The sequence below is a fragment of the Apus apus genome, chromosome 8, assembly GCF_020740795.1.
Source record: "Apus apus isolate bApuApu2 chromosome 8, bApuApu2.pri.cur, whole genome shotgun sequence".
Classification (NCBI taxonomy): Eukaryota; Metazoa; Chordata; class Aves; order Apodiformes; family Apodidae; genus Apus; species Apus apus.
In genome coordinates this window covers 26,050,816-26,119,262 of record NC_067289.1, presented here as the reverse complement: position 1 = coordinate 26,119,262, position 68,447 = coordinate 26,050,816, and the positions used below count along the sequence as shown (strand labels likewise).

Below are 68,447 nucleotides of genomic sequence, written 5' to 3'. Positions count from 1 at the left end.
TCAGAGGACCAGAAACTGTTAGGAGAGACTTGCTGTGCGAGTCCAGTACCTGCCCAGCTCCTTACAGCCCTCTGTGGCCTGGGCCTCCTTTAGCTTTTTATTTATTAAATACTCAGGAAAAATATGTCACAGCCGTAACCGGCTGAAGCAAGAAACGTCAAACAAACTCTGTCACCTCTGCCAGACACAAACCCACTGTTGGTTTAGGCAAGTCCCACTTAGCATAACTAAACATTTTGGAATCTCTGCTGCTTAGAAAACCTCCTGACTTATGCCAGCCCCCAGCCGGACCCCGTGAGAAGCATCATCTCTGCCAAGAAACCTCGAGTCTTGGAGCCGAACCCAGCCCGGGGCCGGACTCCACCTGCCGGGACCCACCGGGCTCCGGCAACTCCCGGCTCTTCCCCAGCGCCTCCAGCTGCGAGCCCCGCAGCGCACGGCAGGGCGGTGGTTAGAGGCTCCCGACACTGCCGAGAGGGAAGGGTCTGATCGTCACTCCCGGAGTCCGCGCCGGCGCTGCAGCCCCGGGGAGCCCCGGTGGAGCAGCAGCCGGTGGGGCAGCAGCCGGTGGGGCAGCACCCAGTGGGGCAGCACCCAGTGGGGCAGCAGCCGGTGGGGCAGCACCCAGTGGGGCAGCACCCAGTGGGGCAGTACCCGGTGGGGCAGCAGCCGGTGGGGCAGCACCCAGTGGGGCAGCACCCAGTGGGGCAGCAGCCGGTGGGGCAGCAGCCGGTGGGGCAGCACACGCCGCGCTCAGCGCACGGCCGGGCAGCGCCTCGGGAGCTGCATCCCACCGGAACACCAGCGGGAAATAACCCCTTCACAGGACACTGATTGTGCTATTTTTGCACAATCTGTACTTTCAGCTAAGGGCTACACAAGCTAAAAATAACTAAAGAAACGAACTATTGGACACCTATTGTTTCGCCAGTGTCGGAGTACTGAGCATGGCTGGGAGCACACTGGCAGCACATCTGCTGTTCTCCCAGCATTTCTTCCCAAGGCAGCTGTTCCACCCTCTCTGTCGCTCCCACTTTATCCCCAGACTCCTGGCAGCGGGGGTGCATCTCCCACGGCCGCACCTCGGGCCGCGGCAGCACTTTGGCCAACAGTTATGATTGCGGGTACACGGCGGGGGTGGGGGGTGGGAAATGTTATCCGAGGGACACCGCACTCCCATGGCTTTTCCAGCATCTCTGGCTCCCGGGCAGCCCCTGCTCAGCCCCCTCCTGCCGGGGCTCGGGCTTCTGTGCAGGACCCGCGCTCAGCGGTACCGAACCTCGCCAACAGCACGGCTGGATCTGCCGCTGCCCAGAGCCTGTGCAGACACAGCCGGGCTGTGGCACTGGGACATGGTGACCCTCTGCCTGCCCTGCCCGCCCTGCCTGCTGCTCAGACTCCATCCTCCCCTGCCAGCACCTGAAGAAGGAGGAAAACCAAACCTTTAAAACAGGGAAACATTTCTGTTGCAGACATCGCTGACAGCAGGCTGCAGCAATCCCGAAGGCAGCAGCTTCACAAAGTAAATGAGGGGAAAAGTGTTGTGGATTTAAAGTTTTGTGCTTCGAGCCACAAAGTGGCTGTTTTCTTGCCAATGACACTTTTATATCACAGGCCTGCCATTTCTCCCAGCGTGCTTTGACTTGGAGCTATGCTCAAGGTCCAGGCACATCCCACCATCCCGACAGGGCGGTGCTGCCCGCTGCTCGCAGACCCCTTCTGGGGACTGAGCCTTCTGCCCCTGAGGTGGCTGATGGCACCAACTACCTCAAATCCAATCAGAGAAATGATGCCTGCTTGTCCAGCCCCTGGCAGGGAGGGTGCCCATCCCTCTGGCTGTGCTGTCCTCTCTCCAGCTCTTTGGATGCCCAGGAGAAACTGCCTTAGGGTGTTGGGAAGGTGGAGCCATGCCGGGGACATGGCACCAGGGGACACTTTTGTTTTCCATAGGAAAACTGCACATGGGAAAAGTCAAAGATTATGATCTGGGTTGTACCCTGAAGATGCGGGTGGAAAGCTGGTGGTGAAAGCCTTTCTCCTTCAAGAACCAGGATTCTTCAGTTTTCATGTGTGGAGGTATGACCCAAAAGGGGAATTTCAGCTTAAACGCCCCCATTAGCTACGTCCTTGAGCTCAGGTGCCCCTTGCCACTTCAGGGCCAGCCTGCAAGGGGAACATTGCCAGTTTTGAGAAAAGGAGAGAAGGGTTTTCTCTGCCCTTCCCAAAGTGGGATCTGTAGAAGCAGAGGGGAGAAGTCTTGGGATAACGTGATCTGAGCAGAAAGGGAAGAGATAGAAAAGAAGTGTCCAAGCACGGCAATGAAAAGCCCTTCCCCAGTTCTGGGTGGGGAGAGCTAACCCTGCCATGGCACAGGACAGGCTGGGCCCCGCTGTCCCGACTGGAGCTAGGCAAGGTGGGTGGCAGGAGGCTAAGAAAGGAGTCGTGGAGTTCTGGTAAAATGTAAATCAGAGCTTTCACAGCAAGCTTGGCAAACGGTGATCAGATGGAAAAGCAGGTGTGTTTGGATGAACACAGGGTAAATGAAACAGTCTCCCAGTCACCCCAGCAGTTCACAGGGGGGCTGTGGCATTACCACCTGACAAACATGTCAGTAACAAGAAGTCACAAAATCATGAAGTGGGTTTTTTTTGGAAAGATGATGTATTTCTCCTCTTGAGCTTAACAGTGTCCTGATCCCACTAAAAGAGCAACGGCTGTGCAATATGGGCTCCTAAATAATGTATCACAGGTCAATTTAGAAATACACTAGAAAGCATCATTCAGTACTGAAGACTTTTTATTCCCTTTAGGATCAGTGATGCATTAGTTGGATCCCAGCTTCTTAGGAACTGCAAGAGTCTGGGCGTCTCTGCCCACCACACACAGGCTGCTTGGCACCAGTTGGGTTTGTTGTTTGTAACGGGCCCATCATGTCTTGCAAAGCTTGTTGATCTGTTCCTTTGCAATCCGTGATTCGGGAGAACAACACATGTTTGCAAGTGCCACTTGTACTGTCGTACTTCACAGAAATATCAAGAGCAGGTTGGACAACACGTTGGGCAGTTTAAGGCAGCGTTACCTCACACTTAACCAAAGGATGGAGAGGGAACAACAGCATCTTTCACTGCTCTATGGAGCTGGTCTCATCCTGCCTCAGACTTAGCTGTGTTTAACAATGGATCTACTTGTTCACTGCCTTCTAGCCCTGCTGCAGTTGGACAGGCCTGGCAGCAGTCCCCTTCCTGGAGGACAGCGTCATCACCAGCTCGGCTGTTGCACCACATTGTGTTTGTGCTGGGCAGAGGTGCTGGGCTTCTGCAGAGCCAGGTTAGCCAAGGACCAGCATGGATATCCAGCAGAATGTGTGGAAAGCAAAAAGGGGATGACTACAAATAATAACTTGCTTTTCTGCAGAGCAGTCACTCTCCTTGTCTGCAGATCCACCGGAGGAGGACGGACCCAAGCAGCAGGCATCTCCATGGTTACTGCTCAGCACAGGCTCCTGCAGGGTGCTGGGCAGCACTGGGAGCTCGGCCAGGCACAGGGAGCTGGGTGGGAGCAGGAAGGAGGACACAGAATGGGTTGGGGTTACAGTGGTGGTGTGTGATGACCCTGCAGGGCCAGCACGGGGCAGAGATGCAGTCTCAGCACCTAGGAAGGCTCCACACAAGCCAAGATGTGCCAGGGCAGAAGTGGCTTCACACCTGGCTGGGGTGATGGGTAACACACCTGAGGCTGTCCTGCCCCGTGGCTACCCACGGCCACGTGGCACACCCAACCTGTGCCATGGCCCCACTGGTACACCCAGGTGCTGTTAGCTGGAGCTGCAGGCTCATCTCTGCCTGCTTTTAACTTGGTGATATTGTCTCTGCACCAGCTAAATATGAGTTGTGCTGCGTGGTGAGAAACGTTTGGCAAAGAGCCACAGCAAAGCAGCATGTGGCCAGGCCTTAAGAAAGCTGCAGACGTGATGGGGTAAAAGAAGATCAGATCAAACTCGCCAAGCGCCCAAACTCCTGCTTGTCACATCCCGGAGAGACACACGACAGGAAGGGAAGTGATCACAAGTAAGGGTGGCAACACAGCACAGGGGTGACAGGGAGATGTACCTGGCACCCTGAGCAGGAACAGGTCTGAGGGATGTCCCTGTGAGAAGCTGCTGGTGCAGGAAGGTTGGTAAGACCCTCTGCATTTGCAGGAAGGTGCCAGGTCCCTGCAGGAGCAGAGCTCTTCTACCCAGCTCTGCCCACACCCTGCCAGCAGCTCCTCAGTCCCTTCATATCTCAGAAAGCCCAGGCTGGGCTGGCAGGAGCTGCATGACCTGGACTCTTCTTGTGACCTGGGAATGTCACCCTCCTGCCAAGTTTCTCCAGCAAACGCCGGCGGGCACTTTAAGAAGCCTTAAAGAACTCTTTTTCTAAAAGTCTATCCCCTGAACGTGAGTGAACGGAAACGAGCTGACACATCATACTCCTGCAATCAGTTAGGAACCAGACTGGAAGCACTGGGCTGTGCTTGGGCTTTTGTTTTCCTTTACGTGAAAGACATTTATTTTCCTGAGTCATTGAGAAAAAAATCTTCACCTCCCTCCTGGCAATGCTGGACTAGTGCCAGGGCAAGCAGAGGACAGGGCTGTGGGCAGGTCATCACGCTGGTTCTAAACCTGCCACCACCTGGTGGTGACACCCGCAGTCCACCGAGGCGAGTGGGTCTTGCAGCAGCTTCGGTCCTTGTAGCCCTGGAAGGGACTGAAAGACACGAGGAGCGGCTCCTCCCCTTGCCGGCTCTCTGGCATTTACTGTGACATTTTCAGCAGGAAGGAATGTCGACCCGTTCGGGCCGGAAGAGAGCTGTTAGGTCACCAGGTCCAGCCCCCGGCCCAGCGCTGCCGAGGCCGGGGCTGAGCCGCGGCCCCGCGGCGCCCCGCGCCCCGCTGCACCGACCCGCCGCCCGCACCAGGTGGCGCCAACGGCGCCCGGTTCGTCCCTCCGGCCGCAGCGCAGGCGGGGAAAGCGGGGAACGGCGGGATGGGGGGCGAGGGGAAGGGGCACACGCAGGTGTGGGGCAGGAGGGCGGCGGTGCCGTGCGGTGCCGTGCGGGTCGGTCCAGGAGAGCCGCCTTCCCGGCCAGCCGCTGCTCCCCCGAGGCACGGAGCACGGAGCCCTTCGGGTGGGCAGCGACCGCTGAAGCTCCCGTGGTGCAGCCCCTGCGGCCAGCAGGGACATCTTCCACCAGATCGGGTCACTCAGACCCGGCCTGGAATGTTTCCAGGGATGGGGCACCCACCACCTCTCTGGGCACCCTGGGCCAGTTTCTCACCACCCTCATCAAGTCTAAATCTCCCCTCCTTCAGTTCAAAATCATCAGCCCTTGAGTCCCTGTTAAAAAGTCTGTCCCCATCTTATAGGCTCCCTTTGAGTGTTGAAAGGTGCTCTAAGGTCTCCCTGGCACCTTCTTTGAATAACCCCAGCTCTCTGAGCCCGTCTCCCAAGCAGAGCTGCTCCAGTCCCCTGACCACTTTGGTGGCCTCCTCGGGACCCACTCCAGCAGCACCATGTCTTTCCTGTGCCCAGGAACTCAGAACTTGACACAGCCCTGCAGGGGGTCTCACCAGACCAGAGCAGAGAGGCAGAATCCCCTCCCTTGCCCTGCTGGCCACAGGTGAAGGTGACCTGCTGAAGTTCCCCAGGGGTGAGCAGAGGAGTCGCTGATTCCAGCGGTGGCATCTTGGGCTGCAGGAAAAGTGCTGCAGCACCACCTCTGCAGATCTGGGGCTTGTGAAGCCTTTTCACCTCCTTGGGTTTGAACATGGGAAGTCTTTTCCCCAGGTCGCTCAGTACCTCGAGGATTTGTTGCTGATTGAAACGTGATGGCAAAACAGCTCCCGGACTGAGGGCGTGACTCACTGTGTCTTGCACAAGAGAGCAGTGCTGATCCAAGGCACCTGCCTCCAGGCAGGATGAGAGTTGTTAAATGGCTTATCTCTACAACACACAGCATATGACACTGTGTTCTGTAATTTTCAGTCATTACTTGGTTTATTTTTCCCGTGATATCTCAGGTATTCTGGCTTGCATTTCACAGGCCCTGCTTGTGATAGACTTACAGTCTGCACCCAAAGACTCCAAACCTAGAAGAAATCACTGCAATTTTCTTCTGTGACCCTCTCCAGGCTATAAACTGCAGCACTCCCCAGGCTCATTCTTGCCTGCAGCAGCAGCTCATGTAGGAAAAAAACATCTTCTTTTAAAAAACCTATTGGGGCAGGAGGGTCCTTTGAGTTCTCAGCAAACTGTTCCAATGGGTGGTTGTGCTGGCTCCTCACATCCCTGCTCTGCCATCACAGAGCTTCAATCTGCACTCACTGGGTCTTAAAGCACGTCTGCCTGTGAGGCTAGACCCACCTAAACCTTGCACTTTTGTTCTCCTTATAGCTGTTCCTAAGCTGTAATTGAATGACTGCAATTATCTTTCTGTTAAACTAAACAGATTATGCTCTTGAGTTCAAAGAGTGTTGAACTTCAATACTGGACCTTCATTTTTGATTCACCCATTTCCAGCCCTGCATGAAGAGCAGCAGCTGGTTTTGTGGGGTTTTGCTGTTTTCACTTTTAATTATAACTGAATCTAAAAGCAGCTCCACACCCAACCTAAATCTGAGAAAGGCAGAGATCCAGAAAATGGACAGAAATACACTCATAACCTTGCAGTGCTGAAAATATTCAGCAGGCTGCATGTAGGCTGTCAGTGCTGACCTGCCAGTGAGCATCCTGCAGCTTCCAGCATCTCCCAAAGTCCCTTCAACTGCTGACTGGAAGGCAGCTTCTGCTGCTACCACTGTTGCCTTGGAGATATTTTACATCCAATAGCAGGTACAACGTTTCCTTTGTGCCTGGGTTGGGGCTTAAAAGCCATGTATTTTTCTTCACACGTTGCCATTTGCAGTGTTTTGGCCCTGTGAGGATGCTGGTGCTGGGCTCTGCATGGGTCCCTCACCTCCTGCCCTGTGCCATGCTCCTGTCCTGGGGAAGCAGGAGGAAACAAGGCCCAGTTCACACCTCGTGGAAAGAGCAAATGGCCTTAAATTGTGCCAGGGGAGGTTTAGATTGGATATTAAGAACAATTTCTTCCTAGAAAGGGTTGTGAGGCCCTGGCCCAGGCTGCCCAGGGCAGTAGTGGATCCCTAGAGGGATTCCAAAGCTGTGTAGATGTGGTGCTGAGGGACATGGGCTAGTGGTGGCCTTGGCAGGGCTGGGTTAACTGTTGGACTTGGTGATCTTAAACGTCTTTTCTAACCTTTTGTTTTTATTTGGTTAAAAGAAAACAGAAGCAGACGTATCAATAAGGTGGCATTAGGCCACAATTCCCTGCGCTGAAACCTCTCCCAGGACTCAGTGTTTAAAATCTGGTGTAACTCAGTGGGTGCCAGTGGAATTGCAACAGTTTCCACCAGCTGATGACCATGTCCCTGCATTGCTTTGTCCTCATTGGGTTATTGTTGGTTCTGGGCCAGAATGACCAACTCCTTGCAAACTCACTGGTTTTTATAGCACAGACCAAAGCCTGAGTGAAAAGCAGCGGCTGTGCTGGTGTGAATGAGGCTCCGCTCAGTGTGTGCCACACCCCTGCTTGAGCATCCACTTGTGTGACAGGAAAGGGGAGCCTCTCCAAAATCCCCTCCTCGTCTGTGTCCATCCTCATCCCATAGCTTTGGCTGCTCTCAACCAGGATCTCACCCTAGCAGTGGAAAGTTTCAAGTACACACCTCTCAACAGAGCACTTATGAGCAGACGTGGACTCACCTCTCGGATGTTCTCCAGTTTGAATGCTCAGTATCTTTATTTTTGTTTGACAAGCCACTTACACACCCCTACCAGAAGACTAAGCCTGGTTCTTAATCCAACTCTTTTTGTCACTTTGTTTGGTTAGCAGAGCTGATTTTAAAATAGATGAGGTTGTAAACAGAAGCAGCAAATGGTGCTTGAAGCCTCCCAGTGGGCTGTGGAGCCTCAGTGTTCCCATTGTTCCAGCCTGGAGGGAGCAGGGGCTGGAATTACGGCTGTGTGTGTCAGAGGGGACCTTCCCAGCTTCCAGGAGCCTTTTGTTTGTAGATGTAAAACATCAGCCTGCCCTTGCCCTTCCTGCTCCCTCCAGGAGATAACCCTGTTTGGGGCAATTTGCTTAACTCTGCTCTGAGCTGTCAGCAGCCCCCTCTGCCAGGAGGGATCCAGAGGGGATAAGTGTTAACACAGACCTCCAGACACATGTGGAGCTTAGCTTAACAAACCACTAGAATGACCTGTACTTTTAATAAAATACTTACAAGATTTAAAGTATTCTCATACTACTAGTGCCCTGCAGGAGTGGTCCTCATTTCCAGGGCATTGTGAAGAAACAGCCTAAAAGGCCTTGGGGAGGGATGGACAGGGCTGGTCACCTCAAGGCAAGAAGGAGCAGCTGCTCAATCCCCCTGGAAAACCTTTCCCTTTCCAGTTCTGTGCCTGGGTCCAGAGGAAAATGGCAGAAAAAAACAGAGGAAACAACTACAAATTCCCACAATTGGGGAGGTAAAGATTTACTTAAGATTTCAAGGAACGTTGGTACTTTTTTATCAGCCTGGTGCAAGGAACTTCAAATTGTCTCCTGCACAGGCTCTCAGCTGTCCTCTCTGGATACTGACTCGACTTCAGCTCAAGTCACTGCATCATGTTGTACATGGACTTGCTGTGCAGCCCCTCCAGCACTTGTGACCACACAGGGGCTGATCAGCACAGAATTTGCCTTAGTGCAAGAAAACCAAAGTGAAGCTGGGCTGGGTTTGAAAGCCAGTCATTGAACTTAACATGAGGCTTTTTCCAGTAAAATAAGCTTGAGCTCCACGTGATTGAGCAATCCCAGAAGCACAAAGACAGCCCAAACCCCAGCAGTGCTCCAGGGAGTTTGCTAACGTGTGATTGCAGTGCTAACTCTAGAAATAGGAAGTGAGCAACAGTCTGTGACCTTACCTATATTTCTGGCTTATTTCCACAGCAAAATCAAAGCCTGAAACTGATTGTCACTGCATGCTTTGCAGGCTGAGGGTGCTGTAGCCCACTGACTCCCCTCCATGCAGCTCACAGGAAACAGGCTCCACATGTGTCTGTCACCAGGCAAACCCCTTCTTTGTCCCTTGGATATGTGAAGTGTGTATGTTTGTTTTCTGGAAACATTCGTTCACCTTCCCACTTCTCTGGGGGTAGGTATTTGAGCTGGAAGGTCTCCAACCAATTTAAATAATGGCTTCTCTAATTATCTTCTTGGTGAGAGATGAGGGATGCTGGCTAGGGACAGTGCCCCACATTAACTGTGGTGGCTGCCTGGGGAAGGGGACAGAAATGACCTGCCCTTCTCCCCTGAGCACCCACACCAGAAGAGGCCAGTGACCTGGGGGATGTTGCAGCCTGAGCTTTCTGCTGTGACGAGCACCTCACCCCCCTCTGACTGCTGATCCCAAAAAGCATTAACACAAAGGTGCTCAGATAGATACTTAATAAGGAAAAGTCAGCTCTCCCACCTCTATCATGTCACCAATTTTTCTGTGATATTTGCACCATCCTGGAGCTGAAATCTCAGAGTCTCAATTTGATGGTTTGCACTTACTGAAATCTCACCTAAAAAGCTCACAAAAACTGTAGAGAAACAAAATTTTTTAAGGGAATTGAGTACAGAAGATATGTAAGTAACAAACAATGAATTAACTCTATATGTAAAGAGTCAGGAGGACTGTTGAGAAAGACAAGCCCCCTACTGCTGTTAAACCAAGGGTGCACCTGAGGGGAAAGGCCAGAGCTTTTATCCACTTAGTTCCCAATCCTCTGGTTTAAAGCACCACTATAAACCCATCTGCTCAGCAGGCAGCACATAAGGATTGAATCAATTAGTGCCACGTTATGTGACTTTGGGACCTTCATGCATTTGGAGGAAGTCTGCATTTATTGCTTGCTTCAGAAAATGATACTACCTCTATCTATCTTATTTTCCTAATAATTATTCTTTCTGTTTGCTTCTGTAATAATTAATCAAAGCACTGCTGCCTTAATGGAGTGCGAAAACCAGCCCACCCATTTATCTATCCTATAGCAGCAAACTGGCATTTGCTGTCTTAAGCAGGAAATGAGCAATTAAAAGGCAACAGGAGGATATTTTTTATTTCCCTCTCTCCTCTAGACTAATAAACATGTCAGAGTGTATGTGCTGTGTGTGTTGATTGCTTGGACAATTGGATGTGAGGCAAATAGTCCTTAAACATGATGGCAATAGATGTGCCCATTACAAATTGAAAAATCCCATTAGCTTTTCAAAATAACTAGGTTTATATCTTTTGCAGAAGCACAGGGTAAGCAAAAACCTTTTAAATTAATCAATAAGCAGTAAAATAAATTAATTTTCCCAGGCTGCTTCAACACGAAGGGATGCAGCAGCACCAGTACATGCCACGGATCACTCAGCTGGGCTACCCAGCTCATCGTGCTCATTCCAGCCTATTCAAAATTCCTGTCAAAACCACAGGGTGGATGAGACTAAAATCATTGGGCTTGTCAAGGACAGTGGCACAAGGGAGGCTGTCTGCAATGAAAGCAACAAGTACTTGGCAGTGCCCTGTGCAGGATGTGTGTGCTTCGTCTAAGGAGGGAACTTCAGGAGCCAGAGGGCAGGAGTTTGTTACGGGAGCAGCTGGGGAGCTGTGAAGGGGCTGTGGCTGCTGCCCTGGGCAGCCTGCCTGCCCTGCCAGGGTGCTCTGCCTCTGAATGCTGCCAACAGCCTGTCCCCACATCCCCCTGTGCCCACTGCCCCCCAGAGTGTCCTCGAGCACCCGGTGCACAGGACTTTCAGGGACTTTGGACAGAGCAAGCCTGTGCAGGACCTATGGCCCCCAGACCACAGACATACCTCGGCATCTTCAGTGTCAGCCCTGCCCCCAGAAATGAAAAGTGAGAGACAGAAACAGAGCAAAGTCTGAGGAAGGAACAGTGCCTAGGTGCTGATGGATTTGGCTTTGTTCTCAAGAAGCTCAACTTCACTGTGAATCAACACTAGAAAAGAATACACACACACGCTCGGAGTGGAGAAGTGAGCATGTACTGAAACAGCTTTCTCCCTAAGGCTGGTCAGTACAGTCACCCAGGGTCAGCCCTGTTCACTTTTGGGACCCCCAGAGAGCAGCTCCACCCGAGGTGCCATTCATCCAGCAGAGCTTCACCAGCCACAAGCTCCTTCTCGCCAACAGCTGAGTAGTGAGGGACCCTGGCGACTGGCTCCTAACACAGGCAGCTTCCATCAGCGTGCAAAAGGGATGGATCCAGATGTAAACTCCTGTCTGCAGAGCTGTGTGCCCACAGACTCACACTTGTGTTGCCCCTGGCTAGATCTGAGCCAGCTCCTGTGAAGAGATGGTGCCATGTGGCCGTGCCTGTGCCATGCCAGGGAAGGGGGGTTGCTTTCTGCAGCCCCTCTAATGGAAATATTTGGCTTCTGGACTGGATGTACCCACCAGCTCAGAGCACAGGCAGAGTCAGCTCATGCCTGTCCCCACCAAGCTCAGTCTGCACTGGAGATCTGGAGATCTGCACTCCCTTTCCAACCACTCACCATAGCTCAGCCTTTTGTTCACTTTAGGAAGGAATAAAATTTAAGATGACTAGATTGCATAATTTATGCTATTGGAAAGCACTAACATAAGCATTAACAAAAAATATACTCACAATGTTTAATAGATCATTGTTAAGAACTACATGAATAAAATTACAGCTTTGCACAGAGCAAGTGATTTTATCTGCATTTGTTCCAGTTGCTGGGCCTTGAGCACAAGCAGTTCAGAGGCACCCGTGTTCTGCTTTCCAGCAGTGAAACAGCACTCAAATGCCAGTCCAAGCATTAATTAATGGATGTTAAATCAAACTACATTTCATCTAGGTTTTGGACACTTGTTCAGTTGTTTCTGCTCAGGCTGCAGTAGCTGGAATTCTCTCTCCCTCGTTTGTGTCCCTACCCAAAACAATTAGCCTGCTCCTGGCTCAGCCTGAACTACAGCCGTGCCTAAGGAGGAGGAGGGAGGGGAGAAGAGCCTGTCAAACAGGATTATTCACCAAAAAAACAGCTAAGTGGATTTAAAATTGCAACCTGTCACTGCCTGCTGCAAGTCATTTAGGAGGAGCTGGAAACTAGAATAACAATTTTATCAAGAACAGAAAACCTAAGCAGAAAGCAAAAGGAGAGAGCTGGACCTGGCTGGGGGCAGGAAAGGGGCTGGAGAGCTCAGGTCAGAGCAGTTCTGACCAGTGTGGTGTGAGAATGATGCCTGCAAACCCAGACAAAGAACAGCAAAATACAGAGAGAATACAGAATGTTGTGTGTATTTATATATTCTATGAAATACAGAACTAGATATAATAGGTATTACATATAGAAACGGTGACAACATGAATGACCTTAGAAACCACAACTAGAATATCTTTATCCCGGCCAATGCAGATACCAGTTTTTATCTTCTGAAACTGGCAATTGGAAAGCTTTCCCTCTTGGCCATAGCAAGGCTTTCTTGGACTAAATGAGAAGAAAAACATGCTATCCTTCCATATCAACAGTCATAAAAATCCTATTAGAAAATGAGAATGACTATACCTACCGTTAGAAACAGGAGACGTGAAAATCTCTTTGCATGTTGAAGATACTCCTAGGTTAGAATAAAAGAATAGTATGGACAAGCTCTACAAACCACAGTCCAAGCATGACACAGGTCTCATAGCTAGACTGTGGATAGAAAAAATTTGGAAGTCTTAAACCACAAATCAGCGTGACAGACTGATTGGTAAGGCAGGGCAGGTGCAAGGCACGGTCTGACAACTCACCGTTCAGCAGAGACATGTCCCCTCTTCCTCAGCTGCAGAGCAGGTTTCGGGAGCTCCAGACACTGCTGGCCAGAGCAGAGGGATTCCTCTGGGTCTCCTGCTGGGCGAGAGGCACTGCTGGAGCCAAAAACCTCTCCTTCTCCTTCCTTCTGTTGCTTGAAAGGTTCTTTTTATTTAATGATGTGACCCAGCAATGAGAACATGAACTGGGAACAGAAAGGAGAACATGAGCAAGCCCAGGGATTAAATGGCAATGCTTATGACCCTGTTCAACCCCCGCACTGAGACCTGCAGGACGAAGCCAGGATCTCTCCACTGAACCCCACGGACACAACCAGGGCTTAGCCACATATATCAGATTACAGGATATTGGTCCTGAACTAGTCTTGAACCAATGATCTAATCTCATTACCAATCCTGAGTCACCCAGCTCCAGCAGGAGCACTTAGAGTACTTTGTCTTTCATAAAAACATCCTGGAAAGGCACAGTATGTTTGTGATACACTCTCATTATTTCTGCAGATGTACTGATGGCAGAAAGAAGTCTTACAAGTCTCAGGCCTCTCTTGCTCAAACTGAAGATGTAAGAAAAGCATAAACAGCTTGAGATTTTGGTCCTCTACTAGACTGGGTCCTAACTTTGAATTCTCTCCAGGATAGTTGGTGCTGAGAGCTAGGGTTTTGCTCAAGTGCTGGTATCTGACAAAGCTTCCTTGTAGCTCTGAGACCTACAAGGGATCTGCCCTGAAGAAGCAAAAAACAGGAAAGCAAAAGAAAAAAATACATTCTTCAGGAAATAGCTTGTAGCAGTAGTCCTTGGGTCTAGTTTTACAGTTCTCAGAGCAAAGTCTCATGGATTTTGTCCAAAACAATGGAGGAGGAGAGCCCATTCTGTTACTCAGTGTATTGCAATGATTTCCTCCTTGAGCTCAAACTGTCATCTGCTGATGAGCAAACATCCCAGAGCACTGCAGCCGAGTCCCTGGAGATCCTCAGTACAGAGAGAAAAAGGCAATTTAAAGAAGTATTTTGTTATTTGAGCGAATACTAACACTAGTTTATAAAATAACAGCAGAAAGACAATTTCTGCTGTTAGAAATTTCTGGATGAATCCATTTTAGACACTACTAGGCAATCATTTTACCACAGTCCCCTATTTTTCACTGGTAGCTGCTGTGCTGAGGCTGTACTCCACAACAGCTCTCTCTGGCAGCTTTCTTGCCTCTTCTCTTCCCAGACAGTTTGCAGGTACTCGTGCTGGGTGGCTGAGGGTCTGGCTCTGCTCCCCCCTGTGCCATAGGAGCTGGCAGCAGAGCTGGGTGCTGTGCTCAGTGCCCTCAGCAGTGTCTGGGCAGCACAGAGCAGGGCTGCTGAAGGACAGCCCTGCTGGCCGGGCACAGCGCTCCGGGACAGCCCTGCCCACCTCAGCCTCCTGCCCACAGCCTGGGCTGCCAGGACAGAGCTCCCTCCAAACTCCAGCCTAGGTGCTGGAGTCCATCTTCTAAATGCTTAGAGCTCATTTGGGAACATCACACGGCACCATGCAAACTTGCCTCTTGCTGAGTCTCAGCCCTTGATCTGCTTTTATTTTGGATATGCAAAGAGCGCAGCACGAGGTCCTAACAGGTCTGGTATCATCAGAGAAGGCAAGAAAAACAAAACCAGAAGCTATAAGCACTGTCTCACTTTGACTGAGTGTCAGAAAAATTACTGTCAGCAGTTTGAAAGTGGTAGGACCAAGCAAGCACTGAGGGATCCATCCCCCCTCCCCGTGCCACCGCTCTGCACCAGGCCGGCTGCGCCCGGGGCAGGGCAGGACCAGCTCTCGTGTTACCCTTCTGCTGGAAGTGGCCACTTGGACTTTTTGTTTTGCACTGTGAGCGAAGTGGACAGTGTGTCCTCTGTCCTCTAAAACGGTTCCTTTGTCAAGAATCGAATTCAAATGTCTGCCTCAGCTGCTCTCTTAAATTCTCATCCACAAAGTATGAAGCAGCAGCGGTTATCTGCTGAATTAAGTAGCTCAGCTAAAAGAATCACATATATTGTTCCCAGTCAACAGACACTATGAATAGATTTTATGTAAAATTACCGGGAATGCATAAGCCATTTTGCCAAATGTTATGGAATTTCTTATCCCAAGCCTTGTGTGAAATGTAATTTATGTTCAGATACTGACAGCTGAATCATACTCTGCATTTATATAGTGTTTTACACATGCAAACTGCCATAAAACATTAATTAAGCAATAGATTTCCTAATGCTGAAAAAGTACCCTTACAACAGGCTCAGTGTGTCAAGGGATCAGGTCCTGCTGTCAATGCTGGAATATGGTTTACAGAACTTCATTGTAGCATGAGTTCAAATATTGGCATAGCTGGAACATTCAATGGCTTTTTACACAGGTGAGGAGGAGTAGGAGCAGTAGTTTGGTCTTCACCCTCACTGAGCTTTACTTTTAAATGTTACTTTGGCTACTAACATGTTTAAAAAATAAGTACCTGCAGTAAGAATGCAGCCTATCTATTTGTAGAGTCATGGTACATCTACAACACAGAGACAGCACTGCTGTTGACGGGGGTTTTGCTCATGGCCCAGTCTGGAGGCTCTGGTGTCCGCAGCATGAGCCACGAGCATGACCAGGGCGGGGGGAAGCCTCCTGTCCTCTCCCTGCACCGTGCTCACAGCTTGCAGCTGCGGCTCTGCCTCCTGGAGGATGATCTGATCCTCTGTCAGTGTCCAGTAACCTCTTCTGCCGGTGCTCGTGGAAGCAAGCTTAGTTTAAATGCACTGGTTTATCACTAGATGCCAATCTTGTCCTCCCTAGGCTGATACCCGCGGCAGATCCCCACCCCGAGGCACAGGGCACACAGCTCCCAGCCTGCTGAGCTCCTGTCCGCACGCTGCAGCAGCAGCGCCCTGCCCTGCCCTGCCCTGCCCTGCCGGGGGGATCCCAGCCCGCCGCTCCAAGCTGCATCCGCGGGATGCTGGGTCTGGCACCTCACACGGGCTGGCAGACCCACCCTTGCTGCTGCTGCTGCTCCAGCCGCGGCGTTTCGCTGCTGCTGCTACTCGCTAGTTCTGTTTATTGGTCAGAAAAATCGTAAGCTTTGGCTGGAGCCAGCCTGAGTCAGCACCACACCTTGTGAAACGCCCCAGGTACCAAGTGCTCTCCACTTCCCCCCACTCCCTGCAGCCCAGGACACTTTCCGCCCCCGGCGTGGGGCAGGACTCAGTTTCGGGGTGGGATCTGCAGCCCCTGCCCGCAGCGCCCGGCCCTGGCAGGGCTGCGCTCAGCCGGAGCCAAGGCCACTGCCGGGTGCTGAACACAAGGACGGTCCGACAAGCCCGCATCCCTCAGGAGCCCCGCATCCCTCAGGAGCCCCGCCTTGCCCGGGCGGGCGGGAGAGCGGTGCGGGAGCGGGGCAGCCCCTTCCCCAGAGCCGTACCCCGGCTGGGGGTGAATCCCCCCAGCAGACGCACGTGGAACAGGGATCGCAGACACAGGTAACCCGGAGTGAAACTACACGGGAAATGGATTATTTTTTTTTTTTTTAACCTTTCTCTGCCCACCTGCCTCAGCAGCCCTTCCTGGTGAGGGAGGTGTTTTCACAGGAGAGTCTTTACTCGGGAAGACAAGGAGCTCTAGCAGCATTATTTTAAGCAATGACAGAGCAGAACGAGCTCACAGAGAACTGGCACATTCCTTCCAGATCCCAGCAACCAAGACAGTCCCAAACCCTCCTCCAACTGCCCCTCCAGGCTGTGCAGACCCCAAACTGTCCTTGCTTTAGGTGCTGTGCACTATAGAGCTGGATGGTTTCATTAAGGAAAAAAAAGATCAATAAAACACTATTTTTCATTTATTTGTTACTGCAGCCATGAATGTTCGACGAAGTTTACTTTCCTGTTCTCATGTGTCTGTTTATATTTGCAGAAGGATTCAATCTGATGTAAACTACGAAATATGTTGTTTACTGTACAAAGGCAGGTACCCAGGCATTAGTCAACAGCGAAATCAAAACTGACTCTTTCATGTATATTTGCGTTAGTCAGTCATCTCAGTATCAGCACACCTGGCTGAATACTACAATGCTGCATTAAACAGTCTGGGAAAGCATCTAGAGGACAACAACCTGCTCAGAAACTTAGACTAATCCAGACACAAAGATGACCAAACCACACCAGTGTACACTGTTCCCAGTTTTGTCCCAAGAAGTGTACTGGGGGTGCCATCTTCAATGGTGTATATAATTTTAACTTTTATCTTACCATTACACAGAGTCTGCTCATGGGGTGAAGTAGCCTGCAGGCTTCAGTAGTAGGGTGAAACCAAGCAAAAAATCCTGAAGTACAGATGAAAACTGAATCTCTCTGCCCATCTTGACAGCCTGTTTTGCTTACACTGTTAAAATGCCACATCTGTTTCATACATACTAAGAGAACCTCAAAGTTCACCTCTTTTTGAGCAAACAAGAACTGGCCCAAATGAAGAGAAGCATTGTGAAGGATTAATTGGAAGAGATACTAGGACCAGATATCTTGCTTGTTGTTTGTATGTGGGACAAACAAGTAAAATTCAATTTTGTTCCTGTAAATAAAGTAATGTGGGTTGTTTTCCTGACCTGATGCCATGTTGCTCCACTTCCATTCACGATTCCCAGGTAAGTCACAATCCACTCGACAGAGAACTGTGGGATCTGTTGCTATGAGGCTACTGCAGGTCCCTCACCCTTGACAAGTGATGGTCTGCGAAGAGAATTTACATTTGAAGTAATTTTTAGTTTGGTCTTTCCAGAATATTTTTCTAGCTCGGGGTGTGTTTTACTACTTATGACAAAGGATACAGAAACACCCACTTCATTCAGTGGGTGATAATATTTGATATGAATTGTTGCAGTTAAGGACTGCAGAGAGGCCTCCAGCAAACTCAGAGCTGGGGGCAAGGAGTCTGCCTGCCCAGAGCCGGCCAGGGCTGAAGCCCCAGGGGAGCAGCAGGTTCCTGGCAGGACAGCCAGCCTTCCAACAGATCCTGCCAGGGCTGTGGTCACAGCAGCATTCCTGACTGCCCCGCCTGACAATCTGGGACTGGCTCGCAGATCAGGCGCTATCACCATCCCCATGTCTTATCTGCTCCTTCTCCTGATCTGTCAGTGCAGCAGGGCCTGTTTGTGCTGGGCCCTGGCCTGCAGCCAGGCTTGGGGGGGTTACCTGCAGAGGCCAGGTGTTGCAAGAGTCCCTTGGCTCCTACAGGCACCTTCGTCTGGCCCAGCAGCTGAAGGTCTGCGAGATGAAACCATGCTCAGGCTGCTGACACAATCAGGGGTCAGTCCCAATGAACCCTCCAACCTTGACGAGCCACAAACAACCCACAGCTGCTAGAAGCAGCAGCCCTTTTAAAGCAATCAGCAAACAGGGCAGGGTGTTAAAGTGGAGGACTTTAAGAGATCTGAAGTTTACTGAGGCTGCAAATAGTTGACATCAGCCTTGGGTCTTGTTTTCTCTCAAAAAACCCTTATCTCCTTTGTTGATACATTTACACCAAAATTACTTCAAAATACTCAAATACAAGTCTGCACACATCAAGAATAACAATAAATATTTAAACTCAAATGTTTTCAGTTAGCCAAGATGTAGCAAAAGAACTCTGCTGGTTACCTCAGAAGAGTATAAACACCAAATAAAGAACAGCCCAAGTTTCAGAGCCGAAATGGCGCCATCCTTTCTAAAATCTTGTCTCACCTACTCTTCTCAGATGACTGAAGAGTGAAATTGTACAACTGGCACTGAAATGGTTTTCAGTGACCTGCCATGTGGTCGTCACCACGGCTGCCAAATCTGGCACGGCTGTTCCAGAAGCTGCCATTGCCCATATGGCCACCAAGCTCGCAGAGATTTGCTGAGCTTGCAGTCTGCCTGAGCAGTACTGAACAAAGCTCAACTGAGCAGGCAGTTCCTCTTGTCTAGTTGTTTGTTTGTTTTTTTCTCTTGCAGTTCTCTTGCAGTCTTAAGGGCTCAGTCAGGATGAGGCTGAAGGACCCATGGCTTGTCTGTCTTCCTGAGGCCTTGAGATGCTCAGCTTCCTGGACACTGTGAATATTTTATGGATTTGTAGCAAATGCCTAAAAATGGGTGCATTTTCGGTGAGCTCCTGCAAGTCTAGTAACATCATCATTCCTGAAAAAATCATGTGGGATACATTAGAACAGAGAGCAAGACATGCTTGTGTAGCAGCTTTCTCTTGCACAGCTCTTACCATGACTACAAAACAAAAGCAGGCAAAAGGCCTTGCTGGTTACTCTGCACATTCATTTGGCTTTGAGGCTTTGACTGTTCACAGGTTGTTGTGTGATGCTTTTTGAACCCGGAGACACAAACTGCAGCTTATCTTTCACAGCCATGGCCATCAGATAAATGCTATTTTAAGTCTCCTTCAGTATTAGCCAATCTGGCCCAGGAGCCTAAAGGATAAAATATGATAACACAGGGCAGAGAGGAGTGAGTCAGTCAGCAAATCTCCTAAGGTAAATTCACATTTTACCACATATGTCCTTGGAGGTTGGATAAGAGAAGTTTTTCCACACCCAGCTCAGTTTGTTGCAATCAATGTTCCTAACATGGCATCTCCCCTTTGTAGCCAATGTGAAGGTTCACAGCACAGAGTGTCAAAAAGGAGAGTTGGGGTTTAAATATATTCACTTTGCAAAGACCTGCTCTGATTTAAGGCTCAGTTTCCTCCATTCCTCTTCCAACTGAGCCTACACTAGAGGCTACAAGAAAGCTGGCAAAACCAGAAAGGTGTGGTCGAGCCCCTTGTGCCAGGTCAGCTCTCTTGGCCTCACCTGACAGAGGGTGTTGGGATGACTTGGCTGGCCCTGTGCTCCAGCACTGAGGGAGCTGTGTCACAGCAGGGCACATGGTGGGTGTAGACATTGTCAGCTGGGGATGGTGAAGCCACCAGGTGCTCCACCTGAATCCAGAAGCAGATACATTGTCCACATGTCCAAAACATAGTAGGAGAAAGACTGCCAGGAAAAGAAAGAGTCCACTTGACAGCTGTGTCATGGTAATTTGAACTATAAGAAAACAAGCACTGGCAGCTACTAATTTCTTACTTGCTTTTTAGGGTTAGTCAAAGTACACCACAAAACCCTGTTCAGCAGATAGATACTTAGATTAAATGACACTCTAGGGGAAATTCTATGCTGTCCATTGTAAACTACAAACACCCCTAAGAATTAAAACCTTTAATATGTTTTGCTATGTTTAAATCCTTTTTTCTTGTTAAGGAATGGAATAGGTATTTCTATTTCTCTTGTTGTGGTCCACGGGGGAAAGAGATTCACTTGCCTCTCCCATCTACAGGCCCCTTCCTCACACTAGTTCCACAGTATCTACAGAAAAGCTACAGGATCGCTGGTTTGTTGGGTTCAATGTTGACTCCATAATATTCACAGGAGTTACAGACAATGAAAAAAGAATGGAATCCAACTCAGGTTTTATCTAGGAGATCTCCTTCTATCAATGTACTCTCATTTTTTAAAATAAGTGTGTTTCTCTCACAGTTAGTTAGTGAAAAAAATCTCCAGACCTTAATAACTGCCAAGATGTAAACCCACAACTTTACACCACCCATCTGAGGCCAAAGGAAGTCTGTTATGGTCATTCCTCACGTGGACAAAAAGACCATAACCTGCTGACCTGCAAACACCACTCTGTGCTTCTTTAGGCCTCCTGGGAATCTCCCATCTGGCTCACAAAACACCAAGATCCAGCTGAGTGTTCATTCCTCGCTGCCGTTTGCCAGGAGAGCCTGGCAGGCAATGGTCTGTGCTCCCGGTCAGAAGATGGAGGAATTTAAGAGTGAGAACTTTGCAAACTGTAACTTTTTGCTGTACCTGAATGCTACTTCCAGTAGTTAGTACTGAGATGTGATACCGTGCCCGTGGGTCAATGAAGCAAGTGCATTTTTCTGCAGGAGGGCTTTTGCTGCAGACAGGAAGTTTATTTTTTGAATTAGTCACCGGTTTCACTCCCTGCTGATTATACCATTGTCATTAACACACAATAGCACTGTTTCCATGCAAGTGCTATCAAGATTGCATTGATGGTTCCAAAAGCTGTTTCACTACACCTACACACACTCGACTGTTGCACATAGTAGCAGATAAGTGCTCTCCCTTTGTTTCGTATGCTTATCTAAGCCCTAATCTTCATCACCTTTCATGTAAACTGCTACTGCGGTGAATAGAAGGGGGCTGATAACTAATAAAGAACACGAATAATGTGAACTTTGGCAATGACGTATAATTGGACTCTGAACATCACATCTAGGAGTGGGATACAAACATGCTGTTGAACACATCTTCTGTAAAGAAAACCAAAGCGGCAGGATGACACAAATTCAAGTGAGATGGTAAGTAACCAGTTCTGGCAGCACAGGCTATTTTTTCAAGTGATAAGATCTCTGGCAGGAGGCTTGATGGAAATAATGAACCTTTTTCTTCTGTGCATGTGTCATTTTTTCTTCCCCTCTTCCTTATATTTTATTTACACCCACCAGCAGCTGCTATTATCTCTTGAAAAACCAAACCGGAGTATTCTGCGTCTGAGCCTCAGTGCGGCGGGAAGTCCCGGAGGGGCCAGGTTTCCCGGAGGGGCCAGGTTTCCCGGAGGGGCCAGGTTTCCCGGAGCCGCGCCCACAGCCTGGCTGAGGAGCCACGGAAAAGGATGACTCGGCAGAGAGAGCAGCTCCTGCTCAGGAGGTGGCTGGCAAAGGGAGACGCTCAGCTGGTTGAGTCAGGGGAGAAACCAGCTCATCCCACTGCAAACACATCCAATGACAGCGCTGGCAGCACCTTTGGCCTGACTCACTGAACAATTTGTCTTATCAGTTCCTTTCTGATTGTCTGGGTGTAGAGCAGATGGAACAGTTTCACTTACACTAAAACGAGCCTACCCCTGGAATCACCCTGACTGACTATCTCATTTAGCTCCATCTGGAGACATTTGGATTCTAGAATAACAATACCTCATGCCCCTGGATTAAGATAAACAGCCATGAGGCAGGCTTGCTTCAGATACGTATTCACACAGAGAATTACCAACAGTAACTCAAGGTGCAGACAAGTTAATTATATTTAATTACTGTTGGGATGCCAGATTATTTTTTATGAAGAGTTTTGAAAGGTCTTTTCTCTTTTAAATATGAATCTTCTGGGATGCAGAAAAGGAAGTGCACTGTTATAAACATCCACGTCACCTGGACACAGAACCATGCAGCTTTTTGCAGAGCTTTCTGGGCAGAGCATGAGAGCAGAACACTTAATTATAGCAACATATTTCATTACCTTCTCATCAGAATTTAGGGTTACTTGTATGGGAAAGAGGAAGAATTAAATAGGAGAAGTAAAGATAGGGCAGAGATCTTCAACCCCCCATTGCCAGGATGTGGACAGATTTTCACAAGCAGTCAGCTGCTTCCACTGTTACATGTTTGTACCCACCACATAAAGCTTTCTTGCTGATTTTTGGTTAAAGCTTGCCAGCAAATGTTTAGGGCTGAGGACTGAGTTCCTCTCTTGCACAGTGCTGAGTATACTACCACTATCCAACAGGAGCAGCCCCAATTAAATTAGTAAAGCTAAGGTAACTTTTTCAGAAGAGAGGCACAGGGAATGTCAGTGCCAATACTGTTATACAGTGTTGTGACAAATGTAACCAAAACCACTCCTTGCTACTATTAAAGAGGAGAGAGGGGCTCCTCTTGATCTAATATCCACACAAAAACCTTAAAAATGCTATTGTTTATCAGTTATTAAAGCTTGCAAATACCTCAACATGCAAGTAAGTCAATGTTTGTGCTCAGGTCACCTTCTCCTTCCTCAACTCCCATGAAAGGAACCCCAACCAACCTAAATCATCCTGCTGGTGAATCCAAAATATAGACTTCTTTGTACACCACTGAATTAAAAACTAACTCAGGCCCAGAAAACTTGCTCAAATCATATACTGAATAAACACTGAAAAATTTCTCCAGATCTGTGCAGTGCCAGAAAACACCTAGTGTAATTCTGTACCTTGAACTCTTTGAGATTGCTTTATCTTCTTAGTTTCCCCTCAGTAATTATTCTCCCTTTGCCTGAAGGTTTACTGCTAACATTAATGTCACACACTAACAGTAGGGGAGTGACAGAATCGATACTGAATCTTCTCAGTTTAATTGTTTTATATTGGATTATGAACCAGTTAAGTTATTAAAACTTAACTGAACTGTAACATCTCTCTGTTATATCCAGGGAACATTCCAGCTATTGGGAAGTACAATGGCTGCATGCAGTATTCCTAGGCCATGACTTTACTCAGGATTTTCTCAGCAGCAGTGATGAATTGAGACATTCTTGCACCCTTTAGTTCTGCTGAAACGAGGATCAATTCGCTATTGAGCTTTTCTCATTTGGCCCCAGTGGCCCATAAGCAGTTAAGCAGAACCCACTCCTGAAGGGCCTTTTCCCACCCCAGAGCAGCTGATTGCTGTGATCCTTACACCATGGACCTACAAGCTGCTGCTCTACACCTGAGAGCAAAGCAGGGTATCAAGTCCATCAGTCACCGCTGCCACAGAGAAAAGGAGGGAACAAAGTACGTGGAACTGCATCTTCATCTTGGGAGGCAAGGTGTTACATAAATGTAACATATATGTTAGGAAATGATGATGATGATATTTTCAAAGCATCTACTCTAATCAAAGCCACACATCTCCTACAGATTCCAGCTGTGTTTCATTTACAGAAGCTCAGGCCTTCCAAAATTCAGAAGCCACACGGGGTGTACCCTGCAGCTCAACCCACTGCTCACATCATCCTCCTTTTCCACAGCTACAGCACAGTTTTTCTACAGAATTCCCATCAAAAAAAGCTCAGTGGTCCTTAACCAGACCTCAGGAGGGTATATTCCCCTTTGCTAACACCAACCCTGTCTGGGAGCTAATCCCAGAGCTGTAAGTGGTTTGTGCCTCTTTAAAGAAGGACTGCCAGAGGAGCTGGTTAGAAGGTCCCTGCAGTAACACCAGGAGATCTTTACCTATTCTTATAGCATTAAATCTTGTTATCAGACATTTATAAGCTTTCATGGTACTGAAGGATTTTGGATATCACATCTGTTACTGATTTAAGCTACATCGAAGTTTAGTTGTTGCCTATAATAAGTGAAAAAAAAACACAAACCCACAACCTAAAACCAAAAAGCCAACCCCACACTGCTTTATCGTTCTAGGATCCTGGTACTTGTACAAAGGCAACTGTAGCAGCAGAAGCTAATTACTATGATGCAAGGAAATAATCTTAGCTTGTATGAGTGATTCTACTGAATGAGCAGAGTTAACACAGTAGAAGTTAGTTATATATGTAAATACTGTGTGGTAAACTGCTTAGTAACCAAATCTATGCTTTTCAGCTTATTTAAATTTTGACATTTCCAAGATAGTATCAAATAATCTTGAAATTGGTTTTGAAATATGCTTGATTGTTTTGAAAATCAAATTAATACTGCCAGCTGTATGATAATTATATTTTGGGTGGATTCTGCTGAATTGTAATGCTTCCATGTTGTCCAAACTGAGTTTGTTTCAGGACAATTTTCATTAATTCCTGAGAGTATAAACCACAGTACCAGTCAGGAAGTACAACAGCCCAATACAAGGTGCTTCATAATTCAAAAATGATATGCTGAATACTCTTGTGATTTATTTAACTTAAACATCTAAGCCCTTGGCCAAGGATTTTCAACCTTTTCAGCTGGCAGGTCCCCTTAGTGGTCTGTAGTCATGCACAGAAAATTAATTTCTAACAAAACCAGACTTGCTGCTTTTAGTTACTTCCCTCAGACTCCTTGCCATTACTTCATGGACTCCTAATTTCTAAAAGCAGTACTGCAGATTAACTAATTAACTGGCTGGTAGCAAGCGAGAATAAATTAATAGATGCAGTAAAGGACTGGGACTTAAGAAAAAATATTCCATAATTAAAATCAACAGTGTAAATATAATTAGTTACTTGGATCATGATATATTTCCTTCTTCAGAAACAGCAGCAATTAATAGCATAGGCTAGGATGAAAAAAAACAGAGTAATTTTAATCTGTCACTGTATAAGTATCCACACCACAACTCAACGGTTGATTGGGATTTAAAAGATTGGATTTAAATCAACATTACAATTGTTTGGTATTTATAAGATCAGCTACTGCCATGTTAGGGGAAAGTGCAATGTCAGGAACATGGAGGTGGGTTTGCTGTAAAAACCCACACAGTGCCCAAAGCCTCAGAGCAGCATAAGCAAAGTGTGTCAGCAGAACAAAAACATAAATATTTTTGCAGTGATGCCATGGCCTTTCAACCAACTTTTGCAGCTATTTTTAAAGCTAACTTTGCAAGCTCTTGCTGGCTGGTGACTGGTTTTGGCTGGCTTACAGGAAGGTGGGAGTGCCCTGTCAGCAGGTGATGTGCTCTGCCTCCAGAGTCTTCCTGGAAGGGGGAATCAGGGGGACAGTGAATTGAGAAACAGGAAGAGGTGGGGAAAGGACTTAAAAGCCTCACAGTGAGCTCAGCTATTTTGTTTCCAAACCCAACGTCCAAGCTTGCCTATGCACAGGTTGAGCAGTGCTTAAAAGGAAACTTATAGATGGAGTATGATTTTAAAAGTACAGGTAGAGGTCATCTTCACTGCTTCAGAGAACTGCAGTACTGCTCTGGAAAAAAAAAAAACAACCGGCCTACAGGTCTGGCACAAGTTAAGGGCAATATGGTTAGCAGGCAGAGTCTAGAATAGAGAGACAGCCCCAGCCCAGCCCTCAGGATTCAGTATAATATAAAATACCTGATCAATCTCCACACTGATCTGTACAGCACCTCGACCTAGCTGCAGATCAGCCTGCAGCTGATTAATTTCACAGGTGAGTGAGAAGACTGTGCACCTGGGAGCAGCCAGGCAGAGCAGCATCCCACCTGAGGGCTCTCAACAAACAGGTACAGGCACAGCCACACCTCCAAACTGAATATGGGGACTGCCAGGTTCCAGACACTGTATATTTCAGAAAGTCATGGCCCACCACAATGATTCCATCCAAAGGGAAGGTGCCATCCCTTATTGGAAGTCACAGCAAGACTCGGGTGTTTTCAGCAGAAACAGTTTAAACAGTTGCTCGCTCCACAGCGAGGCTGATGGAATGCAACGTTTGTGCACTTGAGGAGAGGCTTCATTCGCAAAGACAATACAGGCAATAGCAGAAGGGGTTAGTTTAAGCTCCTGACGACAGCAGATCACCAGAGCTGTGGTACTCACCAGAGGATCAGCAGAAAAGCAGTACTCGCCAGAGGTGACCATGGCAGTGCAGTCCAGCTAGATCCAGTGGAGTGAATCTCCACAGTGGATTCTGGAAAAATAATTTAGGTAGAATTTAGTCTCTGTGAAAACTGTTTGGTAACAACAGAATGCTGCTTACAAAGCTTATTTCAAATCCTTTTGTGTTTGTCTACAATGGCCTGCTTCCCCAAGTGCTGTGTTTTAAGTTAGGTTTGTGAAGGTGGTGTAGAAAGGACCTACATGCCACAACGACTTGAATAAACACCAAGAACAGTAGAGAACTGGGTAGGATATACAAGCAAAGGGTGGAGGATGCCAACATAACTAATGATATTTTCTTGAAAGGAATGTCTGATTGATAGGAATTCCACATAAAGACTTCTACAAACACTAGCAACTAGCCAGTCCCGTATCTGACCTGACCAGGCTAAACTGCTGCTTGCAGGCCACGAAGTGCAAACAGCATCAGCACCTGGCACTTGCCACGTCTTCAGCCTGAAGGATCAGCCGGTCCTGACCCTCCAGGCAGACAGGGAGGATACAGAAGCTGGGGTGTCCTGGAAGGGGCTCCTCAGGAGCTGCTGATGTTCTGAGCTGCCATGGCCAGGGCCTCTCAGCCTGTGGGCTCCCCTCCTGCTGCCTCCGCAAGGGCAGAAATGCCGCCGAGCGCCCGGGGGGGTCCCGGGGCAGCCTCGGGGGGGGTCCCGGGGCAGCCTCGGGGGGGGTCCCGGGGCAGCCTCGGGGGGGGGTCCCGGGGCAGCCTCGGGGGGGGTCCCGGGGCAGCCTCGGGGGGGGGTCCCGGGGCAGCCTCGGGGGGGGTCCCGGGGCAGCCTCGGGGAGCGGGAGGCCCGGGGCAGCCTCGGGGAGCGGGAGGCCCGGCAGCCCGGCCCGGCCCGGCCGTCAGGGGCGGCGGGTCCCCTGCCCAGGGCCGATAGGGGCGGGAGGGCCCGCGCTGAGGAGATAAGCGGGCCGTGCCCTCCGCCGATAAAGGGTCAGGGCAGGGGGCCTGGCGCTGCCGGTCTCCCGGGGGGCACGGCACCGCACCCCCGAAAACCCGCAAGCCGGGGCCAGCGCGGTTCCGTGAGCCCGCCCGCTCCTGAGGGGAGCCCGCCGCTCCCTCCAGGGACTCCCTGGTGGGGGGGCTCGGGCTGCGCCCAAATCCTCCCCGTTCCCTGAGGAGGCCGCGGTCTGCAGCCGGGACACGGACTCCCTCCCGCATCCCCCGCTCCCTGCGGGCGGCGGGGCCCGAGGAGCGGGGCGGGGCGCTGCGCGCGGCCTCCCGCCGCCGGGAGGCCATGGGGGCGGGCGGCGGCCGGAGCCAATGGGCCGGGGCCGGCAGCGGCACTGCCGCACCGCGCTCCCCTTCCCCCCGGCCTCCTCCTCCTCCTCCTCCTCGCTGGTCCCGCCCCGCCGCCGCCGCCGCCCGCCCCCGGGGCTTGGCGCTGCCCAGCGCCGGGGCTGGGCCCGCTCGGCTCCGTGAGGCGCGGCCGCCCCTTCCCCGCCCCGGCGGGCCCCGCGCGGCGCCAGGCAGCGCCTCTCCCTGCTGCTGCCCGCCCTCCCTGCTGCTGCCCGCCCTCCCTGCTGCCCTCCCCGCCGCCCGCCCTCTCTCCGCCCGCCGCGAGGGCGGGAGGGAAGCGGCAGCCCCGAGCGGGAGGCAGGGGAGGCGGCGCGCCGGGAGCCATGCGGGAGTACAAGGTGGTGGTGCTGGGCTCGGGCGGCGTGGGCAAGTCCGCCCTCACCGTCCAGTTCGTGACGGGCTCCTTCATCGAAAAGTATGACCCCACCATCGAGGACTTCTACCGCAAGGAGATCGAGGTGGATTCCTCGCCGTCGGTGCTGGAGATCCTGGACACGGCGGGCACCGAGCAGTTCGCCTCCATGCGGGACCTCTACATCAAGAACGGGCAGGGCTTCATCCTGGTCTACAGCCTGGTGAACCAGCAGAGCTTCCAGGACATCAAGCCCATGCGGGACCAGATCATCCGGGTGAAGAGGTACGAGAGGGTGCCCATGATCCTGGTGGGCAACAAGGTGGACCTGGAGGGCGAGCGGGAGGTCTCCTTCGGGGAGGGCAAAGCCCTGGCCGAGGAGTGGAGCTGCCCCTTCATGGAGACCTCGGCCAAAAACAAAGCCTCGGTGGACGAGCTCTTCGCGGAGATCGTCAGGCAGATGAACTACGCCTCGCAGCCCAACGGGGACGAGCAGTGCTGCTCCTCCTGCGCCATCCTCTGAGGCTGCGGGCCGGGCTGCGGGCCGGGCTGGCTGCGGGCGCGGCGGGGCGGCCGCGGGGGAGACACGGGGAGAGACAGAGAGAGAGGAAAGCGAACACAAACCGACAAAAAAAACGCAACGAACCGCAAGCAAACAAAATAATCGGGGGGAAAAAAAAAAACTGTAATCGTGTTGGAAATGTGGCTTTTTTTTCGGCGTTGTACGTTTCGTCCAGTCTTGATCGTGGCATATTTCCTGTCGGTGTCTTTGCCGCGGGCCGCTGCCCCGCGCTGGCAGCGGGCACCGGGGAGGAAGGCTTCGGCGAGGAGCGGCCCGGCCTGCCGGGAGGAGCGGAGCACAGCCGGGAGCCCTGCCCGGGACAGCCGGGAGCCCTGCCCGGGACAGCCGGGCCAGCCGGGAGCCCTGCCCGGGCCACGCGTGCGGAGCGCGGCGCGGAGCCCGCCCTGCCCCGCCGCCCCTCCCCAGGATCTCTATGCAAAGTCGGGTGGTTGTGCCGGGGCGTCCAGCCTGGAGAATTGCACATCTGAACTGGGACTTTTAACTTAAACACTGATGCCAATACAGTGTGGGGTGCCAGGAAGTGTCTGCTGATGATTCGTGAAATAATCTTCTATTTTGTTTACCTGCTGTATCGGATGGGAGTTTGCAGGAGAGTGGTAGCGTGGTGTTGGTTTTGTTTTTTGTGTTTTTTTTGTTTTGTTTTAATATTTTGGTTTTGTTTGTGTTGTTTTTTTTTTTAAATCAGCTGTGAAAATGTTACAAATCTGCACAATTTTTTAAGTGTGCGTGTGTGTGTGGTTTCATTTTTCCTTTAATGCCTGTCTGGCGGGCGGGAGTGGTGGTGTTTTTGTTCCGAGGGTTTTTCTCTTTAGGTTGGCAATAACTGATTTTGATGACTAGCTCTCTAAAGTGCAAAGACTTCCTACATGTGATGCAGGGCCAACAGCAACCCTGTGTCTATAGAGTGCCTTCAAAACTCAGCTGTTCCAGCCGGTGCCAACCTGTGAAAGCTCCACAGAATCCCATTATCTACTACTCCAAAAACTACTTAACAGTTTCCTTGCAGTAATCATACCGAACAAGCCAGGACAAAAGGGCCTTTTGTTAGTGGAATTTATTTCTTACTTACATCTGAGCCTTTTAACTGCAGTTTCCATGTCTTGCGAGTTCGGGCTTCATTTACTTCAAATTTACAAGAATTTAGCCTCTTGGGATTTTGAGGGGGGTGGGCTTTTCTTTTTTTCCTCTCGTTTGGCTTTTATTTTCCCTTTTGGTTTTGTTGTGGGATGTACCTCCAGCCAGCAAAGAAGGAAATCTTACCATTTTGATGTACCAAGAAAACTCTTAACAAACTGTCATTTTAATTCCAGACATGCATTTAAGAGGTGTCTATCCATTTTCAGAATTTTAATACAAATGCTGTTTTTTAGAAAACAACTTTGTGCGCTTTCATGTATTATATGAAACACTGACTTTCACATAGGCTGTTTATCCTGTCTTATGTCTTGATAGAAGTGAAGGGTGTGGGGAGGGCTTGATTTAGCTAAGGACAGTGTTAAAAAAAAAAAAAAAAAAAGACAAACCACAGGATTGCTATTTTAGCTAATATTTGATCATTTTTAATACAGTTTTCCATTTGTGTTTAGGTCCTGACTCTCTGATGCCAACATGTGAGTGGAACCTGGTGTTCAGTAGGAAGCTTTAGGAAGGTAGTGTGGCTTTCCTGCAAAAGGCCTTTTTAGATTAGGCCCTTATTCCTCACTGGGAACAGCATGGTTTATTGAGGTAAAATTCTAAAGGTCGATTATTTATAAAATTTAAGCTTTTAATCTTACTGCATTTTAACTCTTTGCAATTAAGCATCAGATCATTCTTTCCTGGTTTGCAGAAGGTTTGGGGTGGGAGCAGACCTGTACCTCCTGTCCTTTGGAAGATCTAGGGAGTTTGTTGACCTCCATTATCTTCCTCTCTTAACCCCTTCTTTAAAGATTAGCACACAAAACCTGCAGCTCTTTCCCCCCCCTCCCCTCCACCCCCATCCCAAGAAGGCTTGAAATTATCTTACCACATGAAAGCAAAAGTTGAGCAATGATGTGTAAAGGGGTTTTTAATCAGGCCAACTGAAAACTTAACTGCCATGATTCTTACTGTGAATCTGAGTATTTAATCTCTTTTAAGTAGGAAAACTTTCTGCTTCCACACTGGAAGAACAGTGTTTATTATTAGTTTAATTCTATGTGTTGAAGTCCCAGTGATTTCGAGTTGAAATTATAAACTTGCAGTTTACTTGAAAATCAGATATTTATTTTAGCAACATGCTGTAGGTACTGACAATTTGGCAAAGTTCATATGCTTAAGTATTAAATACCTATCTTCTCCTGAGCTCACTTGTATCCTTCAAAATTGTCCTGATACAATCAGCTGGGGAGACTGATAAAGAGGGCTGCAGAAGCCAACCCTAGTGTTAGTCCCTCAGCTTCTGCTTGGGGCCTTCCCATGGCACAAATTGACCCAGCCCCCTTTTTATGTGAAAACCAAAAACCTCTTGGCAGCTTATCTTCCAGAAGGCTCTAACCATGAATTAGAAGCCAGCTCCTCAAGGGCTTCTGTGTTGGAAAGGCAGGGAAATAATGCTTATTAATAGTAGGGGTTTCTTTTAACAAAAATACTGACTTAAAAACTAAGAAAGCTTGACTGCCACCATGTCTGCAGTTTAAAAAAACTTCATGTATGAAGTTAAAAAAAAAAAATGCCATAAATTGCACCTCAGCTGTTGATATAGTTAAATTTTGCCTTAAATGCAATGGGATGATCCAGTTTTTAGCACCCCACAGGCCTTGCTCTAGATCAGTTATTGACAGCAACTTGTTCCACGGAGTAAAAGCAGATGTTTGTCCTGTTCTCCCCAACAGAGAGTGGATTCTAAATGTTTCCTGGTGCCTCCTGTTTCCCCACTACCTGTCTTGTGATTGAGGAATGATGCAGAAGTGGGTGTTTGTAGCACACAACATAAAGTCCAGTTTTTCTCAGCCTGGCAGAGCAGCTGAAGGCAGCCTAGTAAGTTCTGGGTTATGCTGGGCTTTCTTGTAGATACACTCTAGTTCTTGCCAAAAAGGTGTGTTTGTTTAACAGTGAAGGATGTAAGAAACCATGGCATGGGTTTTTTTTTATTCAGAGTTTTGAATGTATTTAGGTGTTCAACGTTCTCTGTGATTTGGTGAGGACAGTACAAAAAAAGTAGATCTCAGTAGACTGATCTTCCAAATACTCTGAAGTGTTTTGGTGCTTGTTAAACATAGGCCTTGTCTATAATGTAGAAAAAAGTCATACTGCTTTAACTTGACTGAATAATGAAAGCTATATTAGCTTCTACACTTGAGGAAAATGTTGTATCAATATAAAGGTACTCTTCTATTCCTTTTCCCTGTGGGAATGTGTTATACCCTGACAATACAAAGGTGGTGTGTAGCTCTTTTGACAGTGAGAATTGCAATGATTTAATTGATTTGGAAGAAAAATGACCTTCCCAGCCAAAATGTTTTGTGACAGTGCAGAAGTTGTGTAAACAAGGCCTTAGTTTAAGGCTGGTCTTATGGCCGCATATTTTGCTGTACATAATGATTGTGTTTTTTAAACCCAAGCTTGTTCTGTTGCAAGAAAGCCTGTCTCTGGAGCCTCAGTCTGTGACTGTAACCGTGTCCTTGGCCTCGCTACCAATACAAGTGTGGTTCTTCCCAACACGATGCTCAGGCTTTGTTGATGCTTATGGGTCTTCTGGATGTTGAATTCTGTGGCTGTGGGATTCCTGATGGTTCTGCTTCTCTCACAAGAATGTACGGCAAGTTTTTGCAAAGGGCATTTTCAATAAAGGGCAGCTGGCTCTTTATGGCTTCTCCAGTTGGATACTTATTGCGTGCAGGTGTTGTTAAGTATCACATTTCCTTGAGGAGTGACAAAATGCAGAAACTACCATTTTCTTTAAGAATTTTGTATGAAAAGGAGTGGCATGAGTGTTCTGTTTAACCTTCTCCCATTCAAATTAATGGACAACTCTCACAACTGCAAATGGAAAATGTTTGGAGCCCTACTGCTGCTAGAAACCCTCTCACTCCAGGTTTGTATATCAGGCAGCCCAGACACTGCTTGACAGACCTTCACTGTGTGTTTGGGACCTATTATTTGGTGTGCCCATTTGTGTTCTGGTGAGATTTGAGACTTGCAGAAGCAAGTGTGTGTGTGAGCTCATTTCAGATGGTTCTAAATTATGATCTTCATGGCCTATAACCTGCTCCTCGTGCAAAATGTCTGTGATGAAAAGTTTCTCCCTCCTGTTGCACTGTTACAGCATGGTGTTCTAGAATGTAATTTTAGCAGGAATTCAGCATCTGCCCAACTTCTGACTCTCTTCATTTGGGGCTGACAGCCTTTGACAAACTTCTGTAGCAGATGAGAGGGATCCAATAGCAGATTTCTAGCTGAAACAGCCACTCAAGTGAATTACAGTGATGAGAAATAGAGTGGAAGTGAGTTGCTGGGAGTGGGTGTGTTGAGTTTGGGGTTTTTTGTGTTTGGTTTTTTAATATTTTTATTTTGAGTAAACTAAGGGGTTGTTAGTCTGTAATGGAGTGCCTCACCATATTTCCCAAGCAAGAGTCGTCTGTGTGTATTCTGACTTCACTGGGGTTGAAATTGAAGTTCTTGCCCTTGCCACAGATGATCTCAGCCACTGTGATCTCAGTGCTGTGTGTAGTCAAGATCACTCTGAAGAAAACGCCCAATGAAACCTAAACTGGTTGACTGATAATGGGCTAGGGCAGAGGGATTTACATGCAGAAAATTTAAGAACAGCCATTACACATTTTTCCTACAGCTATTTTAAATTTTTGGAAGGGTATGACTGCTCTAATACACATCAGGTGCTGCTTTAATACTGTTGGTGCTGGAGCACAGTGATTCAGCAGATGGCATGTTGTACATAAAGCCAGTACTATACATCAATACTTCATCTGCAATGTCTAACAAAGTCCTATATAAAACACTGTAAAATTAGAAGTCAGTTAAGCAGAACTTGTAAGCTGTTCAAATTAGTCTTAAAATATTGGAAGCAGCTGTTGTGTAATGACTTTATTTTGGCAGTCTCTGGGTCTTCTGGAGGTTTGAGCAAAGAGGGGAGTAAGTGATCAGGCATCCATAGCTTTGCTATGGTAATCCTTGACAATATATTTTTAGGAAATTTGTGTTTGACGTGTAACTTCAGCATCACTGACTTAAACCGCATGTGTTTGTAGAAAGTTCTTCAAGAGAACATGATAAAAAGTGCAGAGTTAATACATCTGATGTCCAGGTAACAGGCAGGTCCCAGATGTTGCTCTGCTTGATTGACTTATCACAATTGTGTGAGAAATGCTGCAGCAACTGGACTGAGCAGAATTACATTGCTAACTGTTTGCCTTTTGGTATAGTCCTGTTATCCTGCTGTATTTTGGTGCTAGGATGAAATGGGCTTTTTGCAGTTGGTTTGGGGATGGTTCTAAATGGACTTCTGGGTGAAAAACTTACCTGAAATAGATAATGGTTTGTTTCTGCAATGTTACTGCTGTTAGCCCAGTTTAAACCATCAGGATGAATACTTAGAAATTCAAGGTGTTAGTGGTAGAGTTGCAGGTAAGGCAGTGAGCGCTGAGCTCCAGTAGAATATTTGCATTTGCTCTGTTATTAGCAGGCAAGATACTCAGGTGTGGAGCCTGGGGTGGGTATCTGAAAGAAGTCTTATTTTAGCTTTTAGAAGTGATACACCTAGAAGTGTTACTGAGCAAGATGACTGCTGGTTCCCTCATGACAGCATTTGTTCTGAGGGCTGAGAACAGGTCCAGGAATAAGATGTATTTACTGTTGAATTAAGTTGAGATGGATCAGTTCCCTGTCTTGCCAAGACACTGCAGAACTGGTAGTGTTCCTTCCAGCCATGGTGTTGGCAGTCCTGGGGTGGGGAAGCATTATGCTTTCCTGATGGGAAAGATCATTTACATTCCTTACCCACTTGCTGCCTTTAAATAGTTTATTGCCTCTGTGACAGAATGAAAAGGGCAAGGTGGTCCTGCCTCGGAGAGCTGGCTAGTTCAAAAGTGTGTAGCTTAGCCCTTTATCAAAGCCATGATCTGCTTCTGCTTTCCAGCTTCAGCTCTGATTCGGCATGTTTCTAGCAAATATGTAAAGCTTTATACACCTCAGTTTCTCCAACTCCGTGTTTTGTTGAAATGCTGATTTCAGTGCAGATCAGTGAGGGTCTGCTTGCTTACTGAGGCCTTACTGGAAGTCAAGAACCAGTGATGATGATGCAAATGAGAACACTTAGTGTAACTTTTTGGCTTGACAGATGTCTTCATGTTGCTCAGGAAAATCAACAGTCCTTTAGAGGGGAGATAATGATCCGTGCTCTTCACTGCTGCAGGACTAGCTGTGCCACTGCAGTGTGAGGAGCTGTGGTCCTGCTGCTGCCACGGGTGCCTGGCAGACAGGGGCTGATTCATGGCTTTGCTGCTTGCTCGGGGCTCTGGTTCTTCCTCCTGTAGGCTGGGTGGGGAGGAGGGACCCTGATGATGCAGTGGTTGGTGATGAGGTGATTGCTTATCAAAAGCAGGGATGGAGAGCTGGCTCACCTCTGAATACCCAAGTGGTGTAGACATCGTTGGAGTTACACTTGGAACCCAGCGTGTGACCAGGATGTGCAGATATAATTTATATGCAAAAAAGAGTTATTTTTTTACCTGCCAAAACTGTTAAGATTTTTGTGTTTCTTAAGAAACACACAATGTGGCTTCTGGTCACGTTCCTGTACTGGATTGTAGTTTTTCCCTCGTGAGCACCACCCATTACAGAGCAACAAGATCTGCTTCATCAGACTCTTGTGAGGGATCAGAAATTAAATGAACATTTATAACAAAAGTCGGTTTGGGGCATTATTGTATAGATATGTCCATAACAGTCAGTGTAGTAATGATGCACGTCCCACGTGTTCTTATGAGAAAGATCTAAGTGACCAAGAAGCAGCAGCAGCACAGGGGTAGTAAGATACAGGCTAGGTAGGACAGGACTGTGTTGGGGTGCTGGTGTGAGAGCAGAAGCAGGACACGAGGCCAGGTTTGCTAAACACCAGGCGTGGTTTGATGGAAGGGTCAGAAGCAGGATGTCCTGCAGGGCCAGGGAGGGTTTAGGAGGAGATTGATTTAATTTTTCTGTTTTACATATAGAGAAATTTCACTCTGTGTGTGTATGTGTGCTCTGGCTTTTTTTCTTCCCCTCTGGTGCGAAGCAGATTCCAAAGTGCAAAGAAGTTTGCACAAGGAGTGTGTTACCCACCAAGGACCATTTCAGTGTTCTAAGGTTATACTGTGTTTCATTGCTTCCCTACACCACAAATCACCAACATCTCTTTTAAACTGTGTGGAACTTCATAATGATGATGGTTACAGTGTGACTCAAGGTGGTTGGGAGCCAAATGTATTTAAGGATGAGATGAGTGATAATTTTATACCTTGAATGAACTACAGTAATATTATATACCTCAGTTTAGTATTGGGAGTTTGCTGCCAAGTTTACTTGATGATTGACAAAGTTAAGATGAAAGCATGCTAACAGAGTGCTTGAGTAATTAAGTTTCTAATGTTTGAGATCTTGATTTCTCTTTTTGGAATACTCTGCTGTGTTCCAGATTGCCTGTTTTCTGCTGGGTTTCTTGTTTCAAATGTTATGTTTGCTTTAGTGTGGGTTTTGCTTTCTCTTTGGTTGTTGGACCTTTAATTAAAGGAAGAATAGAGAGGAGATTCACATGTGAATTACTGTATAGCAGAAGCTGTCTTGATTCCAGAAATATATGCCTTGCACTCTGTGTATTCTTGCAATAAAAACAAGTTCAAGGAGAACACTGTATGGTTAAGGTATTTCCAAGGCCTGGACTCTGAGCAGAGAAACTGCTTGAAAAAGCTTATTTACTGAAGAACTAGGTCAGCCTGGGAGTGAGTTAGAGTGGTCACAGACACTTAGATGTTTATTCACTTACACTGTTACTGTACTTCAGCCTCTGGAGTGAGAGTGAAAGTTAAGGATTTCTCAGCATAAATATTTCTGCATACATAAGATGATAGAAAGTTGCATCTGGTAGCCACAATTTGGGAAACACTCACATTTTTCTAGTCTTAGCACAAGAATGTCAGGAATTGGGTGCCTGCATTCACTGAGCATCAGGCCAGTAGTGTGGAAACTTCGGGGTGTGTTTCTGTAGCCAGTTGTAAGTGCCTCAGAAGAGTTTTCCTGATTCTTTTCAAGCACTTTTGACTTGGCACAGCTGAATGTCCAGCATTGCCAAACTAGAAGATGACTGTGGTCATTGGACGTGTGCCACGTGCAGCCTTTGACCAGACATGGGGATAGCGACCTGTTGAACGTGTCTGGGTGTTTTGTGGCCTGTGCTGCCTGGGAATAAAGCTTCTAGCTTGTCTCTTACCTCTGCCTCGTGATAAGGAAATGGAAAACAAACCTGTCCAGGCTGCAATACTTGGGAGTTCAAGGATTGATATTGTTGGATTCTCTACAGCCTATATGGTAGATTGAAGCTGCTCAATGTGTATTTGGTCCCAGCTTGTTTCAGGTGTTCGTAAGACACCAGCTTCCCTTACCATCACTCAGGGGTTTTCAGCACTTAGAGTAGTTAACAGAAATTAATTGATGGGTAGTGAGTTCATTTGGCAAGTGTGTTTGTGCACAATAATGTGAAGACATAATCTGTATTATTCCAGGATGTAAAAAAACCTCTAAACCAATCCTAATTGCTTACAACAGAATTTTTAATATAACTTCATGGCTGAAGTTATATTTGTGTACTGACTTACACTGTTAAGAATATTAACTTAATTTATTCTCTGATTCTATAAATGTATGTATGCTGAATTCCCTGTTCTTTTGTAGCCTTATTGAAGTCAGAGCCTTACTTAAGCAAACAAGAGCAGAATTTAACTCCAGCCTGCATTCTGAATATTTCATGTGCACCTCAGTAGTGTGGTCTTTGTCCTTTTTAGAAGTTGTCTTTTCAATTAAAAAAAAAAAAAAAAGTCTTCCCATGTGCCTTTAGGTGGATTTTCAGATGTCTAAAATGTAAACTATTTTACTTTTTTCCCTTCTATGGGTGTTTCTTTAAGTGATGCTGGATTTGTGCACATTGTGAATGCCATCTTGAAATGGCAATAGGTCTATATAGTTGTTTGTTGTGGGGTTTTTTTTATTTTAAACAGTTGTTTCTTCCCATTCTAGTGGAAGTTTTTAATATGTTGTATTTTAGTATGAGTAAGGTTTGTTCATGCTCGTAATTCCCAGCCTTCAACAACCTTTTATGCTGGTACTGGTACCTAATGGCGAGCACAGGTACTGCAGGCTGGCAGCCTGGGCCTCGCAGTGTGAGACCCTCTCCCCAGGCAGTTCGCATTTCAGGGCACTTTTCATGTGAAAATGAGAGCACACTTTTCCCTGTGCTGCCCGAAGGGTGTTGAGACAGGCTTACAGGCCTAGTGGTTGATTTGCGTGGCTGCTGGCAGGCACTGACCGCAGCAGTGAACGCGCCTTTTGGTGATTTGGTGATTTGAAGAAAAAAAAGAGAGAAATAAAAAAGGGAAAAGCAGAAGCCGAGATAAGGTGGGAAATGTGCAGGTGGCCAGCCAGGAGGAGAAGCCCCCAGGGTGTTCTCAGCTCGGTCCTGCTCTGGGGGTGCTCCCCCGGGCACAGAGCAGCCCCTGCACTGCTGTTCCCAGGTGGCTGTTTGGTGTTCCAGGACATGGTCAGACTAGCAGGTCACTCCTGGCTGTGCTGTTCCCAGCACTGGTGGGAGCAGACCTTGGGCAGGGGTTGTCTGCTGGGTGTTGAGCTTTGTGCCTGCTTGTGGTTTGGTGACCTGTGTTGGCTGTGTGAATGATGCCTGCCCACTGGCAGTTGCTCTGCAGCAATGCAGGAGGCACCTGGGAGGGCAGGGGGGGCAAAGTTGGGTGCCCCGAGTCACTGGCACCGCAAGGGCTGAGGGTGCCCGTGGGATGAGAAGTGCTGCAGCTGGAGCAGTCCTGGGGAACAGCCACCACACCTCAGAGCATGTGTTGAGGTTGAATCCTAAAGGCTCTTTGCAGCTGCTCATGCTGTACCAGAAGAGCATAAGTTAGATGAAGCCATCACCTTTTTTTTTTGTTTTGTTTTACAGCAGATGCCAAGAGCTACAGAAGTTCCTGAACTATGTCAGAACTGGAGGGAGAACAAAGGTGCCCTGAGCTTGCCTTTCCCTCCTGACCTCCTGGCTTCTCTGCACTCAGACACAGATGAACTTTGTGGGCCTTGGAGTCTGTGGGTCAGTGCAAGGAGCCTATGGTCCATGTGTATGAAAACATACCTATTCTAAAACATTTTTTTTTTAAAAAAGACAGCTCTATACTTGAGGAAGCAAGACTTCTGTGTTGCTTTGGTCTAAGTCCTATACTGTAGAAACTTTGAAAAGAGAAGTATTAGCTCCTTTGGGTGGCCCCACCCCCCAATATTTGAAGAAGAATGGAAATATTTCTCTGTCGGATCCAAAGGTTAGATGTAAAACACATGATTTGAGTAGGCTTGAAGGTTAATCAATTTGAAACTACTACAATTTTTATTCACTTGAAACTGGGTCAATTTCAAATCAATCTCTTTGAAAGATTAAACACACTTACTTCAAAAAGGGCTTTTGTGATGATCCATCACAGTGCTCATAAAATTAACAGAAAGGGTTGACCCAGTAGTGTAGAAAAAGGGACCATTTCACTCCTGCACTGCAGCATGGGAACAAGTCACAGGGCACACACTCAGCTGTGGCTCCAGCTTTCTATCAAGGGTAGATGTTATTTTAAAGTCTAATAACTCTTCTTATGGAAAAATATTAAAAAAAAAACCCTCGGGAAAGGTTAAATCTAAAAAACGGAGATTGCAGGACTTGGGGAGGATTATGATAATTTATTTCAATTACCAGTGCAAAACAGGTTCTGTATCTGTGCTTCACCATCTCCTGGAGAATCTCACGCCTGGAATGCAGCAGGGTCACGTTTTGCTCTGTGCAGGCTCTGACAGACCACAGGCCCCTGTTTTGCTGCCCACGTGCTCTGTGGTGCTCTCAGGACATTCCTGTTCCCTGGTGATGGGTCTCTGCAGGCCTTGCCTGGCGAGGTGGGGACAGACCCTGGCTGGGGCTCCTGCCCTCCCTGCGGCTCTGCAGGGCCAGGGTCACAGCATGCAGAGCAGAGCGGCTTTGTTGGCCCACCCCGGGGAGCCCCCTCCAGGAAACCTGTAGCCTGGTGATTGGAGCCCTTTCCTGGAAAGGGGATGGTCATCCCAGGGAGACTCTTGTCTCCAGCAGGTGTTCTGCACCATCAGCTTTGCCCAGGCCTGAGTGCACCTTGTTTCCAGCAGAAGCTCCTGTGGTTGAAGAGCAAAGAGCAATGGAGCCCCTCTCGCCCTGTGCACAGCGCCTGCAGCTGCCTCTGTGTGGCATCTCGCCAGGGAAGCTGTGCTCCTTTGTCTTTTCTCTTTGGTGGGTGATTGAGCCTGTTCCCTTCACAGCTGTAGAAGAAAAATGTTTGAAGTTCTCAGCACACTTTACTGTTCTCAGCATCCTCACCTCTTCCCTTTTAACACATACTTCTGCTTCATCCCATTCCACCCCAGCAGAAAAAATAAGTCATTAAACTTGTATTTTGGGGTGCTAAGAAAGAAGCACATGTTATCATGCCTGGGTTTGGAGCTGGTGAGTGCTCTCTTCAGCTGCAGCCCCTCTTGGCTCCCCCCTGCATGCCCCGGGTGTGCTGGAGGAGGGATTGTTCTGCATTGCTGGACAGCTACAGCACCCCAGGGCAGAGCATCATCATCTTCCTCAGCACGATGCAAAATGCAGTGGGCGCCGCAGCACTAAATAACCACCTCAAGAGGTTTACACAAAGGGCATAAATTATTTAAATTTCCAATCATTTCCAGTCACTGCTAATTTCACTGGGTGTAGAACAGGTGCCATGTGACAGCAGCTCTGCCTTAGTTTGAAAAAATAACCTGGCTGCTGGAGTGCAGTGCCCTGGCTCAGCACGGCGTGGAGCAGCCCCGGGGCTCTGCAGCACTCACCTGCAGCAAGGAATCCTGATCCCTCTGGGGGTTAGGGGTTTTCAAAGTAAAATGGTTCGTTCTGATTAAAAGCAGGCACTGCACTGCTGGTTTCCCTTCATCTGTTAACAGGTTTATCTTTATTGAATTATTTGGAATGTAAAGTTACAGATTTCTTGTTCAGGGGCTATTGCTCTCTACCCTGGATTGGCCGGGCATCTTGGATACCTGGGTCTGCTGTGGTTCCCTAGGTGTGGCTGAGGTAGCAGAAGTGGGGCTGTGGCTCCGTACTGGGGTTCATTTCTCTGTGCAAGCAGGTTTCCCAGAAGGTGATAATCTTTTGGCCATGTGTTTGTAGCATCTTCTGGGTCCGTGTCCCCAGCAGGTCCCAGCCCTGGGCAGGAGGTGTGTGTGCTGTCCTGCCTCCAGGGTGAGCTAGGGGCTGCTGCTCCGCACCTCACAGCATGGTCGGGTTGGGAGGGATCTCTGAAGATCATCCAGTCCAACTCCCCTGCTAGGGCAGTAGATCACACAGGAACATGTCCAGACGGGTTTGGAATGTGTCCAGAGAAGGAGCCCCCAGCAGGAACATACCAGGGCTCCTGCTCAGCACCACAGCCCCTGCCCAGAGCCGGGGTCTGGCGCTGCAGGTGGCACAGGAGCCCGCAGGAGGGTTACGGAGCAGCTGCACTCGGGAGGTTTGCAGCTGCTTCATTCAGGCTTGGGAGCAAGAGTAATTGACTTTGGAAAAGAAAATAATTGTGTATGTTACATCTTTTTTCTCAGCCACACTAATTTCCTAATACATTTTAGGAGTTGGCATTTATGTTTCTTCGTAAGCGGGTAAAACAAAACCGGCTGGCGTTTCAGCGCCTGTTCGTGGAAAAATTGTCTACTCAGAGTTGTATCTGAATTGACAGATTCCAGGTGTGATTCCTAAAGGGCACTAAGTGTGCTAAATCCTGCCACTAGCTCATCTCCTTCCCGGGCAATGGCTATTGGCAAATGCCAGTCCTGGGCAGAGGGGAAGATATTCAAGGGGAACATACTCAATGTTTGCTCAGCTGAGAAGTGCCAGCCAGTGGTACAATCCGTATTGGTTAACAAGGTTTGTCTTGGTGCCTGTGCTCATTTTTATTATCCACACTTTCCTTTTGGGAATACCCTAAGTAGATGGAATCAGTGTTCTGCCTCAAGTGTGTGGTAGTCAGGATTTCAGCATCATAAAGATCTATAAGGGACTAACACTTGTATGGAGACAGGGTTTCATGCCAGTGTTCACAAGTACAGTGGACACAGAGTCAAAAGCCTTCTACATAGATTATCCAAAAAGCTAGTTACGAGGTACATGGATTTAGTACTTGTTATTTGTCACTTGCCCTGTTATCATGAGTAGCTGATGCTGTCAGAGATCAACTATTACACATTTCTTTAACACAAATAAATCAAGACTTTAAGGAAAAAAAATCTTCCTCTTAGATTTAGTTTCTTACAATATCTCTTCACAATAGCTGCTGTCTACATGGGTGTTCATAGACAGTACATGCATGAAGTTGTTTTTGTGATTTGGGGGTGTGTGCAATAAAAATGCTAATGAATTCTTTCTGTGTCTGCTCTTGTCAGACGTGGCTGCTGAGCTCTTCTGGTGCTGGGATGGCACTTTGCTCCCTGCTCGGGGAAAAACAGGGGAGCAGGGCCTGGGGAGAGGAGGGAAGTTCAGAAAAGGGGAGTAGAAGCTGTTACATCAAAAGCAGGGTGGTATGAAACTTCAGGTTTATTTTGATTATTTTTCTTCTAACACTTAGTTTCCATAGAATGGAGTGGAACGTACTTTGCACTCAAGAAGTGACTGCAATTTCACTTGGAAATTCCAGATACAGTATTTTTGTATTTCATGCCATGAAGCAGAGACAGTCTGTGTATGGCTCTACTGGTGGACCAATAGATCAGTACTTATTTATTTATTTATTTATTTATTTTCCACCTGAGAACGTTTACTATACTGAACATGCTTATGTATTCCAAAGTGCTTTCTTTCCATGCCTGATCAAAGTCAAAACATTCCCTTGAGAAACTCGGCATTCCCTGCCAGCCTGTGCCTTGGTGGCCCACCAGGATGCAGGGCTGGTGGTGACCTGGGCTGTGGCTGCCCCAGGGCTGCCCTCCTCCCTCTGCTGCTGACAGGGGCTCCTTGCATGGGGTATTTTCTTTTCTAATCTGGAAACACTCCTGCTTTTTCATTAAGAAAATAAGGGATGGAATCTTTCTCCATCCACTTGTAAAATCAGTGTTGTGGGTTTCTGGATAGATGAAAGCTTTCAGTGCCAGATTTCAATGCTGACTTTGAATACTACAAATAAGATGCTTGTCCCTAGATCATGATTTGATTTTTGATGAAACTGGTGTTGATCTGTTGATGGACTGACAGGAAACCAGTGGAGGGACTCCCTCAAACTTGAAATAAATTCCTAGTTACAGCCTATTCTGGGTGTTTATTTTGATCATATGTATTTGACCATACTTTACTTTGATCACATGCATTTGACCATAGTTCACTGCTGTCAAGCATACTTGTTCTGGGATTAAGGCCAGGGCAAAAATTCAAGGAAACGAAGATACCAGAATAAACCAGCCCTTTCTGCTCTACTCCAACTTTTGGTGATTTGTTTGATTGAAGAGACTAGCAGAGTCTCCTAACAACCATTGCTGTCTAATGCTTCCTTTTCCTAATAGTAACAATGATAAAATCTCACTTTCTCAGAATTAGTTTTCACATCATTTTTAAAGGCCTTTAAAAACTTCCCCATCAAATTTTGTACCATAGGATCCTCATTTGCCATTTTCTTTCTGCTGCAGGTGAAGCTCATGGTCTGACTGCCTCTAGACTCCTGGCTGGAGCCTGGCAGTTTCTAAACCCAGAGATTTAGAAATATTTCCTATGCATTTTGTCTATCAGTAGTTTGGGGTGATGTATGTAGTATAATTATTTAGTGGTCATCAGTATTTTTTTACAGGGTTAGTGTCCTTCCCTGAGGCCTGTGCTGTCCCAGCAGGACAGAGCTGCACCTGGGAAGCGAGCGCTGGGCTGTCTGCTCTGTGCTGACAGCCTGACTCAGGGAATGAGTTTCTCTCTGCATAGAATTTGCAGTTCCTGAAACGGGTGGTTTCTTTCACACACGGCTGGGCAGGCAATTTATGTGCTGATCACCATAGAAACCTGCAGATGCATCACTCGGTCAAACCTTCCCATGTTGTATCCCCGAGCTGGCATCGGGAAATGCAAATAAGGGGCGTGAGAGAAGATGGGTGAAAACATTGCCTGTTTTATTTATTTTTACCCAAGCTTATATTTATTCTAAACGGCCTGTATTCCTTTTTTACCTCAAACTCAGGCTCTCCCCTTAGCAATCTTTTTGTCAAGTTGCCCCAGTTTTTCTGAGGGGCTGCTGCTGGACCTGCTGTCCACCCAGGATGAGGCTTTTCCTTTAGACCTTCAAGCCACATCAGTGGTTTGGTCTTTCTCAGATCCCTTCAGACCTCCTGGGCAGCAGGGTCTTTCCTGGCACCCTGAAAGGTCCTGGATCCACCAGCTCCTCTCCTGCATGGTGGGGCTGGTGCATATTTATAGCTTATCTCATTCATACATTGTCTGCATAGGATTGCAAGTAGATTTGTGATGGGACTGTGTTTTATTTATTTTAGTGCCATTCTACTGACAGTTCAAGCAATGAATGATTCTTGGGAACACGGAAAAAGGGGTTGATTTTCTTGAAAAATAAAAAGGCACGGGAAAGTGTTTTACACGTGCATAGAGTAGATAAATAGTGCAAGTATTTGTGATTACAGCTGGCCTGCAAATTAACACTGAACATTTCTTAATTGCAGCTCACCCTGGATGCCCTGTGCTTCCCATGGCAGCAGGATTTGTGTTAAATTAGAGATGTGAGCATGACTGTTCCAGACAGGAGGAGGCTGATGGCAGGAAAATGCTGCTTCTGTAGGAAAACAACAGAAAGGTACAAGAGGAGGAGAAGGAGGTTTGGTCTAGAGCACAGAAATGGCAAAAGATGTGGCTCCTCATTATTCAGGAGTCTGTCCAAAGGTTTTTAATCACACAGACAAACCCAACAGCCAAAGAAAAAAAGCCCATGTTTCTGCAGCCCCAAACATTCTGAGCTTTGTGCCTCATTGGGCACCTCTTGGTCATGATTGTGACTCCTCATCTTGAGGCTTTTCAAGGCACCTAACAAGAAAGGTGACCAAGTGCTCAGAGCAAACTGTGATCTGCTGGGAAAAGGGTGGAGAAAAGCAGTAACAGTTTACCAGAAAGTGGTGATTGCTTTTGAAATGGATGAGTACTGAGTGAGGGCAGCATGCCAGGTAAGGGGGTGTGTGGAGGTGAGAGAATCCAATTAAAACCTATTATTGGTGTTTTAGAGGGCTTGGTAATTTGCTTTCAGTAATATTGCCATTCACATTCAACTGTGAAAACTGGAATCCCTTTTCATGCAGCATTTCAGATGCTGGTGACCAGTTTAGCCTTTTATGATTACCACAGCAGGGGGAAGGGAGGGTTCCTCATGTGGTCACTGGGGTTAATGGTGCAGTCACAGCCAGGAACCTGCACACCTGATGGAGCTGTTTACATGTGGGAATAACTAGAACAGATTTTGCAAATACTGGATGTCATGGACTACGTTTTATTCTAAGCACAGAAGACCTGATGTCAGAAAGGTTATTTTAACTTCTCTTTTGAATGCAGGGGTTAAAAAGGGCCCAAAGCTGTTCTGCAGTCTGAGCTGAACATCCTGAGCAGTTTGCATAGGGTGGGGAAGGACACAGGGGAAATGATCAAAAGCATTTTGTTTCATATTTTCAAGACCAAGTTTCATCTAGGAAGTGCTAAAAATATTTTGCCTCAAGACCTTTCATTTTCAGTTCAAAAAACTGATAAAAATTGAATATGAAGGTGCTAGAAAAAAAATTAAAATGCTTCTTACTTTGTGCTAGACACCATTTTTTTTACTGGCTGAGCAACCTTAGATTGGAAATGTTGTTTCTTCGGTGTAGTGTGAATTTTTATGTTATTTTTTGGTTTTATCTACCAGTGCAGAAGAAGGTTTCTTCCAAGACAACCTTGGGATCGTTTTAGGCTTTCTAAGACTTTCCCATCAATTCAGTAGTAGCAAAGATGTTGATGATTTTTCTGGTTTGCATAACGTGCTGTTGTTTTTCCCTCCTTGTTCACTAAATGACAATCCAGACTCTTAGTTTGATGTCACCTGTCAGATGCTGTCATTCAAAATGGGTTGTGTCAGTACTTGGATCTTATTTCCACAGTGAGGCAAGAATAGTTTTCCTTTCTGTGCATTTGAATTTTAGAAATGTGTGTGATGTCTGAATGCTTGCCATTATTATCACTTTTTCCTCTATCAAATACAAAAATAAAATATAAATTAAAATCATGCTTAATGCATCCTATCAAACCCCTCTTTCTCCTGGTTTTGAGATGAACTGTTACAACGTAGTGTTTTTTCTTTCACCATGATTTGACTTTGGAAGTAACTTGAGTTGGTATGAAAGGGGCCTACTCTGGGGCCATTTAGATTGCATAGTGATTTCCTCAGCATGGGGCAGGAATATGATTTATTATTTCTTCTGGTGACAGTCTTCCTTTGGTGGAAAAAACAGGAAGGAGTTTAATTTTATAGAAGACATACTGGGTGGATGAATGAGGTTTGCATATTGTGAGTGTTTACGGGTCCTTTGTTCAGCTTGCACCCATACACTGTATTCTGGTGACTTGGCAGTCATCTGGGAGCTACACATAAGAAATGAGGAACTGCTGGTTTACATGCATAACTAGAGCTACACTGTGCAGAGGGGTGTGCAGCAGAAACTTCACCTGCATGCAGCTCCTGCCAGGTGCTGTGGGTGGTTACAGCTCTGGTAACTGACCAATTCATGAAGAGCAATCGGGCAGCTTTTGTCTCTAGGTTTTGCTTTTGGATTTTTAGTCAGAAGTGCCATATTTCTAAAGGTTTTCTTTGCTGCTTGTTTTGTGGTGTTCTTTTTTTGTTGCTCAACTTGTTCTGGACAGAACACCCTCAACCTAAACTCTGAGCTGATCTGAATGGATCCGCTCTGGAAGCAGACACACACTGATGTACAGCTGGGTCTGACTCAAGAGACATGCTGGTTTCTGGGGTCATACTGGTCATGCTGGCTTGAGGTTTTGCTTAAGTTTACCCTACAAATAATGTCAAATAGCTGCAGGTCTGTGGAGTTTGCTTGCAGAAAAGCTGAGGCAGTGAGGGCAGTTTCTGGGAATGCTGCGAAGGGATGCATCACCACGGTAGTTGTTCCAAAACAGGATACTCCCATTAATTTGTTTCACATGTCTTCCAAATCATGAATGATCAAACTATTGCAAGATTAATATTTTTGTCATTTTAAACCCTCTCCTCCTTTTTTTCCCTTTTTTAAATTCTTATTAATTTTATTTAGGATTCGATATGTAAATCCCAGTCTTCCTGCAATGAGGAGAGACAGCTGTTAATGTCTTTCAGAGAGCAGTATAAAATTGTTTTTAACCAGACTGGCAGATTATTGAGGCTGAGTTATTTAAGACACTATTCTCTTACTTAAGAATACATGAGACACTAGAAATGCAGGCTGCATGTGCTGAAATGGCTGCTGAGCTTTTGACTTTCAAGTAGCAACTTTTGTCCGGGATCCTGTGTCATGGTCTTTGAGTCCTCTAGTGCTTATATTAGTTTTTACACTGGTGGTTGCACCATTTTTGTTCTTTTCAGGAGAACCAGAAAGTACATGTGACCGTAGGAACTGAAGAAGGGCTCCTCTGAAGCCCAACATCTCCTTGACCATTGGTTCCCATGTGGAGCAAGGGGAGAGGCAGATGCTCCTCTGTTGTCTGCCTTTGATTGGCAGTTCCCTACACCCCAGCTTCACTGCAGGTAACTTGTCAGCAACAGGGACATGTTTGGTTCCTGGAGAGGAGAGTCAGGCCACCTTCTGCATTTCTGCAGCTGGCAGCAACTTGGAAGCTGGCAGCACAGCATCCCTCCCTGCCCACAACCTACTGGTTGGCTGCTGGCTTGGTTCATACTGTTTCAGCTGCAAGTTGGGCTGAACCAGTGCAAATGGAGAAAAATAAGCTGGTTCACATTAGCTTCCTCTCCCACTGCTCCAGAGACTCGAGTGACGTTGCTGCTGTTCCGAGGGACTGTGACTTTGTTGATGAGTTTGGAGTATGCCTGAATGTGGCAACTCTGAGAGATCTGGGGGTTGGATTATGTAGCACATCAGCCTGGAAGGAGCTGTTACAGGAATAAGGTGTGACTTTTTGGTCTGCCTGTAAATACTAATAGCAGTGGAGAAAATGGCCAAGAAAAATACACCCTCATAGCTTGTTTGCTTTTGCCTGTAATAGCCTGCTGAGCTAAAGAATTTTGAATCAGTCTTTATAGACCTGAATCAGCCTCATCAGGGATTTGAATAAAAATAGGTCCTAAGTGATACCATTGTAAAGCAAGGAGAAATTGTAAAGAGTGGGAATGAAAACCTTGTCAATTTGCCATGCATGCAGTTTCCTTTGCTGCCAACAGCCCCACTGGGTTAAGGAGCATCAAGCTGTATTTAATCATTCAGTTCAGTCTCATGGCCTAGAACTCTGTACTCTGCCATGCAATGCAGCCAGAGGGGCTTTTTGTTATGTGGAGGTTGTCTTAGGGTGGGTTGTTTTATTCTTTTATTACTGGCAGAAAGAACAAACACTTTCCAGCCCATGTACTCAAATGCTGCTCTGGGTAGCAGGGTGCAGAGGAAGGTGGCTGTGAATCAAGGCCCCTGACAAGTCAGTCCTGTTTGATCTGGGTCTGTCAATAGGAAATGCCCAAACACCATCACTTACGCAGCACACAGAGAAGCAGCTCCTGGGGCTGGTCTGCTTTGTGCAGTTTAAAAAAATGCAACAGTAATTATGAAGGATAAAAATCTTGGTCTCTGTCAAATGGCTTGAAGATGGAGTTTTTTGCTTGCTAGAGGTAAGGTGCAGGGATGTTGTGCTGCCTGGTCACCTGGCTTTGTCACGGAAAAAGAGTTAAAAGATGACCAAGTTAAAAGAGTGGATCTGGGTTCTTTTCAGGGAAAACTCCTCCTGCTTCAGGGGGACCAGATGTTGACCTAAGATCTGCCAGTAGCCATGTCAGCTTTACTGTTTCAAGCTGTCACTGTGTTGTAACATTCAGACAGCAGTTTTGTGGTTTAGGTTGGTTATTCTTTGCCAGTAACTAACAAAATAAATAATGGACTTCACGAATCCAAAGGAGATTTATGTAAATTTGAGCCTCTTTAATTTTTTAAGGTCAAGGTGAAATCCAGAATTTGGTAAGTGTGATGAAAAGGGAAAATCTGGGTGTTTTTCCTACTGTGTTGTCTCATGTTTTGACTTACACCCAAGGCAGCTTTTCAGAGATTCTGTGAAATGGTTGCGTTCTGTGAGAAACTCTAAATTTAGTTGCAGAATGCTGGTTTCAGCTTTCTCAGTGCTGAGTGAGCTGCCCTTGCCTGGGGTGTGTGACTTGGCTGGGGAGCACAGGAAGGAAGGGTGGATCTGCTGGAGGTTTCCTGCCCTGCCGCGCGTTGTGCTGCCCTGGCTGCTCCGGCAGCACCAGAAACGGGGCCCTGAGATCAAGGCAAGAGCTGTGGTTTCACATCACTAAGCACAGTAGCCATCAGCAAAGAGCAAGGCTCCTCTTTTCCAGGAGAAACACTGCTTTCTGAAAAGAGGAGCAATGGAGAGGAGACCTCTGAAAGTTTATTTTGGCTTCTTTTCTGATTTATTGCTGAATGTACAATGAATGAACAACCTGTCTGAGTGGACTCTCTCAGATTCCCTCTCCCTGCTGTAGGATTTCTGGCTGCTGGTTGTTCTGCCTGGCTGGGGCTCTGCATCCAGCATAGCCTGTGTTTGTAGGGTCTGGGTTTACACGTGTTATTTTCAGTTTAGCTGTGTGTGATGAGAAGGACACAGTGCAAAGGCAACCACAGAAGTACCAGAGAAGCATTTTCTGTGTGTCCAGTGTTAAAGGTTATCCTCACCACTGCACCATCTGCAAACAGTCAGGAAGGTTTTGCTTAAACACAGCTGAAGCTGAGGCTGGGCAGCTGCCCCTGTGCCCCTGGTGCTGCCTGCAGAGCTATGCTGGGCAGCTCCTGCTGTGTCCCTGTGGCTCCTGGCTGGGCACCCCTGAGCCCAGGAGGCAGGCAGGGTCACATAAAGCCACAGGAACTGCACCCTCTGCAGCAGGGCTCCTGCCAGCCACACTGTGCTGCTGACTTCTGACCAGGGACTGCACCTGGCAGTTTGTAACTTAAATGTCACTGATTTCATGCACAGCAGATGTGATTGGGCTGGCACAGTGAGGGAGGTCTGTGTCACACCTGTAATGTCACCTGTTGGGTTGGAGCAGCCTTTTGTTTGCTCTGATACACTCAGGGTATAAATGACTGCTTGCTATTGAAAGCACAGAAAGAGGTGATGTGTCACTGCAGTGTTCTGATCGATCACCTTTTTGTTCTTTACTCTTCTGCCTTCCTCCAGCTCTGCCCATTTCCCCTCTCTCCAGCTGGAGCGAGGGAAGGTGCAGGAGGGCTCCAGGCATCAGGAATACCTGTCCTGTGGACTCTGCCTGTGTCACTGACAACACCTGGACAAGTAAGTGCCACTGCTGTCAGCAGGCAGAGGTGGCCACACGGCACCGATGAGCCTTGTCCCCAAGGACTGGACACATTCCCACATGGACTGCCTCCTTTCCAAGAAAAACCTGAGTGTTGTCTCCTTGGAGCCCACTGCTGTGTCCCAGCAGCTGCCCTCAGAACAACTGGGAATGTTTTCATCCTGTTTGCAGTGTGCACCTTCCCACTGAGTTGCGGGGTGTCTGCAGGGTCACCGAGGTGTGGCTGAGCATGTCGCTGTGGCTTGATAGTGTGGCTGGACTGAATGGCCAGGGATCTTGTGCTTAAGTGTATAGATGTTGTGTTTATTGTATACACTATAAATATATATATATTTTCTATATAAATATATAGAAGTCCATTCAATGTACTGCACATGCTCTCAGAGAGGGTTTTTTGCATGAAATGGGTTGTTCTGGTAGCAAATCAGATTGTTGGTCTTAAAGACTGCAGTATTCATGGGGGTTTCTTTAGCAGGGGGAAGAGAGTAAGGCTGGCTGGAATATTTCCATTTCTTTTTTTCTAAGTTGGTTTGTATTTATGCAGACAAAGAGGAATTCTGTTAACTTTGTGTGTGCTTTTTGGTTTGCCTGATACAATCTGGCTGTTGTCAGACATAGTCACCTAGTGCTGCTCTCCTGAACTACATGGAATTGGCTCTCTACCATCTGGAAACTTACCTTGGGCTGAAATCAAGTTCTGGGGCAGGATATGGAAGGATATTTTCTTACACAAGTGAGAAAGTGAGCTGCCCAGCAAAACCTAATGTTATGAGCTGTGCTTACTGGTATGCAACTGGTATTTGAGCAATGAATGAGCCACGTAGGAGCACCTGGTTACTACTGTCAGCAAGGGAAGCAACAGCCTTGTCATATGTTCCTTCTTTTCTTGTAGAAATGATGTGGAAAAATGTAGTTGTTATTAAAAAAACAAAGAAGTATTATGTTACTATAACCATAGTGTTTAGCCTTTACTCCTCAGTCTGGAATGCAGAGATGTGCAGAGATTGCACATGAGAAGTGTCTGAAGTTCACACTGTACCCCATGGAATGTGGCTGACTCTTGTGCTGGGATTTCCTTGGGGTGCAACAGGCATATTAGTCTGGATGACTTTCAAATGGATGAAATGGCAGTAAAACATCTGACTCAGACCAGTGAGTCAGCAGGGAGTCACCCAGCACAAGGTGCTGAGCAGGAAGTGGGTGAAGCAGGGGTGAAGAAGCAGGGGTGAGGAAGCAGAGCAGGTCACAGCAAGGCTGGTGCTGAGCTGTGAGTTGAGTCTGTCAGACTGAATTACAAGTTCATGTCCCAGTTCTGGATCCTTTGTGCTACCTTTTGGGAATGTGATTCTGAATTCATCCTTCAGATTGATTTGCATGTAATGAAAACTTGTCTGTAGCGTTAAAAAAACAAACAAACAAAACTGGCCACAAAACTGGTGAGATGGTTTCTTGTCTTACAGTTGCACAGAGGTTCTTCCCCAGCATCTGAGAGGGACAGTCTGTGTTCCTGCAGTCAGTGTTTCTGACTGACACCACATGGATACAGTGATTCTCATTTGCTTTAAATGCTGACGTGTCTTCAGTCCCCACATCAAATCACTGAACTCATATGAGAATCACATGCCAGACTGCAGAGGAAGATCACGTCACTGTTACTTGCATGCCTTTCAAGCTGCCTTTGAATCCTGTCTGCGGACAGAGTGACTGCACAGCCTCCCAGCCACCCAGTCACACTGCACAACATCATGGAATCACAGAATCATCCTGGTAGGAAGGGACCTTGAGGATCATCAAGTCCAACCATAACCTAAATCCCCCTACCATAACCTAATCTACCTGTTCAGTGCTTAAATCATGTCCCTAAGCACTATGTCTACATTTCTTTTAAACACTTCCAGGGATGGTGACTCCACCACCTCCCTGGGCAGCCTGTTCCAGTGTCCAACCACTCTTTTGGTAAAGAAATTCTTTCTAATATCCAGTGTAAACCTCCCATGGAGCAATTTCAGGCCATTTCCTCTGGTCCTGTCATTATTCACTTGAGAGAAGAGGCCAGCTCCCACCTCCCTACAACCTCTTTTCAGGTAGTTGTGGAGAGCAATGAAGTCTCCCCTCAGCCTCCTCTTCTCCAGACTAAACAATCCCAGTTCTCTCAGCCTCTCCTTATAGGGCTTCTTCTCCAGACCTTTCACCACCAGCTTGGTAGCTCTCCGCTGGACCTGCTGCAGCAACTTGATGTCCTTCTGCTAGTGAGGGGCTGAGAACTGCACCCAGGACTCGAGGTGTGGCCTCACCACATTAGCTTGTATCTTTGCTAATTGTTTTCATCCTCTCTGTTTCAGGCATGATCCAAAGGAGTGGGAAGCACCAGGCATCCTCAGGCCCAGTTAATCGCTGGAGGAGGTTCTGTCTGATAGCTCAAGGTTCATTGGCCTTCCTCCAAACTTGCTTAACTAACACTACGGATTAGAACAGTGTGTGGAGCTACAGATGTTTAGTCAAGCATTTTCAGATCTCATTTAATTTCTGAGGCTTGACAGGATTTGTCAGGCCAAGTCATTTTCACTAAGGTGAGTGACAACCACGATGGACATAGAGAAGGGCTCAGTAGAGCAGCAAATTCAGAATTATGCCTAAAGAAGCAACAACTGGTCCCACTAAACTCCCTCAGCACTTTGACACCAAACACCTCTCCTAATTGAATGTTGGAAGGGAGCATTTTTTCCTCATCTTTCCAAGCAGAAAATGGTAGAATGCCCACCAGCCAGGACTGGGCAATTATCTTCCAGACCCCTCTGCCATCTAATGCAAATGTCCTCTCCAAGTGCAAGGCCAGGGTGCAGACTTCTCCAGCAGCCTCTGCTCCTCGTGTAGGATGGAGATGTCATGTTTGTGGTTTTATCAGCCTGAGTGAAGACTTTGAAAGGCTGCTACTGAAAATGAGACAAAGGATTTGTGAGGAGGCTTCTGGCTCCTAGAAGTACACATCAGCATCAAACCACAGCAAAACTGCATGCATGTGGTCTGACCAAGCTGGAAGGACCCATCCTGTGTTGGACAGGCTGTTGGGCTCAGATTTGTCCTCATCTGCAGTTGCAGGTGAGCAGGTCATAGCTATGTCAGGATCCTTCTAATAGAAAAGATCATCAAGGTCAGTGTTTTACACACTGATTTTTATATATTGTGCAAAAGCCTTTCCCAAGTTCATGAGATTAAATAGATAGAAGATACCTTTTGCATTGCCCAGATCACTAGATTGCCTCATTCTTACTGTCACAAACCTGCAGCTCTCTTCCTAGTGAAGGAAAGATCTTGTTATCAAAGGCCAAGCTCCATCTGCACTCTCTCCAATCAGATGGAGGCTAAAACAAAAAACCACCAACAATAGTATTCATTTTTGTTGAAGCACAGATCCTTTGTTTGAAATACTTCTGTGTTGCTGGTTTTCTAAGAAAGCCTCATCTTTAACAATAGGGCAAATATATCTTGGGAAGTGGGTGAGCTGGATCATTCCCTAGTGCATTTGAAAATAATGAGAGATGCATTTTGTGTCCTCGAAGCTTCCTCTGAACATTTGAGCTCCTTATCTGGGTCTTCTCACTACCTTTTTCTTTCAAGTAGATCTTTTGTTCCTGTTCTACTGCTGCTAAATTACATCTTCCCAGAAGTTCACAAATAACATGGTCTGTCTGAAATGCTGCTGCTTTGTCATTTGGGGAAAGCTGCTAATTAATCTGAATGTGCTTGTCCTGGCTATAGAAGACGTGCTTGCTGATACACGCTGTCAATGGTAAGTCATTTAGATGACATAAATTGGTTTCATGTCATTTCACATCATGTAATGTGACACCTGAAGTGCTGGGATGCCAGCTGCTCTCTGGAGATAGGAAGGACATGTGCAGTTCTGATTTTTATTTAATTTCTTTTTAATGTAGAGAACCAGGTAAAATAGTTTTACGGTTCAACATCATTTTGCTCTTTGTTCTGGTGTTTCAGGGCAGCATGTCTGGATTTTGGTTTTTGGTTTTGTTCAAGGCAGTATAGGAAGCCAGTGACTGCTTGCTAATTAGAGACCCCATTTGGCTGCAGGTTTTGTTTTATTGGCCTGTTTGGAGAATGTAATTAGTAATCAAGCCAGAATAAGGCTGTGTATCTCCAACCATACTTAATCAAAAAATGTGCCTTTGTTGCTGTTTACTTTTGGTCTTCCTCAGAGGCTGTCTTCATATTGCAATTTGGGGATCTGCAGGGTTGCCCCCCCATGTTTTTTGGTGGTTTTTTTTTGTTCTGTTTTTTTTCTTCTTTTTGGTTTGTTCTTTTCCCAGTCACACCACAATGTTCTGTAGGGCCCCAGGTGTATGATTTTCACACTGCCTGTAGGGTTTTCAGAGTGCTCCCCATCCAAGCTAATGGAAGCAGAATCAGGGAAAGCTGTGTCCTTTGAAACATCCTTTCTGTCTTTTACTTCCAGTCATATTAGTCAGGAATTTCATAAACGAGACAGCAGTCTGGAACAGTCCTGCAGAACTGACAGCATGTGGCCACTGTATTTATGGATCCTGCCAGACCAGTGGAGGGAATCCTGTCTTTGCACTGCAGTTCTAGAAATACACATCAACCAGCAGAGACATTTGCTGCTGCATTTCACTGCCCTGATCCTCCTTGAGGTGCAGCTACACCAGAGAACAAGGAACCAGGGGTGGGGCAAGGCTGATTTCTTGCTTTTTCCCTGTGTCATCTGCTGGTCAAACAAATCACCATGGTCTTCTTTGTGGCTGCAGGGTCTGGAAAGCCAGGTGGACACCTTTGGCTTTAACCCAGCACTCCGTGGGGTGCCAGGTGGTGGCTGTAGATGCTGTGGTTGCTCTCAGGGCTGTAGCTGCAGTGGTTGTTCTTGGGGCTGTAGCTGCAGCAGTTGCTTCCAGGGCAGACCTCACATTGGTAGTGCCCACCTTCACCTTCAGGCATTCCTGGCAGCCAGGCAGCAACAGGGGAGAGAGCAGGAGAGCAGGAGCTGTTTCCCTGGCCTTCATTTGGATCTGATGGCTGCTGTTTATCTTTGCCTTTTCTAATCAGCATGCTTTCTGGCAGCTTTGTCTTTCATGTTATACAAACCAGACATGTTTCTGCTGGTGGGAATAAAGGGAAAACATGCTCAGTACACTCATGCAACAGCAAGAACCAAATGGGAGATGTGTTGTTGGCTGCAGCAGGATCAGGCCCTGGCTCCACACTGTTGAATTTTGTCAATGGAAACACAGCTGAAAGATGAGTATTTCACTGAAAGCTCTTTCCAGTATTAGGTAAAATACAGGATGTTAAATAAGTAAGTTTAATGTTTTTATAGTCAAAACTTGGGGTTTGTGTATGGCAGGACAGCCTATTAGTTGCACATTGTGTGTGCACAAAGGTGACAATCTGCTGAGCCCCTGGGGCTGGCAGCTTGATGTCTCAGTGTGCTGGGATAACTCACATTATACAGCTGGATTATAATCAGTTTCCTAGGCAGAAAATAACTTCCCTGAAAAGCCTTTGTCTATTCTGATGTCTCCCAGTATGTCTGAGAAAACAGACTCCCTGTCTGTGCGTTACAGCCCTCACTCTGTGGGTGCCCCAGCTGAGAACCCTCAGGATGGCATCTGAACACCCCTGCGTGTCTCTGCGGCTGAGACGCGTCGGCACCGATGCTGGAAACCAGACTGGAGATCACCCTGAGAACATCTGAGACTCTGGGACTGCAGGCAAGAGTCATGTGTTTCTGTCAGAATGTTACTATGACAATAATATCAGAGCAGTGGAGCTGTTCTGGCCAGGGCTCTCACACAGGCACCCCTTGGTGGAAATGGCTGGTTTGGGTGCTGTGACCCCTCACGGCCGTGTATGACCCTCTGGATAAACCAGAGGCTGCTCTTCAGAGTCAGGCTGGGTCTTACAGTGAGTGCTGCTGGCTTCCACAGCTTTGTCCTGCAGCACAGAGGAAGCATTTGGCTCTGATTGCGTTTTGGCATCCTCAAGTATCCTTTAACTTCACAACATCTCCAGTACCTTTATTGTCGTCGGTCATTGCCTGATGGGCTCTTCCTTCCATTCTTCACAGCTCTCTCCTTTCTCCTAAGTATCTGTCTTGGTGCTGGCTGGTCAGTCAGTCAGTCTCTTCAGCAGCTCTCTCCCCACAACCTCCTCTTTCTGGAAGAAAGTTAGAAGGCATTTTTTTTTAAATCTTAGAATATAAAAAATGTGGAGCTTCCTCCATGTGTAACTCTGATACCTGCTGAGTTCACTCACTACTCCCTTTGAGTTCTCAAAAGTGTTGCCTTATGAAATATTTAATTACAGGCATGAGTTTGCTTATTTGTTTATCCTAGCTTTTCATTTAAATGCACAGTCTGCTTGTTATCAGGATTAATGCTACTTTTTCCTTCTGATTGTGTTGCCATAGATGACTCCTTTCCTTAGGATGCAGCTGCAGCTCCTCAGGTTTCTGTACAGCATCTTCACCCACTCCTGTCACATCTTAATTCTTCTATCATTTATTTTCTAGATGCATTTTTAATCCTCTGATTTTCTCCCTTGTGAGTTGTGTCAGAGCCCATTGCACACATAAATAACTTCTACTAGGTATCCTTTCATGGCTAATGCACATCCCACAGCTTCTACGTGCAGTTGGCTGTGTTTTCTCCTCCATTTATGGTGCTGTATTGCCTCCCTGCTTTGGTAAATATCACGATTTCACCCCATTGTTTGCTATTTTTACATTGAAAAGCAGAAAGAATGGAAGTCTAACAAACTCTTCTGTTACTGCTAATTCTTCCTTCAAGTTCTCTAATCCTGGACTTGTTCCTGGCCCAGCCCCTACCTGTTTGCTTCCATCCTTGGTGCTGAGGGCCAGGACCCCCCCATGCCCTGTGTCCCTCCCCCACACCTCCTGTCCCTCCCAGGTTTGCTGCAGCCTGATTAATGTTCTCCCCCATGTGGGGCTCTGGAATACACCTCATTATACTATTCTGAAAACATCCAGGTTTTGGCAATTTTAATAACTTAATTTTCTTAATCCTTACAGACTTCCCTTAAGGAGGTTCCAGGGTTGCTTGTAGTCATGTAAATGGAAAATGCTTTTTAAAGTATATACAATTTAATTTATTATCATGAGGCTGAGTCAGCTCAGGAGCTAATCTGACAAGATGTTAAAAATGCTAAATGCCCAATTAAATGGAAGTATCTACTGAGTTTTGGAGGGGACACAGACCTTAGTGACCTGACCTGGAAGCCCTTAGTGTCTGTTTCTCATAGTTTTTCTCATATGAAAGCATCAAGTGGGGATCCCTGGGTGCAGCCAGGAGCTTCCTCTGCTGCCACTGCCCTCTCCTGGGATCTGCCGGGGGCTTCTGTGGGAGAAGGACCAACCCCAGATGGGTTCAGTCAGATGGAGCCAAACTGAATGTACAGGGATCTCTGGGGAGCCGAGCTGGTGGCCTCCTGTGGTGTCACTGTCCCAGCTGCACTGATGAGAGCAACAGAGGAGGGAAGGGCCTGAGGAGGGACCGGGGGGTTAATTGTGTGATTTTGGTGGCATAGGTCCATAGGGGAAATGGCACCAAGCTACAACACAGGAAGTTCCACCTCGACATGAGGAAAAACTTCTTTATGGTGAGGGTGACAGAGCCCTGGGACAGGCTGCCCAGGGAGGTTGTGGAGTCTCCTTCTCTGGAGACTTTCAAGACCTGCCTGGATGACTTTCTGAGTAATCTGCCCTGGGTGTTCCTGCTGCAGCAGGAGGGTTGGACTCCATGATTTTCAGAGGTCCCTTTCAACCCCCATGATTCTGTGATACGCCAAACTACTTACTTGACATCCCATCTCCTATGGAATCCATAACCAAAATCACCCTGTTGATTTCTGTAGAACCAGAATTTTAACATTTTATGCTTTCCTTGAAGGAAGCGATGAACTTTGGTCCAGCCTAGATGAGTGTTGATACCTGAAGCTAAATTTTGTCATGTATTACTTGACAAAACACTTCACAAATCACCTGTCAAGTGTTTTGTCACCTGAGCCTCACCTGTTACCTCCAGAGCTAAGACACAAGATCTTCAGAGCACATTTAGGGGGCATGACAGTACAAATTGTCAGCAAGTTAATGTCTCAGTTGATCAGCCGTGATGATTTTCATGACGAATATGTTAAAGCCTGGCAGCAGGCTGAATCTTTTTGGCTGTGTCTAGTTTAGCAGAATGCTTTTTGAGCTTTGCTTTGGTGGCATTGCCACAGGTGGCCCTGGTGGGACACAGGTGGGCAGGCTCCTACCTCTGCTCCTGCCCGGGGGGCCCGTTGGGACAGCTCTCCAGTGACATTAGGTGGCCCTCACTGTGCTGCTGCAGAGCAGCTGCTTTCAGCATCCTGCAACCCGACACTGGACAACGGGGAGAGGCGAGGGGGAACAGACACAACAGAAAGCAGCAAAGCGGGGGTGGCCTCGCTGGGGTCTTAATTATTGCTCAGAGCAGAAGTCATGGTGCTGAGCAGGGAGACCTCAGCAGTCTTGCAGCTGAATGTGGCAAGAATGACTTTATTTTAAGAAAGGCATGTTTAATTGTTTCTAAAATGTTTTAAAGGCTATAAAAGTCTCTAGACAATAATACTATTTCAAAATGCACTACGAATGCCAACAAAAAAAAAAAAAAAGCCCAGTGAGGTTGATTTGCTATGCTGAAAGCTTTATGGAAAAGTCTTTCATTGTAAACTTAATGAAAACCAAGCATATCTTAATAAAAAGTTGGTACAGAAGGCAGAAGGATGTACTAGTTTGCCAGTATTCCAGCTTACTCTATAATGAAGCACATTTTCCTTTCCTCATACTTCTGCTCAGTGTAACAGGGATCTGATGCAGCAGAAGAGAACAGGACACCTAAAGAGGGTTATTTTTACTAGAAATAACAGTTTAACAAAAGTTCTTATCCCCATCACAATGCTAACATTGAAAAGATTCATAGCACTTCTCATTTTCAAATTAAAATGCATTTTTTTGTTGAAGAGCATTTCAATAGAGAGTTTTCCCGTTTGGAATAAAACAAAAAATTAAGCCCCAGTATTTCTAACAGGCCACTTCCAACATGTGAAATGAAGGCAGCTTTTTCCCTCCATTGAAACAGTGATATTTAGATTTACCTAAAATACCTTAAGCCACCTGTAAAGTCTCAGAACTGCTGCCACACTTAAAAAAAAAAATAAATCATAGGTTATTAAAAAACATTTCAAGGAAGAAAGTTTCTATTATTGGTTCCCATAAAGATAAAATATCAATTCCTGACATAAGAATTCCAAATTATAATTAGGACTAAAGTGTGGTGACTGTTTTTTTGAAGTGTCATTTAATTCAAATGGTGTTGACTTAAGATCCTGCTGAGATACTAATTTGTGCTGGCTCTTTAACTCTGCAATATAAACCATCCTTAAGTGTAAGACAGAGGGGTCTTCCGGGGCTGCTTCTGAGTTGCTTGTAAAGGAAAACTGTCAAGTTTATTGTAAATAATTTTGATATTGTTGGAAACAATCCTTTTTGAACAAAACCCGGGTTCATGGCTCTGCTTTCTTTTTCAGACATAAAAAAAATCAGTATGAACAAAAAGTCCTGCATCTCTTCTATGATGACATGTGGAGTTATTGATGTGTACTTCAAGGTGACACACAGGCTCCTGGCTCACATTAGGTGTAAAATTATTTAGGACTAAGAATAGCTTGAGAAATATAGAAATGTCTTGAAACTAAAGAACCTGGTGGCCCCAGATACAGCAATATAGGAAGCAGGAAAATGCATTTGGATTCAGCTGCAAATCAAGTTCTTCCAAGAAAAAACAACATTCTTATCAGCTCAGGACTGTTGGCTCATAGGAAGATGAATCTGTAGTGTCTCTGGGGCTGGACTTTGGCCACCCCCAGTTCAGATGCAGGTCTTCAAGCCAGAGGGTTGGGCCAGATGATGTGCAGCAGTCCCTTCCAACCCTGACCCTGTGAGTCTAGATTTTGATGGCTAAACCCAGGAACTGCATCGCCCAGGACTTTTTTCTTGATAATGGCTGCCTGGAACCAAAAGCTGGATGCAGTGAAAGGCTGCGGAAAGATTAAGAAACTGAGGGTGACCTACCATAAACCAAACACAAACAACCCCCCCATCCTGCAGTGTGTCAATCACTTGTCCTTGTAAAGCTGTTGTGACTTCAGCATGGGGACTGGCATGTCAGCAACAGCACTTTCTTTGCCTCTTGGAAGTTCCATGGCAGAGCACTAAGGTACTCCAGCCTTGTAAAGCAAACAGGTGGCAAAACCACATTTCACATACACCTTCAGGGGGTCAACATATCTTATTTTTCTAGTTGAGACTAGTGCAGTTAAGAAGTGACAGTGTTTCTAATTCTAGTGTTCATGAGGAGGGATTTACTAGTAGCTGGGAGTATAAATTAACAAGAAAGTTAATGTTACACAGGCCTAGTTTTAACAGATGTAGCACAGGGATATAATAAAATACTGTTGGGAGATAAAATACTGTTGCTGGAGATAATAGTGAGAGCTGCTTTAAAAAGGGACAACATATTTTCTTTGCCCTGTAGAAATGTCTCTGACTTGTACATGAGAGGCAACACTCCAGCAGGGAACACCCCTGGTCCAGAGAGCTGCTGGAGCACAGGGCTGTCCTTGGGGAGCTGCCTGGGAGCACAAAATGCATTTCACACACAGGGCTGTGGGGAAAATAAGATGGCCAATGGGGGAGAAAGGGTATCAGACTGAAATAGTGGGTAAGTCAGGAGCAGAAAAAAGAAAGGCATTTGATTTACACACAGGGTTTATTTGGTGTTATATGAACCCAGGGAGATTCTCATGCTGCTCTGAACATCTCAGGAAGGACTGAAGATAAAGCTTGAAGCCTGATGCAGAGCATTTGGAAGGCTAAATATGGTAAATTATTCCAGTGTCTAAAAGCCTATTCCAGACAGCTGCATTCTGCTAAAATGGGCGGTGAAGACAGCTCGGTGATGGCCAAAGGTTTTGCCTCTGGCCGTATGGGCTCACCTGCTGGTCTATACATTTGACCTCTGACTAATTCTCAAGGAACTATGAATTAGTTAAAAATCAACAATTCCTTGGGAAGTACCAGGACAGGATCTGCTGGAGTTGTCTCCCTTGATGAAATAGATGTGAAGTGCTTGGTGGAGCTGGTGGGAAGAGCTCAGCAACAGCCAGACCCAACCATTGTACATCCTCCTCCAGCCAGTTTCCCATTTCCAAGGAAATGGGAATACCTGCAGCTGAGACTCTGCTGGATGTTCAGCTGTGCCTGGCTCCCAGGCCCTTCCACGTGATTCTGTTCAAGGCAAAAATCAGCTAAAACAGCAGTAAAGAATTTGACTCTGGATAGATTTTTTAATATATTTTTTTAACAGTTTGTTCAACAACGAAAGTTGGTTTTGGTTTAAGTTGAATCACTAGTTGCCTGAGAATTATTTTTTAAACTAACATTTAATTTCATTGGTTTTCAATTATACAGCTTGATATTTTCTTTCAGAGACTGAGCTGAATTTAATAAAATTTTTAAAAAAATAGAAACAGAATCTTTTTTTATCCTCTTTTCCTGATGAAACTACAAGGGTTTATTGAGAAGTTTTTTGCCTCTATATGTTTCCTCCCCACACCTGTGCTGGAACATCCAGAACAGGCACAGAGGTGACACACAAGGATGGCTCCTTCCTGCCCACCAGCAACCACACTGGGTAAGAGCAGGGATTTTGAGTGTGTGTGTGTGCACGTGTGTGGTATTCAATACCAGGTTTTATTACTTTATTTTGCAGTACTTGCAAGTCAGGAATTAAAAGGTAAGGCACCATCAGCAAACAGCACCTTGCTGGTTCTTTGGAGGAAGTCGAGAAGCTGCAGCAGAGAAGGGCACAAACCCAAAATAATTTTGCAGCTGCAAAATTACTGGATGCTCTGATAGAAGAGAGATGGAGCAGCCAAGGCCACGGAGGATAAGTGCAGGGAAGGAGGCAAAGAATGAACAGTGTGGATGATTTTGGCAACAGAGTTTAGGAGGAAAAATTTTTGAGATATTATGTCAAAGAGCAAGGGTGGGGGTTGGCTAATGCCTGGTTGTGAAAAGGAAGGGGGAAAGTGGAGTCACAGCTGATTAAGAGGTTACAAACTAGGGTCAGGAAAGGGACAGAGGGTGTGACCCAAGCCCAGCTGCTCCAGCATCAGTGAGCCACAAAACCCTAAGAGAAATGCATTAAATTTGTATTTGCTTAATTTTATTTCTTATTCACTGGAGGGATCCTCAGTATTTGTCTGTTTCATTTTACAGATTATCTTGTCTCCCCCCAGATAAACATCCTAAAGGCACAGAGAACAGGACTGTGAAAATGCACTGAAGGGCTTTTCCCTTCTGGCAGTGACCTGCTTAAGTGTGTGCCGAATGAAACAAGTCAGGGGGAAGGTGGTTTGTTCTCAGGGTTCTTCTGGGCAGAAGTCATGCAGACCAACCCTGCATGAGCCTGTGTGTGTATTTAAAACCTCTGGATCACGAATATGAATGTCGCTGGTAATGGCAAGTATGAAGGGAGCTGTTCTGAGGTCTGCAGAGCTGAGCTGGAAGCAGGGGGTGGATGTGGCTGTGCTGCAAGTTCTGGGATAGGCAGGAAGGGAGAATGCAAAAAAACTAAATTGCACCAAAAGCTTGATTTTTGTGCTGAGTACTTTCCACTGGAGTTTCAGTTAAAGTAACAGGACAGTAAACTGAAAGCACAAACTCAATAATTAAATTTAATGCAGCAGACATTTGCATTTTGAAATTTAACATTTTTTTTTAAGGGAAATATATCAGTGGTAGACAGGAAGGGGAAGTAGCTACCAGAAACCTCCAGATGTTGGCAAGAAAAGCATGTGTGGATTTAAGTACACATCTCTATAAAGTTCATCTGGGATAACTCTAAACTGGTTGTGGTTTTTAATCCATGGTTACAGAAACTGGTTACAGAAAAGCAGGCTAGAAGCAAACAACTATCCTAGGTAACAGAAGAAGATTCCCTAATATGTCAGTTATATGTTACCAGAAAAAGTCAGGCATTAAAAAGTGCCTGTGATATTTTCAAGTGTGTTCTCAATATCAAGGTTGTACACTGCACAGAGCAGATCAGCTGGTGAACCTCGGGGTGATTCCTTCAGAGTTAATGGAGTCTGACTCTTGAAATCAGCGTAACATGAAGAATAACTGAAAACTCTTTCTGCAGCTTGAGGTTGAAGTTCCTCTTGCTGTTACGTTTATTTGTTCAATGTCAAAAAGCACAAACAATGATGGTCCCAGCATCAAAGTGCACAATGTTTAGCAGCCTGATTCTGTAGACGTGCATGCATCTGCTTTAGTATTGGTTCTACTAGCTCAGGCCCTGACCCCAACACAGCTTTTGCAACGCTCGTGGGTAATTATCTTGGGGCCAAGCAATTACTGTTAGAAGGAATGCGGATGACAGCTACATGATTTACAATTACCCAGCACACGGGGTGATTTTACAGTATCCCTTGATGATCCAGGCAGTCTGCATGACCAGGAAATAGGTTTTCTTCAGATTTTCTTAGGGCAAGACTGATCAAAGGCTGAGGCAGGTCCATGTTTTGGTTTGAGCTCGCCCATCCCAGACAACGTGCTCGGGCTGGCAGTGCAGGTTGCTGGGTCAGCCTTTGGGCCACTGACGGTGGCCAGCAAGTCTGGGACATCCCGGTGGGTAAATGGCTTGAGGAAACAGAGGTTGGAGGAAGTTGTTACTGCAGTGGTCACTGATATCCGAAATGTTGGTTTTAGTGCAATTAAGATAAGCTAGCAGCAATAAAATTAATGATGCTGTGGTGATCTAAAGAGGAACAGGGTGAGAAGACCTAGCTCATAAAAAATGGAAATGGCACATTTTGCGAAGAGCAGCTACCACTTCCAGGTTGTGCAGAGTCTAGTTTTGTGTGTATTTGTCAGCAGAATACATCAATAGATTGCCACTATAAGATGCTGCAGTTCATTCCTCTTGTATCTCTATGTTTCTGAAAGGCAGGCTGCAGTTTCCAGTCTGGGACACAATCCACCCTCATTTTCCATCCATCCCCTTTGGTACAGACACAAGCAGATTCCGACATGGTAAATGGAAACAGACACTTCAAAACGCACACCTCTGCCTGTGATGTTGCACACACCATCAGGGTCAGCCGAGCACAGCAGCCTTGGCTCCCCGTGCCGTCCTTCAGCCCGCAGCCCCTGAGCCGCGTTTCCTCCGGAAAACTGACCGGAGGGGCCGCTGGGCTGTCACTGCATTGCGGGATTGGCGCCGCGACAACCCCTTCCCTGTCTGAGCGCGCTTCCCGCGCGGGGCGAGAGGCCGTCACCTCAGCGTCCGCAGCGAGTTAACTGTTAACCTAGGCAGGCCTATCAGAATATATGTCCGTAAGTACACGTCTGGCTTGTCAGATGTACCCGTTTAGAGAAGGAAAGTCTTCAAAACCAGAGGAAAACGCAACTAAAGGCTGAGAGGGCAGTGTCCAGATGCAGCGGAACCGCCGCCCCGGCCCGCCCCGCCGCCCTCCTGGGCCGCCAGCGCCGCCCGCGCGGGGCGCGAGGCGCGAGGGCGCCGGGCTCCAATTGGCCCGCGCTCCCGCCGCGCCGGGCTCCGATTGGCCCGCGCTCCCGCCGCGCCGGGCCGGTGGTGCTCGCGGCCGCGCTGCGCGAGGGTTCGGCGGCGCCGCTGAGGCGGCGCGCGGGGCGGCTGGAGATGGCGGCCGGCGCTGGGCCCCTGCCCGCCCCGAGCCCCCGCCCCGGCCCCCGCCCCGGGTCCCGCTCCGAGCCCCCGCCCCGGGCCCCCGCCCCGGGCCCCGCTCCGAGCCCCCGCCCCGAGCCCCGCCCCGGGCCCCCGCCCGCCCCCCGGCCTCGTGAGCCGGCCGGGCCCGCGCAGGCCGCAGTCCAGCAGCCCGGCTGCCCGCCGCCTCTACAGGCTTCCTCTGTGAGAGCACGACCCGAGCCCGCCAGCTCCTCCAGTTGGATTGTTGTTGCCACTGGATTGTCGCAAAAAGGAGATGAGCTGCGTGGGTTGTAACTCCCCTCCAGGTAATGAAAGTTCTGGGTGTGAACACCTGTGTTAGCCCCTCTATCCGGAGGGGTTGTCCGCTGTCCTGCGGCAGAGAAACCCGGCATTTCCTTCAGCTGAGGAGGAACGCGGGTTTGCAACAACACAGCAGGGTGACTGGTGTTCTGTAGGGAGGCCTTCCTCTTTTATTCATCAGTCTCAACCGTTGTAGTTTAAATTCTGGCAGGAGAATGGTCACCACACTGGGTAATTTTGAGCCGTGTTAGGCAGGGTGTGCCCCGGCAGCACCGTGTTCTGGGCAGGAATTTTTGCTCTGAAAGGGAATGTTTGCTGCTCCCCATCAAAAACAGTCTCAAAACACGAAGATCTGTCTTTTTAGGGGTTGCAAGGCTCTATGTAGCAAAGCACAAAGCTGCTGTTATTTTTGTTTTACCATAGGTGGTCTTTTTCTCGTGGAGGCCTTGCCAATCTCCATGTGACTGTTGCCTCTGAAAGATATTTTGCAGAGTTGCTAAGGCGATTCTGTGGGATGGAGATGCACTGGTAATTTGCTGTTAAGTTGTATAAGGAGAACATGAATGAAATTTCGCCACCCACAGCAAGCAAACATCCGTGTCTGGTATTATTTCTGAAGTAGAGAAGAAAATAGCTGTACAAATGCAATATTCACAGCCTCTTCATCGGCGATAAAATGCAGTCGAGATGTCTGTAGAGCAGAGGGCAGAAACATTTTGATCTTGTTGCACTTTTCATTGTTTATCCAGAACATGACACATTGTAGTTTTTCTTATTTTTGCATTGTCAGTTTTTGTTTGGTGTTTGTTTGTTTCTGCGTGTGAGTAGTTTGGCAAGTGTTTACTGGGAATACTTAGCGTTCAAAAGTTTATATTTACACTGAGTCACTGGGAGTAGCTTTAGAGCTATGAACAAGCCCTACTGCTCCCCTGCAGCTTTCCTCCCAGTAAAACAAGAAAGCACTACCAGTCTTTGGTGGAGGAGAAATTCCTTCTTGACTCCAAAAATCACGGCTGCCTTATCACTAGGAAAAACTACTTCCAGGTGGGGCACAAGCATGTGCTCAACATCCTGCCTTTTCCTGGGGTCAGTCTGTCATATTTTAGAATAAACTTAAAGTTTCGCATCATGGGAAAGAGTTGTGAAGAACAAACAGCCTTAGAGCCTAGAGCTAATGTAATCTAGATGTTGGATCTGTACATCCCAGAGGATACTTGGGCAGTGATGGTCTGTTTGCCACTCTGACATCTAACTTTGAGTGTGGTTCTTCTGCTGCTTTAATCTCTAGGGATGAATTGGCAGTGGGTTATTATAGTTAAGATTCTTCAGTTTGTTTTTCTGACCTGACAGAAGAATAAAGTTGACTTTACCTACCTAGATTTGTTGGCTTAACCTGTGCTTGTCAACAGATTGCTGGAGAATTCTGGATTAATTGTTTTCACTTATTTGAGGATAAACTTAGGGCGTGGTGCTGGCGGAAGCCCCGTGGGTGCCCAGAGGTGGCTGCGGGGTCTGGTTGTGCAGCCTGACAGCTCATCACAGTTAATGGCACCCATCAATTTAACAGGACTTTCTGACTGGCTCCTCATTAATATTTATGAGCTCTTGTACTTTTTTTAATAACTTGGTGTTGATTTTTGTGAACTGAAAATACCTGACTCCAAGTAGAAGCATTCAAACTAAACAGCATAAAATATTCACTACCTTCTGCACAGTGAGTCTGAACTATCTGAAAACCTGTCAGAATTCACAGATTGAATCTTTTTGGGTGTAACCTGAACTCATTGTCAAGCCTACCCACATCTATATTCACTGTAATTAAAATACATTTCCAAATATTCTGAATTCTTTCCTGTTTCCTTTCATATTCTCTTACTTTTTCTATAGAATTCTTGATTTTTAGGCAGCTTTGAAGGACAAAAGCGTTCTCAAGTTAAACCCTGACTTGTCAGACATCAAATTGATTTCTCCCCGATGTTCTGGGCACAATGGTGACATTTAGAGTTTTAATATAGAGGTGAAGAGAGGGAAATAGTAATTTAGTACTTTTCTGATAAGAAATGCAGATGTTGTGACTTGTAAAAGAAAGGTACTAATAAGCCATTTCACTGTGTACTTGCCCAGGGTGAAATACTAAGATTAATCTGTTAGTGTATTTTTGTGCCAGTCCTTAGCAAGGTTACACGTGAAGAGGACAAGGCAGGAATTTCCAGCTTCTTCAGTTTCTTTATGATTACAGACAGATTTCATTTTTGTTTTCCCAAGAAGAAGCAGCTTCTATTTTTTTTTTTTCTTCTGGCAGTGTAAATATAAAAAAGCATAAAATCTTGCAGTCTTTGAGTTTCTGTGTGTTGTAAGACCAAGTAGGGTGAAAGGAAAGCTGCTCTAGGCTTCCCTGCAGGGGCAGGCAGACTACAGGGCTAAAAGGAATGGCTTTAGCAGTAAATAGCAACATTGCTTTCTTCATTGGAATGGAAGTCCTCTCAAGAGAGGTTTCTTCCAAATTGCAGACATTTGAGCTAAATAAAATGCAAAAATTCAGATGTTGCTTGGAAAGCTACATTTGTGTTGTGCAGAGAGCTGGTACTGGCGCTCTGCACACATGAAAAATTATTCTGAAGGTAATTTAGCTTTTTTGCTCACATAGGAACTAAAAAACCAGCAATTAACTCCATCTGTTTTTTCTGGAAGAGGCAACAAAAATCGGATTTCAAAGGTGCCAAAATGGGATTGAGTGGAGGTTCCGGTGGTTTTACCTGCTGCCGGGATGCTGCTGCCCCACCTTTGCGAGGTGGCACCAGGCATGTCTGACTGACAGAAACAGCCCCATGTTGTGCATTGGTTCCCAGGAGGTGTCTGCCATTTTCTGGCACTGCAGCTGAATCTGAATCGTAAAGACCAGCACAAAAGTGAAGTTAAGGAAAACAAGCAAAGAGCAGT

At 46.9% G+C, this 68,447-nt stretch overlaps 2 protein-coding genes across 2 annotated transcripts; one reads left to right on the top strand and one right to left on the bottom strand.

Annotated features, from left to right (window-relative positions):
* Nucleotides 1-26,858: 26,858 nt before the first annotated feature.
* On the bottom strand, nt 26,859-27,542 carry LOC127387811 (proline-rich protein 2-like). Its single transcript, XM_051626595.1, has one exon. The coding sequence runs from the start codon at nt 27,540-27,542 to the stop codon at nt 26,859-26,861; it is 684 nt and encodes a 227-aa protein (XP_051482555.1).
* Nucleotides 27,543-27,885: 343 nt separating this feature from the next.
* Nucleotides 27,886-29,262, top strand: RAP2B (RAP2B, member of RAS oncogene family). Its single transcript, XM_051626558.1, has one exon. It carries the CDS (start codon nt 27,926-27,928, stop codon nt 28,475-28,477), a length of 552 nt encoding a protein of 183 aa, XP_051482518.1. The 5' UTR covers nt 27,886-27,925; the 3' UTR covers nt 28,478-29,262.
* The last annotated feature ends 39,185 nt before the right edge of the window (nt 29,263-68,447 follow it).

Coding starts and splice junctions, on each gene's coding strand:
- LOC127387811 (XM_051626595.1), bottom strand. CDS start 27,542: ATGGCCTCCCGGCGGCGGGAGGCCGCGCGCAGCGCCCCGCCCCGCTCC.
- RAP2B (XM_051626558.1), top strand. CDS start 27,926: ATGCGGGAGTACAAGGTGGTGGTGCTGGGCTCGGGCGGCGTGGGCAAG.